Source organism: Chelonoidis abingdonii, chromosome 1, assembly GCF_003597395.2.
Source record: "Chelonoidis abingdonii isolate Lonesome George chromosome 1, CheloAbing_2.0, whole genome shotgun sequence".
Classification (NCBI taxonomy): Eukaryota; Metazoa; Chordata; order Testudines; family Testudinidae; genus Chelonoidis; species Chelonoidis abingdonii.
In genome coordinates, this window is record NC_133769.1 from 143,939,999 (window position 1) to 144,005,515 (window position 65,517).

At 49.3% G+C, this 65,517-nt stretch overlaps 1 protein-coding gene across 1 annotated transcript; it reads left to right on the plus strand.

Annotated features, from left to right (window-relative positions):
- Positions 1-21,369: 21,369 nt before the first annotated feature.
- A2ML1 (alpha-2-macroglobulin like 1) lies at positions 21,370-60,717 on the plus strand. Its single transcript, XM_075061944.1, has 37 exons — positions 21,370-21,420; positions 26,004-26,074; positions 27,545-27,728; positions 32,236-32,398; positions 33,943-33,995; positions 35,995-36,015; positions 37,116-37,275; positions 37,558-37,642; positions 38,205-38,328; positions 38,718-38,832; positions 39,396-39,505; positions 39,822-39,989; positions 41,264-41,494; positions 42,303-42,366; positions 42,577-42,722; positions 42,994-43,143; positions 43,352-43,537; positions 44,671-44,767; positions 44,969-45,113; positions 45,579-45,807; positions 46,230-46,356; positions 46,810-46,931; positions 48,201-48,252; positions 48,801-48,884; positions 49,440-49,616; positions 49,853-49,934; positions 50,125-50,281; positions 52,056-52,130; positions 52,359-52,521; positions 53,693-53,907; positions 54,370-54,585; positions 54,898-55,025; positions 55,169-55,259; positions 55,680-55,748; positions 58,148-58,250; positions 59,482-59,523; positions 60,183-60,717. Exons 1-36 carry the CDS (start codon positions 21,370-21,372, stop codon positions 59,520-59,522), a joined length of 4,455 nt encoding a protein of 1,484 aa, XP_074918045.1. The 3' UTR covers position 59,523; positions 60,183-60,717.
- Positions 60,718-65,517: the final 4,800 nt, after the last annotated feature.

Genomic DNA, 65,517 nt, shown 5'->3' on the forward strand with positions numbered 1-65,517 from the left:
CCAATAAAATCTGTTTTTCCTCATTCAGGCATTTTCTGAAGCTGTTGCTTCCTTATTCTTGTGAAGGAGACATTTTAAAAACTGTAATTTGAGGCCTAAATATGGAATTAAAGAAAAGGAGGGGGGATTTTGGTATCTCATATGAACACACATTTTTGTTTTGTTTTCTAGAAAGGCCTTTAAATCAATCAAAACTTGAAGTCCAAAACTAAGAAAACCCCTAAATCCATTAGAAAGTTTTCTAGTGATTAAAAACAAACAAAAAATCCCAGGAGGGTGAGCTAGCTAAACATTGTAGCACAGAGAAATGCTAAGTAAACCTGGCTGTAAACCAATGAAACGGATTTCACTGAATTTTCATTTTCCAGACTGAGAGAAATGCCATTAAAGATATTTGTTTAAAATTCTTTCACCATAATAATTGGAGTGACATTAATAACATATGCAAAGATGTTGGTTTGTGACATACTGAATCTGTTTTTTTGTGGGTTGGAGGGGAGAGAGAGGGTTAATGAAACTAGATGTGTAAAGTGCTTCATTTTTAATTATCCAAAATGAAATCTGTTCCAAAGTGACTGATATCAGTGTTCGTACAAACATAGGTGGCAAGAAGAAGTGTTATTTAACATGTATATTTTAGTCACAACCAGTCAGGGTGGAGTGATTTAAATCACTTGTTTGTTTATTTTGTTTTGAATCATTGGTGTAAATCAGGTTGAGAATAATTTGAAAATGTATGTCATTGCAAGTCTAAGTTAAAATGTAGAATGAACTAAATTATAAGGTTCTCTGATTTGAATGTTACAATATATGTATAGGTCCTGATCCTGCAGGCATGTAACTTCACTCACGTGAATAGTTCCATTGGGACTTCACATGTGAGTAAAGTTAGATATGTGCACCAGGAGCTAAACTTATATTTTTATTAAAGCCTTTTCTCTTAGCGGCTACCTACAGGGGCAGGTAGCACTGCCTATAGTTAAGGTGCCTAGTGCATTCCACTGTAAGGCCTTATATTCTGGATATGCGACATAAAATCAGTTTTCAAAATGTTTGTGGGGAGTTTAACATTTTTTTCTCTTGTTTCCCCCCCCCCCCTCAAGTAGCAATAATACTTAGCTATTATATCAGAGGTGGGCAAACTGCAGCCTGCTGGCCACATCCAGCTCACAGGACTCTCCTGCCCAGCCCTTGAGCTCCCAGCTGGGGAGGCTAGTCCCCGGCCCCTCCCCAGCAGCCGCAGCTCACCATTCCACCATAGGAACAGGGGATGGGGATAGGCATGGGAGTCCCGGCGGGGCCTGTCGGGGTGGGGCTGTGGATAAGGGGTGGGGCAGTCAGGGGACAAGGAGCGGGGGGGTTGGATGGGTCAGGGGTTCTGAGAGGGGCAGTCAGGGGACAAGAAGTGGGAGGGAATTGATAGGGGTCCAGGCTCCCCTACCCGGCCCTTCATACATTTTCGGAACCCAGATGTGGCCCTCAGGCCAAAATGTTTCCCACCCCTGTATTATATAGTGCTTTTCAGCCATGTATTTCAAATCCAACTGTACAACAATCAGAAGGAGAGGAAAATAATAACTGAAAATTGTAGGCAACTCTAAATTAGCTTTTTGACACCTAATAATGCTGTAGTTTTAAGGTCCAGTATCTTATTACTCCAGCACTAGAAGCAAGTACTTAGGGTATGTCTACACTAGAAAGTATAGCTATACTGGCAAATTCCCCTAATACAGACACCGCTTATACTGCTAAAAGAGTGCCTTTGCCCATATAGCTTAGATCAGTTCCCTGAATTAAATAAGCTATGTTGCAAAAAGACTGTTTTGCCTGTACAACTGTGTCTAGACTATGGCTTTTTGCTAATATAATATGTCACGAAGAATCTTATCCCTACGCAACATTATGTTACTGGCAAAAGTTTCCAATGTAGATCTCCTTAGTGTCCCACTGAAAAATTGGGGCTCGCCTCTTTCTATTGGAATAAAGTAGCTATTTGTAGCACTGTAGGCTTGTAAGATATTGCAGCTTAATCCAATTACTTCTTCAGGGCTTAGTGTACCCATCCTGGCTTGTACAGCTTTTGGAAGAAAACCTCCCATATGAGAGGAAGAGGAAGGATAGTCAGTGCCTGGCTGGAACACTGGATATTCAGGTTCAATTCCCTGCATTGCCACACACTTCCTGTGTGACCTTTGGTGAGTCATTTAATCTCTCTGTGCCACAGTTCTTCCCGTAGTCCTCCTTCCTCCCATGGGTGCAGTGAGGATAAATACATTAAAAGATTGATGTGCTCAGATATTACAATAAGGCAGGGAGAGACCATATAAATACGTTAGACAGAAGGGAATGTTCCGTGGTTTCCACAACTTAACAAATGTTACTTGTGGGCAGAAAAATTTTCCAGGCTTGATCGCTGCCCAAAGATGATTTTTTTGTTCCCTAGAAAACTGAAGCAAAGACACGTCTGTAATCTTTGAGCATAAAGTATTAAAAAATAAATTATTTTGACTCCCCCCTCCTCCTCCTCCAAATCGTCCTGCAGCTGAAATGAGTGGGAGTAGAAAGCAGAAATTTATATCTCTAATTGTGTAAAAAAAAAAAAGTCTGGGATACAGTGTTACTTGAGAAATAGGATGTGATCTTGTATTTAAAGATTGTATCAGAAAGCACCTGAACAAGGGGGCAGAGTTAAGGCAATGGGACAGTCAGGAGGGCAGTGCTAGATGAGCAGAGAGGTGAGTAGCTGGAGATACAGAGATGACTGGTTGAGGTGATGGGAACTGCGAAGAGGACTCTGTGAACAACAGGTAATCTATATGTGCATGTGGAGAGAAGGAAAGTATTAGATGAACAGGGAAAGAAGCAGAGCAAGACCTGCTCTGTGAGAGGGTTATGTCCAAAGAGCAATGGGATAAAAAGACAGTTTGGGGCAGGTAAGCCCAGGCTAGTCAGAAAGCATGTTGAAGCAAAGAAAAGGAACAGCAGGGATAAGGAAATCTGCATGAGCCTCACTCCATCCTTAACAGCATAATATAAATCCAATTATCCTGGTAAAGCAACAGGTGTCTCCTTGAAGCCACCTGCATTTCATTCCCTGCCCCCATGGTAGTCTGTAATGCCATCCAGTCACAGGAACCTCTCTATGTCCAGGGCTGCAGGCTCAGGCCTAGTTTTCCTGCTTCTGTGGCACTCAGCTAGTCCATGAAAGGACATGCTCACTAGTGCTGCCAAGAAACTCCTCCCAAGGCCATGCACGTAGCCTACTGGTGTGTGGGGAAAACAGGGAGGAGGAGCCAGTGGAGGAGGCAGCAAAGTAACTGCCTCTACAGTTCTATTGGCAAATGGTTTGTTCTTCTTTAAGTTTTGTCCCTGTGGGTGCACCACATCAGGTGCACATGCGCCTCTCGAGCTCTCGATCAGAGATATCTAGCTAAGTGTCCAGCCCTTGTGTGCACTCTATTCCTCCTTGTGGCAGACACCAAGGCTAAATAGGGGTGCGCAGGCAAACCACCCTTAGTTCCTTTTCTACTTCCTTAGCCCAACATGGAAGCCCATGTCCACCTAGACCAGGGATCAGCAACCTTTGGCACGTAGCCCATCAGGAAAATCAATTGGTTGGCCAGGACGGTTTGTTTACCTGCAGTGTCCACAGGTTTGGCCAATCGCAGCTCCCACTGGCTGTAGTTCGCCATTCCAGGCCAATGGGGACTGCAGGAAATGGCGGCCAGCATATCCCTCAGTCCATTCCACTTCCTACAGCCTCCATTGGCCTGGAACGGCAAACCATGGCCAATGGGAACTGTGATGGGCTGAACCTGTGGACGCTGCAGGTAAACAAACTGCCCCAGCCTGCAACCGGATTTCCCTGATGGGCTGCATGCCAAAGGTTGTTGATCCCTGGCCTAGAGCATACTCAACCCTTTCTTTTCCTTCAAAGTTAGTGTGTAGTTGAATGTTACCATTCAGTGTTTCTTAGTAAGTGAGAGAACTGTTTTCCCTCCCTTTTCCCCTGGGAAACTTGTCTTCTCCTGGCAGAGTATGCCTGGTTTGCCAGGTTTCAAATGTTGCCTCTCTTGCCAGGAGGCTATACTGGTAAGCAACAGACAGTACAAGTGTGTCCATTGCTTAGGGGACTTCCACATCTCCCAGAAGTGTTCTTTCTGTTTGGTCTATAAGTCCAGGGCTAGGAAGAACATGGAGAAAAAGCTCAAACTGTTGGCTATGGAATGTTCCCGGCAACCACCCTCTGAGCAGGTCAGGAGACACCATGTACATCTGTCTCTGGACAGATCCAGTGCCCAGTAAATGTCAGGGCATCCTTCCCCTGAGAAAGGGAAGTCTTTGGAACATGCTGGGAAGACTCCCCAAAAGAGGAGCATGGATTCTATCTCTAAGGAGCCAGCTCTGAAAAAGACCAGGTCCCTCTCAAAGTCTTCTGTCTCCAAGGGTACTGCTGAGGCCAAGCACTCTTCCTCTGGTACTGGCAAGCCTGTGAAGCCCCTGCGATAAATGAAAGGGGGATAGCTCCCTTTTATGGACACCCAACAAGCCAGTTAGCTGTACAATTTCTCTTGGTAGCTGTTTTCTGCTTGCTTTACCTCCCTGCATATGTACAAAAAAGAAAAAGAAAAAAATGGGAGTGGGCATCTCACCATAAGAGCCAAGGGGAAGGCTAGAACTTTTTAAAATTGGGAAAAACTTCACTTTGTCTGTCATTCTCTGGGCTGCAGGGACACGGAGCAGCAATGCTATAAGCAGGAATGCTGTGTAAGGTTTGAACCAGGTATGAAAAAGTATCTTCCATACCTAGAAGAAATCATTTGGACAGGGAATGTTTAGATAAATGTGATCAGGTTTATTTCTTTATTTTGGCTTGTAGATCTCCTCTGTGCTAACCCCTGATGCTTTTGTTTGCTTGTAACCTTTAAGCTGAACCCCCAAGAAAGCTATTTGGGGTGCTTAATTTTTGGAATTGCACTTTTAAAATCTAGCAAAAGCCTAAGTTCCAGAAGTATTTTCTCTCTTTTGTTTTTAATAAAATTTACCTTTTTTAAGAACAGGATTTCAATTTTTGTGTCCTAAGAGGTTTGTGCATGTTGTTTGATTAGCTGGTGGCAACAGCTAATTTCCTTTGTTTTCTTTCTCAGCTCTTCCTCAGGGAGGTGGGGGTGGATGGAAGGGCTTGAGGGTACCCCACAAGGAGGAATTCCCAAGTGCTCCTTCCTGGGTCCAAGGGGATTTTTTTGCATTTGGGTGATGGCAGCATTTACCAAGCCAATGTCAGAAAAAAGCTGTAACCTTGAGAGTTTAATACCAGCCTGGAGTGGCCTGTATTAATTTTTAGAATCCTATCAGGCCCCTACTTTCTGCACGTGAAGTGCCTGAGTGGGGAATCAGCCTTGACAGCCCTGGAGCTCTAAGGAAAGGAAGTGCTGCTCCAACAGGGCATCTGTACCCTTCACCAATAAGGAGGGTAAGCACAACGTACCATCAAGCTCAACCCTGCCATTGGCACCGAAGCACTCTGCTTAGCCATTGATGTCATTGTGCTCCTTAACCCAATCCAAGCAGTTCAGCTGGGGGTCCCAGTACCAGCAGTACCCTCAGTACTGAGCAAGCATCAGCACCTGATGTCTATAAAGCCTCCAGTACGCCCATCATCACTGGTACCGTCAGCTCCAGTTCCAGCAACCTCAGCTATGGAGATAGTACTGTGGTCCTTTCCGGTACCACAGGAGTTCTGATACTTGAGGGACCTCTTGGTGTCAGATGAACCAGAATCCCCATTGCTCTCTTGATATTGAGACCTTGGTCTCTGTGTGGCCATTCTGTGGCATGGGACTCTTCTCTGTCCTCACTGGCCACCCCCAAACCCATAGGCACCAACTTCTAATGGCACTGTGGGTGCTCAACCCCCTACTGCCCCCAGCCCTGCCATGACTCCTTCCATGCCTTGCCCCCATTCCAACCCCTTCCCCAAAGTCCCTGCACCAATTCCACCCCTTCCCTGCCCCTATTCGACTCCTTCTTCAAATCCCCACCCCAGCCCTGCCTCCTCCCCTGAGCATGCCATGTTCCCACTCCTACCCCTGCTTCAGCTTGCTGCAGCTGTTTGGTGGCAGCAAGCACTAGGAGGTAAGCAGAGAAGCTGGGAGGTGGCGAGTTCAGGGGAGTAGGAGTTGGTGGGGTGAGGCGGAGAACTTGGCTGCTGGTGTGTGCAGACCACCCACTAATTTTTCCCCATGGGTGCTCCAACCCTGGAACACCCATGGAGTTGGCGCTTATGCCCCCACTATGAGAGGATTTGGAGGAAAAGGAACTCCCAATCAGTCTCCTCAATTTCTGTGAGGGGTTCTTCTACATACGTCTTTAGGAATCCACCTTCATGCAGGGAGGACCTTGTGGATCAGTATGCTACCTCCACTTCCTTATGACATATTGGGACCCATAGGCTGTCTACTGACAGCAATTCAAGAGACCATCAGTACTGTCCCTTAGGGAGACCAGGGTTTCACACTCTCCCTCTACCCATCCATGGCAGGAGGAGATATTTCAAAAGCAGGAGGCAAGGACAGATGAGGAAGTCATCCCTGAGACTCTCATTTCATTGTTATTGCTGGTTGAGGCAGATATCCCTCCACCACCTTCCATGGCCGATGGCTTCAGACAGTTTCAGGACCTTATGAGAAGGGTAACTGACACTCTGTGGATTCCTCTGAAGGAGGTTAAAGATCTTCATAACAAGCTGCTAGACATTTTGCAGTCAGCAACACCCTTCAGAGTGGTGCTACCTAATAATGAGACACTCCTGGATCTGGCTAAGATAGTATGGCAGATGCCAGCCACTATTCCACCAACATGTAAAAGGGCAGATAAGAAGTACTATGTGACCCTTAAATATGCCGACTTCTTATTTTCTCATCCCCTATCTAACTCCATAGTGGTGGATGCTGTGAATGAACAGGCTAGGCAGCACTTTTGGAGAACTATGCCCTGTGACAAGGACCAAAAGCAACTGGATCTCTTTGAATGAAAGTCTTACTCATCTGCAGTCCTGCAGTTCTGGATCGCAAATTATCAGGCAGTCATGGCCAAATGCAACTTTACTAATTACAACAAGCTCACAGCCTTTATTGAACAGCTATCACATGACTCCAGGGAGCATTTCCAGTCCATAATTGTGGAGGGTAAGTTAAGTAGGTGACTTGTTGGATAAGGGACAAAAATCAATTCCCTTCCTCTAGTGAAGGAATGAGTTGTCAAAGTCACCACCCTGAACTTTTGAGCTTCACAAACTTGTTCAGCTGTCTTAGATCTAAGACCAGCTTCAACCTCCATCCTTCTTTGGTACTGGGCAGTATTTTGAGTAGAATGTCCTGCCCCTCGAAGGGGAAGGAACCGGTTTTATTGCTCCTAGCTGAAGGAGAGCCCACCTCTTGCATCAGTAGAAACTAATGAGACGTGGGGGAGGGGGTTGAAGGGAGGGAGTGACAGGAAATGGATGCTGTAGCCTGATGTTATGCCCTCCCAGACACATTGGTCTATAGTGATCCATTCCCACACCAGGTGGAAATGGACAAGAAGATCTCCAAAGGGAGGGAGGTAAGCTAACGGGTGCAGTTGTAAATCCAGAGGAACAGGAGGATTCAAACCCTCATCAAACCCATCAGAACTACTGTTTAGATGACGCCTGATTGAACATGAAGGGCAGTTGAGCAGACCTCTTCCACTGAAACCTGTCTCTCTTTCTGGGGTGTTCTGCTGGTCTATGGTATCCTGAGCTAAGCCAGGTGTAACCTCTGGGCAGTCTGTGATCTACTAAAATGTTTATTGCTCATAGATGTGTAAATATTCAAGGAGCATAAGGTAGCCTTGGAGTCCTTCAGCATATGCAGGGAGTCAGTCATGGTCTCCAGGAAAAGCTTTTGACCATCAAATGGGGAGTCCCTCTACTGTATTCTGAACCTCTCTCGGAAACCTCAAACGTTGGAGCCATGATACCCTGCACATAACTATCAATGTAAAGATGGATCTGGCAGTCATATCTGCCATGTCTAAGGTGGTAAATCACATGGTGGCAGAATCCTGCATTGGTGTTGGAGGGAGTTCCCTTTGCAGCTGCGTCCCCATCAGTGACCCTCATCTCCGATGCCTCATACTTGGGATGGGGAGCCCACCTGGGCAATCTCAGCATGCAGATGGTTGGCCAAGTCACAATCGCTCCCTACACATCAACATTGAGGAGCTCAGAGTGGGTTGTCTGGCCTGACAAGCCTTCCTACCTCACATAAGTAGGAGGGTGGTCCAAGTCCTAATGGACAATACAGCAGCTATGTTCTATATCAACAAGCAAGGTGGAGCACATTGTCTGCCCTTTGCCAAGAAGCCCTCAGGCTCTGGGACTTCTGTGTGCAACATGACTTCAATCTCATAGCTGTGCACCTCCCCAGGGCCAGAAACACTTTGGCAGATCACCTCAGCAGGAACTTTTCATCTAACCACGAATGGTCCCTCTATCCAGAAGTGGTGAGCATCATCTTCCAGAGGTGGGGGACTCCCTGTGTGGACCTGTTTGCAGCTAGGGAAAACAGGAAATACCAAGTTTTCTGCTCGATTCGGGGGATTGACAGAGACTCCCTGTTGGATGATTTTCTGCTCCCATGGTCAGAGGGTCTGTTGTACGTCTTCCCTCCAGTGCCATTAATTCACAAAGTCATCATGGAGACCAAGCAGGACAGGGCGAAGGGGATCCTCATAGCGCTGGTTTGGCTGCACCAGCACTTGTTCAGCACATTGCTGGACCTCTCGGTGGTTGCTGCGTTACAGCTACCGCTCCGGCCGGACCTGCTGTCCCAAAGCCACGGCAGTCATCTGCACCTGAACCTGGTGGCGCTACACCTGATGGGTTGGCTGCTGCATGGTTAAATGTGTAAGAGCAGAAGTGCTTGGCAGTGTCCAACAGGTCCTGTTGGGCAGCAGAAAGCCCTCCACCAGAGGGATCTACCTGGCCAAATGGAAGAGGTTCACCTGTTGAACCTCAGATAAAGGCACTGGGCCCAAGCAGGCCTCATTGCAGTTAATCCTGGACTACCTTCCGCATCTCAAGCTCAAAGGCCTGTCCCTTTCATCTGTTAAGGTTCCCTTGGCCGCTGTCTCAGCCTTCCATCTGCCCATTTGAGGGTAGGTTGGTTTTCTCCCAAGATATGACTACCAGGGCCCTCAAGGGCCTCTACTCACACATTAGGGACCCTGTCCCTCCATGGTACATGAATCTTGTGCTGTCATGGCTTGCGGGACCCCCCTTCGAGCCTCTGGCTTCCTGCTCTCTCTTCATCCTTTCTTGGAAGGTCACGTTTTTGGTTGCAATAACATCCGTCCCCAGGCTTTCTGAGATTAGGGCACTTACATCAGAAGTGCCCTGTATCTATATTGAAAGACCAAGCCATTCTGCAAGTTGACGCAATTGTTTGTGGCAGTGGCCGACAGGATGAAAGATCGTCCTGTGTCTGCTCAAAGAATTTCTTCTTGGATCACTGCCTGCATTCACTGCTGCTACAATCAGGCAAAGGTGCCTCCTCCAGTGATCGTAACCGCCCACCTCCCAGGATAGTGCTTGTGAGTCACCTAGAATAGAATCGACATGAGCAAGCACTTGAGGAAGAAAAAACAGTAACCTACCTTTTCGTAACTGTGGTTCTCCGAGATGTGTTGCTCATGTCCATTCTACTACCTGCCTACCTGCCCCTCTGTCAGAGTTGCTGACAAGAAGGAACTGAGAGGGCATAAGGTTGGCGGTACCTAATACACCAGCGCATGAGCACGGCACTCAAGGGGGCATCACAGCTGGCCCTATGGATACCACTAAGGCAAAAAATCTCTGACAATTGTGCACATGGGGGCACACACACCTAGAATGGAATCGACATGAGCAACACATCTTGAAGAACAACAGTTACAAAAAACTAGGTAACCGTTTTTTTGTTTGTTTTTTATGGCTATTTTTTTCAGGTCTTATATTTCTGCAACCCTCTAGATCAGATGTCTTCAAATTTTGCTCATTAACCCTACCCTGCACCCTCCTGAGGCTCAATAAATTTCAAGAAATCTGACTAAGCATGTTGATTTTAGAGGACTTAGAAAAAGCCCCCTTTAAACAGAAGTTGTGATGCAACCTTGGCACTTCTGATGAGCATATTCCACTGTGCAAGCTTTCTGCAAGCACTCAGGCTAATAAACTCACTTGCTCTGACATCTCTGGCAAGCAAGTGAGCCCTAGCCCTAGCCACGACAAAACCAAATTGGTGGTTTAAATTTGAGTGAATACCTGTGGACTTTTTTCTGCAGTATATGACCAACTCTACTGTCCAGGGATCAGATTCATCTCTAAAATGCAGCTATCTCTGGGGCATAGATCAAGAAAGTCACTCTACCCGAATGATGATAAGCAACACAGGGAAGGAAGTGAAGAACAGCTCCCCAATGAAACTGTAGGGGGAATCTTTGAACTCTTATGCTGTGCAGGAGGTGAAGAATTGGTTTCCAGGTGTTTGAAATGCACCCACTTCTATAGTACCTGAGTGCTTTTTGTCTCTACCATAACTTACTTGACTGTGCTCTGATTTATCTGCACAGGAACCAGCAACTAGATGGAGACATGGTCATGCTGCCTTAGCCAATATATTTCAGAATCCCCTGGTACACAAACTAGTTCTGTGCAACTGAGGTCTACAGGAGCAGATGGTACAATAGGACTGGTAACCATCATTGCCAATTTCCAAAGCAGCAGACGGTACAATAAGACTGGTAACCGTCTCTGCTATCTTGCAAAGGCAAGTGAATGCAGCTGTGTAGCACTGTAGTACCGCGTCTGTCAGCAGCATCCAGTAGACATACGGTGACAGTGAAAAAAGGCTACACAGGCTCCTTGGTTGCAGTGCTAATGCATCTGCCAGGGCAATCCAGGGAAAAGGGCGCGAAATGATTGTCTGCCATTGCTTTCATGGAGGAAGGATTGACTGACAACATTTACCCAGAATCACCCATGACACTGTTTTTGCCTCATCATGCATTGGGATCTCAACCCAGAATTCCAATGGGCGGGAGAGACTGCAGGAACTATGGGATAGCTACCCACAGTGCAACGTTCTAGAAGTCGACGCTAGCCTCAGTACATGGACACACACCGCAAAATTAAAGTGCTTAGCATGGCCGTGTGCACTCAACTTTATACAGTCTGTTTCCAAATACTGGTTTCTGTAAAATCGGAATAATCCTGTAGTGTAGACATACCTTTAGGCAAGATAGCAAATAGGAGAGACATAGGGCCATGGAAGTGTGTGGCTATACTAGCCAGGAAGGGAGTATCCTGACCCCACCCAGTAGGCAGATGTTGGGAAAGCCTTGGGTGGTTGGTTGGAATTTATTTACTTTGGTTTTGGAATTCTTGTTTTAAATTAAAGCCAGCCCTGAGAAAGGACTTTGGATTAGACAGTTGTTGGGAACTTTATTCTACCTTTCAGGTCAGTGTTTGCCTGCTAGTTTACAGATGCCCACAATGAAATTCTGACTGAAGCCTTCAGACAGTACTCAAGATGTCTTGCCCCAACTTCTCAATAACCTTCTCCAAAAGAAGAAGTTAGTGATAGGAAGATGAGATAATCGAAATTCGAATGTGATTTCTTGAGCAAATGGCTAATGACTTCTAGCTTGAGGGAAGCTGACTGCCAGAGATAACAATCTAAAGCAATACCACCAGTCTAGCTCTTTTCTGGCTTATCTCCACTGGGTACTCCACAGTGCCACTTCAGGGCAGTATGGAGGGGAAGGATTATTTTCATAGGAAGCATTTACCAACCTCCCTTCTGTCCCATCTGTGTTAGGCCATCCTTGGATTAACCCTCAGATTTCTTTGGGTACTCGAGGGAAAACAGTTTCCCTCTGGCATTTCCTGGGGAGATCTAGGAGGATCGGAACATCTCGGGCTGTGTGAGCTCTTCTCTGCTGGAGATAGTAAAACCGGTTAAACTAGGATGATGCTCCAGCTGCCATCTCTGAAAACCAAACCAACCTGTTAGTCAGTTGACTCCTCTAGTTTGACCAGCTCCCTCATCACAGAGGTTAGGTCTCCCTCCAGGTACTGATAACCTTATTATGCAATCCAGCCCCGGGAGAGGTAAGAGATGTAGCATTGCATCACCCAAGCAAGGAAATCGTTGGGTTGTGAAAACAAGCTACCTATAACTGTCACCTCAGCCCTCAAGGTTAATGGCACAGCTTTTATTTGTGTATCTTTAGTTTGGTTGTATCTTTGTCGAGCAAGTTTTTGCCTAATTGTGCACCCACTTATTGATGAAAAGGTATAACCAACTAATTCACTATAGTTGCAGTTCATTGTTAAGAATGTTCAAGAGACCAAATAACCAAGCTCAAGCAAATGTAATGTCTAAGGATAAAGCAGTACAGTACAGGAAAGAAGGAGTTAATACGGCAACAATCCTTTCCAGGAAATGAATTTTTGCAGAGTATTTAGTTCACCTTACACAGAAGGTGTGCTTTTCAAATGGTCCATTAAACTAGCCATCTTTTATCTAATGGCAGTTTACAAGTAACAGAGCAATTTTCATGTCACTTAAAGTTTAACTAGACAGCCTATGCCAGTTTTGTCTTTGGTGCCTCCCTGTACTTTTTCATCTTTTGTTTTGAATATTAAATTTGAAGTGTTAAAGGACATAAAGATACTCCTTAATACAAAGCATTTATACACCGTACGTTATTTCCTTACTACCTTGTACCTTTGTTTCATAACACTCATCCATCTAGCCTTTGACAGCTTCTGTATTTTCCTAAGGGCTTGTCTACACTTGCTTGTTCCCATGCCTAAACTAAACTGCAGACCTATACTTGTCCCTGGGCGTTGTGGGGTATATGCCTTAGCATAAATGAGCAAGAATAAGCATAGTGCAATTTAGTATGTTTAGCCAGCATGCGTGCACACACACACACATATTATATTAGTACCATCTGCATAATACCTATTCATATGGTTTGTGTGTGTGTGTAAATAACCTATATGCATTGACTAACAGGCTTGAACCTTGTGGGTTTAAAAATTTGTCTTTAATTGTTATTTTATTGTGCTCATGTTCTGCTTAGGAACAACTGTGAGAAAAGAAGCAGAGAGGGAAACTGTCTGGAAAGTCAAGACTGAAGTATGAAGCAGAGTGAGAGAGGGAGAAATTCTACTGGAAAAAGGAGGGTGAAAAATGGAGCAAGGCGAGATAAATTCTAATGGCAGAATAATGGCGAAGGCATCCACTTGCACCAGCGTAGCTTTTGTGAGGCCTGCGGGGTTCTATATCCCTAATGTAGAGCAGAGACTTCCATTTAGGAAGAAAATATTTTATAAGTGAACCTCCCTTGGGAGGAGGTGAGAAGTTAAAGCAAAAATAGTTCAAGAACTTAGTCTAGATTCTGTCTTTCAGAATGCAAAATAACAGGTTTGCAAATCTTGTGCTGCCAAGGGTTTTGGACCTATCAGGTTTTCCCTTATCACTGTTGTTTTGTCAGTTAGGCCTGCCATAAGCAGCCATGTTGCCATTGTGTCTCTTCTAGATTTGGCCCTCAAAGTGCTCCTCATGATCCTTCATTTCTCCATAACCACCTCAAGGCTGTGCATTGAAGAGGAGCTCTGTGTGGCTTGAAAACTTGTCTCTTTCACCAACGGAAGTTAGTCTAATAAAAGATATTACCTTGCCTACCTTGTCTCTCTAGAGGTAGAATTGACAAGCTCAGTAATTATAAAGCTGGTAAAAATGAATTAGGTCACCACTTCTCCTTCCTCCACTTCTTTCCCTCCTGGCCAGTGCAGGTTTGTTCCCTACACTCTGCTACAGGGCTTCATCTAGTCCTTGTTTTACATGTCCCAAACTATGGAGCTTCTCCTTTGTGGGGAGGATGCTACTGCCTAATACAGCTAAGCAATCTTCCTAGGAGCAAGGATATCCTGAGATCCATCCTGAAATTTCCCCCCTTTCTCAGTTTCACCTAGTTCTCCACCCTAAACATTTCCTCTCCCTCCCCGAAGTTAACAGCTTTCAGATACTTGATAATTTCCCTATCTCCTCTTGCGTAACATACATTTCTTGTGAAAGTAAGATACTGATAGCTCAGCTGAGAGGCAATAATATTGCTTTAAACATTCTCCCCACACAGCCCTACCTGTGCCCCTCAATCCTGCCCTGCAACCTCTCTGCTATTCCAGTTCTGGGCTCCCCATACAGCCCTGCCAATGCCCCTCAGTCCTGCCCTGCAGCCCCCTGTATCCCAGTCCTGGGCTTTCCACACAGCTCTGCTAGTGCCCCTTGATCCTGAACTGCACTTTCCAGACCTGAGAGCCTGATGTAGAACTGCCACAGCTTAACTATTATATTGTGGAATATTCTTTGCAAGGGATATGGTGGAAAAACTACTGCTTAAATTATAAAACTAGGACTGAATATAGCCCTGGCGAACAGGGAACAATCCTTCATAGGACTCCTGGGACAGAAAGGATGTGTGACTTCATAAGCAGCTCTAAGTTTCTAGGAATCTGAATGTCAAATCCATGCACCCAAATTGAAACAAAGGAAGTCACTTAAATCAGACCTTCCTGGTATTTTTGCAGACTGTGCTAAGAATTTCAGAAGATACTATTCTGGGAGGAAAAATCAAACAATGTACATAGAGAGGGATGATTTTCACCACTAGTGCAGCAGTTTGAGTCGGGGCCCAGGTTGAGGGGATGGATTACTCAGGATGTTCTGAGCGTGGGAAATTAAACCCTTCATTTTGGGGCAGTGGTTCAGAAGGGAGGCTGTTGCACTGAGGCAGGCCAAGTTTCTGATGAGCACTTTAGCTGTACGGGTCAAGAGAGTCAACCTTTGATTTCTGTCTCAAGAAAGGACAGAGAGGGAGACTGAAGGAAGAAGAACGGACAAGCCAAGACACTGAAGGAGGAGAGATCATTGCACGTACTGGGCTAGTGTGTCAAGACTTCATGAGAGGTGTTGGTGTCTTTCAGAACAGTTGTACTTTACAACAGTAATAACTGAACCCTTTCTAACATGAACTGGATCCACTTGTCTCCCTTGCATATTTTACCTCTCTGGAGTGCAGGAACCCGGCTATAATTGAGTGTTATTCAGCAGCAGGTGTGGCATATGAATTTTTAGCTTTACTTTGAGGACTGTGATTTCCTCTTGGATGGAATGTGCAGTGAGAATACTGGCAACCTGCCACATCTAAGTGTAGCACAAGGACCCCTCCCCTTCCTCTAAAACCTTTACTTTGGCCCATAATGATGAGAGGAGGAAAAGACGTTTTTGCTGACATAGGATGCCCAGGGCTTAGGGGTAGGGATTTAATTTTGGAAGTGAGCAAACTGTATCGAAAGAGAAGCTTCCCGGTGACCGGGCCAAAGAACATAAGGAACTGTGTGGTCGGATAGAAAAACATAATGAAAGTACGCAAACTAAGGGATGCAAACAGCTCAGATTATTGCAGCAAACTTTCATGCCGATGCACTGGATGCAGGTGATTTAACCTGAATACAGCAATAAAAATATCATTTGATTTTTATCTCTTCAACTTGAATAAGCAATGAAATCCACATATTCTATTATGTAGGTCAGTTGCAGAAACACATTACTCAGAACAATAGAAGGATTTCTCAGTTGCACATATGTCATCTCTGTGCAAATTCTTTTGCAATTTCTTTCATTTGAACTGAGCCATTCCATTTGGTACTTTCCCTTGGCTAGATTTGTCATCTGCCAGCTGCTCGAGAACTAGATACTGTGTACATAATCCTGTCCTCCTCCATTATATTACCCTTTCCTTGTTCATAAAGGTATGCAGGTTAATTTTAGAGCAGGCACGTAGCACTTTCTCACACTTACAGTACAGTACACACGTATTATGAAGAGATGCTAGTTGCTACTACAGAGGTAAAGCAGAGGCAAAATTTCCATTAGTCTTTCTCCGTACAATCTTATAACTGCACCCACACCAGAACTGTGATCCACTTGCCACAATTATGAGCTTAGGCTGGGATTGATCTTTTCCCCTTGAAAGTCTGAGGGAAATCAGTTAAGGTGTTTGGGAGATACTAGACTCCTAATGTTGGGATGATCTCACTGTATAGCTATTTTCCAACAGAGTTGATGTCCCATCTTATCTCAAAAATGGTTTGGTCTAGAAACTCCAAATGTGCTTTAATACAGTGCCTTAGGAGCGCTTATATCTTTGCCTAGTTTCTGCCAGCTGTGTACTTCCTAAGCAGAGGGTCGTAGCTGTCAGCTGGATGGGCCATACAGGAGCTACAGGCAGTCTGCTAAGTCTTGTCTATACTAGCAGACATACTCATAACTCTCTACCAGTGCAGCTCCACCAGTAATAGCGATGACATTACAGCTTCCATTCTACAGACAGAATGTGGATATATGGCATCTAGACAGAGCTCAACTGTATGTCTGCTCAGAACAGTGTTAGATGACGGGGCAAAAATGTCTGAGTCCTGCTTATGCTACAGGTGTTGGCAGCTGTTGTTCCTATTGGTTGAGCTGCACAGGAAGTGAATTCGGGCTATGAAGTTTGCTACTGTAAATACAACCCTGATATGATAATTCTCTGCAGGGCGCTATAGCAATCTGGTTTTTTAACTGTTCTTAATTTCTTCTTTCAGGTGATTCATATATTGTTGCTTTAGGTGTTGGTTAAATACCTTCAGTATTGTTTGGTTTGAGGCAAGGTTGTTTGCATCACTGGTTAGGAAGCTATAATCTGGGAGTGACGTTACATTGGGTGGCTCATGTTTTCATTTGTATTTAATTTTTAATCCCCTAATGCAGGAAGTATTTGCTGAATTGACAATGTTGTGTATTCTTTTCGATATGTTGGTTAGGAGTGGGAACTTAACTAGTTCTCTGCAGCCAGTGTTACTCTATGTCCTGTGACAAAGTTCCTCCTCTACCTTGGTGGGTTTGCTCACCTCAGAGATCTTCCCCTCTGGTGAAGGGGGTCAACTCTTCCTGTTTCTGATCAGAAGTTGGGAGGTTTGGGGGGACCCAGGCCCACCCTCTACTCTGGGTTCCAGCCCAGGGCCCTGTGGATTGCAGCTGTCTATAGTGCCTCCTGTAACAGCTGCATGACAGCTACAACTCCCTGGGCTACTTCCCCATGGCCTCCTCCAAACACCTTCCTCCTGGTGTTTGATAACACTTGTACTCCTTGGACCTCCAGCAGCACACCCTCTCACTCTGAGCTTCTTGTACCTCTTGCTCCCAGCTCCTCACATGCCCCCCACAAACTGAAGTGAGCTCCTTTTTAAACCCGGGTGCCCTGATTAGCCTGCCTTGATTGGTTGCAGGTGTTCTAATCAGCCTGTCTGCCTTAATTGGTTCTAGCAGGTTCCTGATTACTCTAGTGCAGCCCCTGCTCTGGTCACTCAGGGAACAGACACTTGCTTCTCCTGTGGCTATTAGTGGCTCTCCCTTCAACCACTCTGCTGTAGAGGAAGGAGGGAGAGGGCTGCTGCTGTTCCTGCTGGGCACTGGGCCCTTGCTGCTGCTGCTGTTGTTACTGCTGCTGTTCCTGCTCCAGCTGCTCCCCTGGCTGGGCTAGACACGCCCCCCCCTTTCTCTGCTGTCTGTTTGCTGGCTGGCTAGTAGTTCCCCCTCACCTCAGTTACTGCTGTTACTCCACCTATGGCCCCTTGGGGGGTGGGGCCTGCTGGCCTGCTTCCCAGAGAGGAGGGGAATGAGGGACCCCAGCTCCTGTTGCTGAGGACACCATCTGAGCGGGGTCCCTCCTGCCTGGACACCAGACCAACACCACCTGGAGCTGCTGGGGATGCTGTGGCTGTTGCTGGGGAACTGTTGGAGCCCTGAGGAGGAGAAGTAGAAGAGGACCACCTGCTGCTGGAAGACCACGTGAAGACCACTGTGGAGGGGGCTTTTCTGGACTGAGTCTTTTTTGAACTGTGCTCTTGTGGTGGGGGTTTGGACTGTGTTTGCTGGGGCACCAGGGGTGTGGGGTGGAGCCTGCCCCCGGTCCATCTGTGTCCCCCACCACCATTGTTTCCCCCTCCACCATCCCCCCTGGCTGTTTTCCTTCTGCTTCGGACTCCTGCCTTTGGGACTGAGCTGTTCGCCTGGCTCATCATGCCCGCTTCCATCGTTTGGGCCTGCAGGAGCAGCAGCCTATAATTGACTTTTTGGCACAAGTGCCCGTGAGCGCACCACCTTCCCCCTCCCCCTGGACTGACCCCATCCCCTTTGCCACATTTGTCTTTCCCACCTATTTCCCTCTGCGTCCCTGATAGTTCTGCCGCAGCCCTGCAGCTGTCCCCATGATCCCTTTACCCCATTCCCAGCTCGCCCTTCCCCCCCCACCTTGTGCTCCCCAAGCCCTGATTGGTCCCTCCCCTTGTGCGCCCACACCCCTTCCCATGTGCTTGTGCCCTTCCCCTATTTGAGTTTCCCCTTGTTCACTGCACCCCCCATGCCGTTGTCCCCTCGACTCTCTAGTGCAACTAGAGGAGCCGGAACTCCCCTCTGTGTTGGTGACCTGACGCCCTCCCACCCCTAGGTCCTTGGTTGCCCCCCACACCCCTTTAGCCTTCCCTTTCTGGCACCCTCCTCTCCTGCCTGCAGCCTAGCGGGGAGGGGTGGTCGCCTCCTCTCCTTCCCCTCCCCTCTCTGTTTGTCTCCCTCCCCGCTCTCGTTATGGCGGGGGATGCGGTGGGGGAGACCCCTTGCGATGCTCCCACTGTCTCTCCTCCACCTGCCCCTGTGTCCCCTGCCCAAGCCTCTACCTTGTCTGCCGCTGCCGATCCACCTACCACCACCCTTGCTGGGGTGGCGGTGAGTACCAGGGAGACCTCCACTGCTGCCACGTCCCTCACCCCTTCCGATTCGGGGGGAGCCCCCCCAGGCCGGTGGGAAGGATTGGGGTGGGAAGAAGGGTAAGGGCCCCACTAGAAAGGCTAGGCCTTCCATGGCTGAGACTGCCCCCGCTGCCGCGGCCCCGCTACCGGCCGCGGCATCCCTCCCCACTATTCCCTCCACCAGCTCCACGAGTGTCTCTCCCCCGGCCCCCAGGGTGTATGCCCAGGTGGTGGTGGCCCCCCCGCCTGCTGCTGCTCCTCCAACCGCTGAATTCTGCTTCCATCTACAGCAGCCGGGGCCACTTTCCCACCTTGACTGGGAAGCACAGTGTCTGTTGCCTCCTGGTGCCCCTCTCACCCCACGTGGAGACCTACGTGCGGGCGTTGGTGAGGATGGTGGGGCCCACGGCTATCGGGGCGGCCTCCAAAATGTACGGAAAGGTGGTCTTCTTCCTCGCATCGGAGGCCGCCGCACAGGAGGCGGTTGAGATGGGCCTGGCGATGGGGAGCGTGTTCGTCCCCCTGGAGCCGTTGGAAGACCTGGGGGTCCACTTAATCCTGACCTCCATCCCTCCCTTCCTGCCCAATGCCACCCTGTTGCCTGCCCTTTCTGCCCTGGGGCGCCCTATCTCCGTCATCAGCCCTCTCCCCTTGGGCTGCAAGGACCCCGCCCTCCGTCACATCCTCTCGTTCCGCTGGCAAGTGCAGCTTCAACTGCCGCCAGTGGCTGGGAGGTGCTCGAGAGGTCGTTTCTGGTCCCCTACCAGGGAGCCCACTACTGGGTGCCTTATTCAATGGGGGAGGCCTGGTGCTACCTCTGCCAGGTGATGGGCCACGTCCGGAGGGATTGCCCCTTGGCCCAGCATGGAGGAGCATCTGGGACCCCAGAGCCCTGGTATGGTGCTGGCCCTGTCATCACTAGCACCCCTGGCTGCCCGGCACCCGAAGCTGCCCCTCCTCCTCCTTCTCAGTCCCCCACTGTGGAGGAGGGTGCAGTGGGGATACTGCCGGACATGGGAGAGGGCTTGCCCCAGGGGGAAACCTCCCTTGCTTCTGCTGTCCCATCACTGCCTCCCCAAGTCCCTGAGCCATTGCCCTTGCCCCCCGATCCGACCCCTGTTAGCCAGCCCCCGGATGATGCCATGGAGGGCTGGTCCTTAGTGCAGGAGAAGCGGGGCAAGCGGAAGGCTCGAGCCTCCTTACGTCCTTCGGATTCGGAGGCCCCCAGGAAGAGCAGGAAGGGAGGCACCGATGACGAGCCTTCCGCCTTACCCTCTGATGACTCCCGTTCTGTGGTGCTGGCTGGGGACATCGTGGCAGCACCGGAAGGTAACACCACCCCTCCTCCGGGGTCCCTTCCCGTGGAAGCCCCCGAGGGAGCCTCTCTTGCCCCCTTCCCACTCAGAACCTCTGTGAGCGCCGACGTGGGTATCGCCTCAGGTGCTGGTGGGGAGGGCCCTGGGGTGGTGGAAGAGGATTTCCCTTCCATCTACGAGGAGATCGAGGCCCTGGGTCTGACCCCGGTCACGCAGGGGGATGCCGACCCTCTGTCAGCAGGCCTCGATCTGGGTGACCTCACCACGGCCCCTCTGTCTCCGAGTTCCCTTCCCCTGACCACTGCTTCTGCTCCCGCTTCTGAGGGTCCCCTGGAATCTTCCATCAGCCTGGCTGCGGGTGGCACTCTGTTGACGGCCGCCGAGCCCATTGGGGCGACAGCCAGTGCCCCGCTGTCGAGACCCAGTTCCCAGGGGGTGTCCCTCTTGGGTGTGGAGGACCCACCCTCCTTCCTAGGCAGGGACCCCATTGACGAACATCTATCTCCAGATGCCGAGGCTGCCCACGTGCCACTCTGGCTGCGCCCGGCATCATTAGGGGTCCCCTTCCCACTTCCCAGATCCCTGAGCCTGACCAGAAGGAGCCACCGTCCAGTGGCTCACCTTTGGCTCAGGATCCTGCCTCTACCCCCTTCCCAGATTCTCTCCCTGATCCTCGCCCTACTCTTGTTAGCCCTGTCCTTGTCCCCCGCCACCTCCTGTGATGCCAGTGCTGCCCCTCGGAATACCCCCCAGGGAGCGGCTTCACTAGTTTTTCCTTGTCCCGACCCACCAGGGGCTGCTGTTCTCCTTCCACCGCCCCTTGTTGAACTGGAGAGCGGGGCAGGTCGCGTGGCGTTGGCCCATCGGACGCCACGTCGGGGGTCTGCCCCCTGCTTGCCCACCTCGGTGAGCCATGGGGCTGTGACGGGGGGCCCACTGGGGGACAGTCGTCGATCAGTGACCCCGCCCCCCCATGCGCTGAGGAAGGAACTGCGGGAGTTTCTTGAGGACGTCCTTGGCTCCTGTAACAAAGTCCAGCTTGCGCTCTGGCGGTGGGGGGATTTCCATCACATCCTCCGGGCAGTAAGGGTCCTCATGGGGGAAGGTAAGAGGACTGGGAAGCAGGCCGCCATGGCCTACCAGCGGGTTCGCCTCTTCCATGATTCTTTACTCACCTACGGGGTAGGTCATGGATTGCTGTGCGGCCTGCCGGAGGCCGTGGGTGTGTCTGCTGGCGAGGATCCCCTCCAGCCCTCCTCATGGCGCCGATCATCTTTGCACTTTAAACACCCGGGGCTGTAGGATGGGTCTCTGCAGGAGCCAGGTGCTCTCCTTCCTCCGGCAGGGGGGGTACTCTGTGGTTTTCCTGCAGGAGACCCATACGGATCCTGCCGCTGAAGCTAGCTGGCAGCTGGAGTTGGGGGACGGGGCCTACTTTAACCACTTCTTGGTTTGCGCGGCTGGAGTGGCGACCCTGTTCTCCCCCGACCTACGGCCCGAGGTGCTGGGCTCACGAAGGCTGTGCCAGGCCGCCTGCTGCACCTCCAGGTTCACATGGAGGGGCTTGTGGTTAATCTTGTCAACGTTTATGCTCTGACATCGGACCCGGAGAGGTTGCGTTTTTATCAGCAGGCGCCGCCTTCCTCGGCTCCCTGGATCCTCGTGAGTGTCTGGTCCTGGGAGGGGACTTTAACACCACCCTTGTGGAACGGGACCGCTCGGGGACTGAGCAGTGTCCGGCCGCTTCGGACGTCCTCCAGGAGATCATCGAACACCACTCCCTGGTGGATGTCTGGTGTGACCACCACCCGGACGACGTCTCGACGTTCACCTTCGTCCGGGTGGAGGCCCATCGGTCGTGCATTTACCTGTCACGTTTCCACCTTTCAAGGGCCCACTCCTCCAGTGTTCGGCCGGCCCTCTTTTCGGATCACCACCTTGCCACCTTGATGGCCTCTCTCTGCGAGGAGAGGCCGGGGCCGGCCTATTGGCACTTTAATAATAGTTTGCTGGAGGATGCGGGCTTCGTGGCGTCCTTCCGGGAGTTCTGGCTGGCCTGGCGAGGGCAGCGGCGCGCCTTTTCCTCGGCGCGGCGGTGGTGGGATCTGGGGAAGGTGCGCGCCCGGCTCTTCTGCCGTGACTACACCCGGGGCGCCAGCCGGCGGAGGGATGCGGCCATAGAGCAGCTGGAGCGGGAGGTCTTGGAGCTGGAGAGGCGTCTGGCCGCCAGCCCCGAGGATCCATCCCTCTGCGGAGCGTGCCGGGAGAAGCGGGAGGAGCTTCGAGCCCTCGAGGACCATCGGGCCCGGGGAGCTTTTGTTCGATCCCGCATCCGCCTCCTTCGGGAGATGGACCGCGGCTCCCGCTTCTTCTACGCCCTGGAGAAAAGGAGGGGGGCCAAGAAACACGTCACCTGCCTCCTGGCGGAGGACGGCACCCCCCTCACGGACCCGGCGGAGATGTGCGGGAGGGCCAGGGCCTTCTACGCGGCCCTTTTCTCCCCGGATCCGACCGATCCTAACGCTTGCAGAGTACTCTGGGACGGGCTCCCGACGGTCGGCACGGGCGACCGGGACCGGCTGGAGCTGCCTCTCACTCTGGCCGAGTTCTCGGAAGCCCTCCGTCGCATGCCCACCAATAAATCTCCGGGCATGGACGGGCTGACCGTGGAGTTCTACCGCGTGTTCTGGGACGTTCTCGGCCCAGACCTGGTCACCGTCTGGGCCGAGTCTTTGCAGAGCGGGGTCCTCCCTCTCTCGTGCAGGCGAGCCGTGCTCGCCTTATTGCCGAAGAGGGGGGACCTCCGCGATTTACGGAATTGGCGTCCCATCTCGCTCCTCAGCACGGACTACAAAATCATTGCAAAGGCCATCTCGCTACGTCTAGGGTCCGTGCTGGCGGACGTGGTCCATCCAGACCAGACCTACACCGTCCCGGGCCGCACTATCTTTGATAACTTGTATCTGGTCCGGGACCTTCTGGAATTAGGGTGTAGGGATGGTCTGTCGTTCGCCCTCTTGTCCCTGGATCAGGAGAAGGCGTTCGACAGGATGGATCACGGGTATCTCCTGGGTACTCTGCGAGCGTTCGGCTTCGGACCCCGTTTTGTGGGTTTTCTCCAGGTGCTGTACGCTTCTGCGGAGTGTCTGTTCAGGCTCAACTGGACCCTGACCGAGCCGGTCAGCTTCGGGAGGGGAGTGCGGCAGGGGTGCCCCCTCTCGGGCCAGCTGTACGCCCTGGCGATCGAGCCCTTCCTCTGTCTCCTCCGCGAGAGGTTGACGGGGTTGGTGCTTCGGGAGCCGGAGCTGCGGCTGGTCCTGTCGGCGTACGCTGACGATGTGCTCCTCGTGGTCCAGGACCCGGGCGACTTGGCGCGGGTGGAGGCTTGCCAGGCTGTGTACTCGGCGGCCTCCTCCGCCCGGGTTAACTGGGTCAAGAGCTCTGGCCTGGTGGTCGGGGACGGGTGGCAGGCGAGCTCCCTCCCACCCGCGCTTCAGGCCATCCGGTGGAGCACGGGTCCACTGCTCTATCTCGGCGTTTACCTTTCTGCCGTGCATCCGTCTCTGCCAGAGAACTGGGACGGTTTGGCGGGCAGGGTGACGGAGCGGCTCCGGAAATAGACAAGACTACTCCGGTGCCTCTCCCTTTGGGGGAGGGCACTGGTGCTTAATCAACTGGTCCTGTCCATGCTCTGGTACCGGCTCAACACCCTGGTCCCAGCCCCAGATTTCCTGGCCAACCTCCGGACGGCGATTCTGGAGCTCTTTTGGTGAGGGATGCACTGGGTCTCTGCAGGGGTCCTCCACCTGCCCCTAGAGGAGGGGAGGCAGGGCCTGAAGTGCCTACATACTCAGGTCCATGTCTTCCGCCTCCAGGCCCTGCAAAGGCTCCTGTATAGTGCAGGTAGTCCGGCGTGGAGCATATTGGCCGCACTTCCTTCCTCCGCCGCTTCTGAGGGCTCCGATACGACCAGCAGCTCTTTTACCTCCATCTGAGAGATCTTCCATGAGACCTCTTCGGGCTTCTGGGCTTCTACCAAGACCTCCTCCGGACCTGGAAGCTCTTTTCAATAACCAGGTCCATGGCGGTCACCGTGGGGGCCGACCTCCTCGCGGAGCCCCTGCTACACAATCCCCAGCTTCGTGTGCAGGTGGCGGAGTTCCCCGCGGTGCGCCAAAGGCTGGTCTTAGCGGGAGTCACCAGGGTCGGAGACCTCCTGAACTACGACCGGGGAGACTGGCTGGATTCCCTGATGCTCACTCAGTGCATGGGGCTTTCCAGAGCTCGTACTCCCCGGCGCGTACTTCAGGAGGTGAAGGCCGCTTTACTGCCTGCTGCTTGGGCTTACCTCGACCAGGTCCTGCGAGAGGGCACGCCCCACCCACCCTCCACCCCAGGCCTTGTGGACATTTTTATTGGGCCCCTGCCCCGTGGACCCAATCAGCCCCCTCACCCTTTCACTGCGAGCCGGCTGCATGATCTGCAGCCTGTTCTGTTCCAGGCCATGCCACGGAAACATCTGTACACGCTCATGCTCCACACCCTTCACTACTTCACCCTCGCGTCCCGCCCCGATACCAAATGGTGGGACCTTTTGCCACTTCTCGAGGGTGAGAAGCCCCGGTGGGCCAGCTTGTACTTTACCCTGGTCCCGAGGCCCGCCGGGGATGTCAGTTGGCGGCTCCTTCACGGGCTGTGAGTACGGGCATGTACTTGGCACTGTTCACCCCTGTCCCTAACACCTGTCCTTTCTGTGGCGAGAAGGAGACCTTGGCGCACATTTATTTGGAGTGCGCCAGGTTGCAGCCCCTGTTCCGGTTCCTCTTGAATATCTTATTGTGTTTTTGGTTGCACGTTTCCCCTCGCCTTTTTATCTACACACTCCCCAACCGTGGCCCCACAAAGTCGCAGGATCTCCTTATCAACCTCCTCTTAGCCCTGGCCAAATTAGCCATCTAAAACACTAGGGAGAGGAGGTTGGCCGATGGGATTTCCTGCGACTGTGGGGCCTATTTCTGCTTCTCTGTCCGTTCACGCATCCGGGCAGAGTTCCTCTGGGCAGCGTCCACTGGCTCCCTTGACGCCTTCGAGGAGCAGTGGGTGTTGTCTGGGGTTCTCTGCCCAGTGTCCCCATCGGGTTCCCTTCATTTAGCCCTATGACCTCACTCCCAATCCTGTTTTTTTCATTAGTTGTCCGACGGAATTGCTTGGTGTCCTAGACCTGTGGATCCTCCCCTTAGGCTGGGGGAGGTCCTTTAGAAGTGGGCGGGCTTTGCCTGCCCACCCTTTAGATACCAATAGGACCAGATTCCTGTACCCCACTGGTCTGGGTCTGTCACAGTACATATGAGCTCTCTTTCACTCACGCACACATATTGTGCATACTGCACTTATACACATAATGTATATACTCCTTAGTTCTGGCAAATTCAGAGAGAAAAGGCCTGAGTTTAAGTCGTTTTTCCAGCTTTTCAGAACTCGTTTGTCTCCATTCCAGTCCAGAATAAGCTTCCTTCACAGGTTAAATCTGAACTCCCCACCCTCCCTTCTCCAACTCTTGATTGGTGGATTGTCTTCCATACCTGACTAGGCAAGAAGTCTTCTTTAGAGTCACACCCCTGACAGAATGAGGATATAAGACCGGTACCACATAAACTGAGAGCCAGAGAGAAAGTGGCTTAGACTCTGTTCTTCTCTCTCCTCTTCAACTTGAATCCTACCCAGAGGCTTCTAGGTAGCTCACTTTGGGGTGTTGCTTGTGGCAGGAGATGTGGCTTCTTCTCCTCAGCACCCTGGCCCTACTTCTCCAATCTGCTGTCCTGGATGACCCTGTCCCGTAAGTCACTGTGGGGTTAGGGATTGGCTCCAGCTCTTTGACTGTGGAGAAGAAGAGGATAAGGGGTTGGGAGGAAGAAGCAAATTGCTGTGGGGGAAAGTGGAGGGCACTTTGGTGGCTAGAGGCATTACAAATGCCTAGAGTAGGTTGAGGGGGTAGATTGTTGGGGAGGAGATGAGAAGTGGGAGTAAGGAGGTTGGGACAAATGTTTGAGGGTGATGGGTAGGGGTGGGTGTGATGAAGATGGTTGGCAGATAGGAAAGAGGGAATATCAATTGACACAGTCAGGGAAGCAGGCAATTGGTTAGATATGAGGGATCAGGAATGGTACTTGGTTGGAGGCGGGAATGGGTAGGTGGAGGAGGGACAGTTTGTTGAAGGAAGGAACAGGAGGTGCACATGGACAGTTGTGAATGCTGTGAGGGAGTCTGTAGGGAGCGGAGAAATAAAGGCAGGTTTTCCAAGACCCCCAGGTGGAGTAAGATGAGGGGAGGCAGGCAAGAGAAGAAGCTGGAGATTTTTTTTATGGTTCAGAATGTGGGGGACAGAGAAACCTGTTGGAAGTCTGGTGTCAGTGCTGGGTGGAGACTCACTGACTAAAGCAGTTAAGTTATAAGACCAGGTCTGGGGTCTCTTGTTCCTTGATTCCTGGCATTTCTCTCCTTTCCCTTGTTCTTTATATCTCCAAAGTGGTGAAATTTTCATGTTGACACCATCCCCTCTAACCTCCCCAGATATCATCCTCTGTGCCACCACTGGCTGTTGCTAGGGAGATAGTTAGGGTGTCACAAAGGGCAGGTAACTTCTTAGGCAAAGAATTGCAGCATGTCAGAGGGAGTCCCAGCTGGAGATGGTTTTCTTTGCGTTTGGTTTCCCATATCTCTCCCTCTGTCCAGTCCTTGTGTTTCTTCACTGAGAAGTACTATGATAATGGAAAATGGTTGCACAGAGAAAATTAACCAAGGTACATCAGCCCTATAAGACATGTTGTCATGCAGTGCAACATTACTACCAGTAGTCAAGGAGACTATTGTGATGTCACAGAGGGTGACAGAATCTGGCAAAGAGCTGCTTTGATTGGAAAGCAGAAACCAAAACTGACAAAGGCAGCCTCAACCCCCCTTGAGAGATAGTAGAGATTTTCCAAGCCTCTCCCAGTGAGGGGTGGGTGTGTCTCCCTGTGGAGGCTGCCAGACAGTGTTGCTGTGGTGTGCCTGACTATCTCCTGTAGATCCCCAGGAAGAGGTGACACTTGAGAAACTGAGAGAGTATGGTGAGGGAGAGAAACTCAGCCTGTCTCCCGTGCCAGGGAAGGAGGCTTCTGCATAAATCAACTCTAAGTTCACAAGCAGCCAGCTAGGTTGGTACAGTTTATCGGTCAATCAGAGAACTTGATTCCCTGGGAATGTTTTAAAAGCAACACACATGGTTAAATCCTTCCCTCTGATTCTTTCTCTCTCCTTGCTCAAGGAACTATGTGGTTGTGCTGCCAGCGCGGCTGAGCTATCCCTCCACAGAGAAGGTCTGCATGGACTTGAGTAACGTGAAGAGCTCCATGCTGTTCAGTATCACCCTGGAGACCAAGATCAAGACCTACAAGCTGCTGGATAGATTTGTCTGGGAGAAGAGACAGCTCAAATGCTTCAGCTTCCCAGTAAGTATCTGCGGGACTTTCAGATAGTGTGAGTTGGATGCGAGTGTGCTTGTGGAGCTTCCTTACTGCTTGGCTTGGCTAATGTACCTGTGTGAAGATGTTTACTGGTGTGACTGGTATAGAAGGACATGCCTTGGTATTCAAATACCTGTTGTGACATACCAGAGTACAATTCAGACTTCTGTGCAGCTGCGTTAGCCTGCCCTGCAATGCTGGGTGCTTTGCAGTACTTTGCAGCAGTAGCTCCCACCTGGGTCGCTCAGAAACAGCCTTCCATTATAAAAGCCACACCCTGAGTGTCTGTGTGTAACTGCAGCTTGCCAATCACACTTGGGTTACATTTTGGCTCTCACCAGCCTTGTAGATCCCCAGGAAGGGGTGACACTACAGGGTGACCCTAACACACTCTCAGTCTTAGATTTCTCCCCAGAAATCTATGTCCTGTACTGCCCAGCCCTCTCATAGACTATACAAGCTATATTAGGTCTGTTATTTCCTTTAAAAGGAACAATATGCACACAACTTGCCGCTCCAAATGGAGTTTCCAAAACACTTCAATTTAAATACTCTGGAGTAGATAAAACAATATAACAAGGTTATTAATTACATAGAGATTTTAAGTGAGTACAAGTAGTGAGGCATAAGTCAGAAACAGTTACAAGAAAGAGAAAATGCAACAGGTGCCTAACTTAACAAACTATGTTAAAATCTAAGCAAAGGTGTTTTTGTTGTCCCTCCCACCCCTCTGCTTTCAGCAGTCTTACTGACCAAACTTGTGAGGTCAGGACCACTCCCCCTAGTCCATCAGCTGTGTCTTTTATGCCTTCAGGTGTAGCGAAGCAATGGAAAGAGAGGAGGGTGGCTCGTGGTGTTTCTCCCTCCTTTTTGTAATTTCAGTCTTTCTTGAAAAACATTTCCAGCTGGTTACCAGGAGACAAAGTCTATGCAGGGGAAGGATGTTCCTTGCTACTTTTCCCCCCCCCACCACCTGTTAGAGCTTCCTTTGCATCCCTTGCTGCTTGACTCTATTTACTGCTTAAATGCAAGTTAAGCAGAGCACATATTCCTTTGTCTGAGACAGACCTGTTTGCCAATCTCAGTTTGGAACGTGTTAATACGTTATAAGATTCCACTTATGGCATTAACATATAATGTTGCCACACATATTTTGTCAGGACGACACTGATCAGTAACTTGAGTTTTCAAACAATACCTTATAAGGCATACTTTGTACAAAGATTATTACAACAGAGTGTAGGGTGTGAATATGGGGGTACATTCTGTCACACCTGTGTTCATTTCAACTGTGCTGATACCTCTGAGTCATCTCTCTTGGATCTTTCTCTAGTGTGCTGTGAGGGAATAGGAGCCAGAGAGAAAGAAGCAGGCAGGTAAATTCTGGTCACTTACTCCATTGCAGTGACAGGGGAAGCTGGGAGGAGAGGGAGGAAAAGTAGTGGGATGCTGGGTAAATGGGAAGGGTGTTGGCAACATTTTAGCCAGTGCTAGCTCCACAATCTGATGCCCAGTGCCTGGAGTAGGGGCAGATACCAACACACGTGATTGCCTGAGGGATGATGACTGTATGGAGCCATCTCTGTCCTTGTTGCAGAAGATAGCATTTGTCCCACAGCTATATGGGTTTGCCTTAAGAAAGCTATTGTTTCAGGCAACATCACTACCATGCCAACACTCAGTTCATGTTTGGAAGGTCTTCTTCACAACCATGAGGGCTAGAGGCTTAACTTTTTTTAAGGAAGGCTGAGATTCTGGAACACAACTCTGTGGCAACTTGAAAAGACCACCATAGGTATGCAGCTGTTCATTAGGCTGCATAATTGTATGCTAAGGGGTCCTGAAAACACCATGTCTTGTTAATTTAATTTACATAACAAGCATAGAATCGTAGAACTGGAAGAGACCTTGAGAGGTCATCTAGTCCAATCCCCTGCACTCATGGCAGGACCAAGTGTTATCTACACCATCCCTGACAGGTGTCTGTCTCACCTGCTCTTAAAAATCTCCAATAATGGAGATTCCACAATCTCCCTAGGGAATTTGTTCCAGTGCTTAACTACCCTGATGATGTCCAACCTAAACTGCCCTTGCTGCAATTTAAGCCTATTGCCTCTTGTCCTGTCCTCAGAGGTTAAAGAAAACAATGTTTCTCCCACCTCCTTGTTACAACCTTTTATGGACTCGAAAACTGTTTTGTACCCCTAAGGCTTCTCTTCTCCAGACTGAAAATATTGGATTTGTTCTATCTTTAATCGTTTTTGTTGCTCTTCTCTGGACTTTCTCTAATTTGTCCACATCTTTCCTGAAATGTGGTGCCCAGAACTAGACACAATACTCCAGCTGAGGCCTAATTAGAGTGGAAGAATTACTTTCTCGTGTCTTGCTCACAACAGTCCTGCTAATATCCCAGTAGTATGTTTAGTGTGTGTGTGGTGTGTTTTTTTTTTGTTTTTGTTTTTGTTTGCAACAGTGTTACTGTTGATTCCTATTAGCTTGTAATCCAGTGTGGCCTCCAGATCCCTTTCTGCAGTACTCCTTCCTAGGCAGTCATTTCCCATTTTGTATGTGTGCAACTGATTTGTTCCTCCTTAAATTAAGTACTTCAGACCATTTCTCCAGTGTGTCCAGAACACTTTGAATTTGAATCCTGTCCTCCAAAGCACTTGCAACCCCTCCCAGCTTGGTATTGTCTGCAAACTCTAAGTGTACTGTCTATGCCATTATCTAAATCATTGATGAAGATATTGCAGAGATCCAGACCCAGGACTGCTCCCAGTGGACCCTGCTTGATATACACCCACTTCATGTATAAGGAAGCTGAATGAAACCCTTTTATTTTCTTATGTGCATATGTTCTCCTTGTTGCCCAAAGACAGGCCCCAAAATTCAGTTCTAGAAGACTGCAAGTAGGCTCCTCGCTAGTTGTACAGAGCAGTGCACTGACCGGGTGCGCACACACATTCACTAACAGGTGTGGTTAATGAGCAAGTCCAGTGATATTACGGCCCCCAGGGAAAGGTTTTTGTGGCACTGTAGCAAGAAGCTCTTCCTGCCCCAAGCTTATGTTGTGCCAATGTCAACACACGTCACAGCCCTTGGACACTTCCCACTGGCAATTCGCATGTTCTGCAAAGTGTTTTATTATAAACAAACTCTGGGTGGTTGCAAATGATAGACAAGAAAGCTGGGCAGTGGGCTCATGGTCAGGTACCCCATTGAGTCAGCTCTATTTTAACTCTCCCCTGCCCACTATGAATACAAGGAGAGAGAGAAATGGTGCTGGTTTGCAGACTGTGCAGGACTGTGCTATGCCAATCACTGAAGCGCAAGCTGTTACTCTTGGTCTCTTATCCCCTAGGGTGACCAGACAGCAAGTGTGAAAAATCAGGACAGGGGGTGGGGGCTAATAGGAGCCTATATAAGAAAAAGACCCCAAAATCAGGATATCTGGTCACCCTATTTCCCGCCCCCCCCCCCCACTCATTAATGCAGAGTAACTGAAGTGTAATGGTCTCTGGGAGGAAGGCAGCACATGATGTTGGTGGAGATGGGTTGTCTGGGGCATTTAATGAAGTAGGTATTGTGTTGATTATTAGTGCCCAGATTCCCTTTGTGTCTTCCTCCTCTTCCCACCTCATGCCTGGCAGCTCCCAGCACGTGCCCTAGTCAGGACTGGCTCTAGTGTTTTTAGCGCCCTAGGTGCACAACCATTTCGCCGCCCCGTGCGCTGGTCCCACGGCTCCGGTGGAACTGCCATAGCCGTGCCTGCGGGAGGCCCACCAGAGCCACGGGAGCAGCGGACCGTCCGCAGGAATGCCTGCGGCAGCGCCACTGCAGCTGCGGGACCAGGGGACCCTCTGCAGGCACGACTGTGGCAGGTCCACCGGAGCTGCCTGCCGCCCCCCCCCCCCCCCCGGCAAAATGCCGCCCCCCAATAATCCTGGTGCCCTAGGCAATCGCCTAGGCCACCTAAATGGAAGCGCTAGCCCTGGCCCTAGTATTTGGTACTGCTCTAGGTGTGTGTTCATTTTGATGCTTGGTGAAGGAGCCACAGGCTGGTAACTATTGTCTTGTTCAGTCCGCTGAAAGATGACAAAGGCCAGATCTGTGCAGCTAATGGCACTGGTGAAGCCCTAACTCAGCACATCTTTGAGTTGATAAATACTCTTCACCCAGCAATAACCTGGGGGAGAGAGCTGGAGCCCACTTTCACCGGCTTCTTGACACTTTCACAGTATGTAACGAATCCATATGCAGCACCTAGTAGTCACAACTACCATATAAGTCACACTCTCATGTGTTCTTGGAGCTGAAGGAGCTCCAAGAACACAGACCTCTTCAGCTGAAGGGAGAAGTCACTCAGCTGGCCGCAGAAGTAGGTTCCTTATCTCCTCTGTGGGGATTACTCACTAGTGGGCAATGTGATCATTAATTTCCTCCTCCAAGGATTGTGCCTAACTCTCCTAATGTTGTTTCCTATGTATCCCAGGTCCCACCTCCTTCAGGGGGCACTGAGGAAGTCACTACCATTCAGCTGTCTGTACGTGGGGGCAAGAGCAAGATAACTGAGAAGAAACAAGTCCTGATTCAGAGGGCCAACAACAGCACTTTTGTGCAGACTGACAAGCCTCTCTATATGCCAGGACAGTTGGGTAAGAAGGGATCTGCCCTGAGGGATTTCCTTTCTCTGTGTTTGTGTGCATGCAGATGTGCCATTGGGTGTGCAGTTGTGAGCGTTTTTTCTTTGTGTTAGTGAAAATGAGCATAACTTGCAGATGAGAATGTTGCGTTTGTATGCACTTGTGTTTGCAAGTGCGTGGGCAGGGGAAGTGGCTTTTGGTGCATGTATGTTTGCAGATGTACACATACACTTCAGGTGCATATGACGAGGTATTTGTCTACAAGCTGGTATATAAGCAGTGTTTATCCTCCGGTGAGTACACGTCTGCAGATCTATTCACACCTAGAGGTTGGCGTGTGCAGAGATCTGCAAGTGTTATGAGTGCATGGTAGCTGAAGGGCTGTGTGTGTTTCTGCACCAGTGTGCACATGTGAGTTTGCAAGTGTACACGTGTCTGGAGATGTTTGTTACAGATGTTGGGGTGAGTATGCCAATGCCAATGTATCTGCTGGTGTGTGCTACTAGTCTAGAATTTTTCCTTTCCAGTGAGCTCCCTGAGAAGCTGCGCAGCTATCAGCAGAGCTATGGCCTGTTTAGGGAGGGATGTGTGTGTAGGTGGTGTGGTTTTTTTTTTTGTTTGTTTTTGTTTTTTGTTTTTTTTCCTCTCTCTCTCCCTTTTCACAAACCCTGACAAACAGATTATTTTTCTTAAAAGTTCTCACAGGCTCCTCCCACACAGCCAAAATAAACTCATCCCATTTCACACCGAAAACACCTGTTGCCTTTCAGCTTCATCTCTTCAGAACCTTGTAAAACAGATGAAGTGGAAATACCAGACCAGTGGTTCTCAACTATATATTTTTAAACCCAGGGACCCCTAAACTTAAATAGACAAACCTGCAGACCCCAAACCAGAGGTGCTTGGGGCGGGGGGGGGGCACACAGGGTTACACCCACCACCACCCTCACTGATTTCTGCCTTCCATTGGCTGTGCTCCCTGCTCTGCTGAGGTAGCAGGGCAGTGGAATGGTGTCTCCTTGTCTAGCTGCTGCCTGCTCATGGAGTCAGTGGCTGTGAGGCAACCCCCCCCCCCCCCCCCCCCCGATGGCAGGGGGAGATCTCTCTTCTGCAGTGATGCTTCAATTTTGGGTTGCACCTCCCCTCCCTCCTACAACTCAGACAGGCTGAGTGGCCTGCTGAGTTGAGTTGGGGAGGGTGGAGGTGGCACTACCTCCTTGAGCTCCATCGTGTGAGGTTGAAGCTTGATCCTTGGTGGACCCCCTGAAACCTCGTCTCAGACCCTGTTTGAGAACCAGTGCACTAGACCCACCTCCACACCACGCTTCCCCAAAATACTTCCTAAGTTCTTTTTCTCCTTGCTACATATTTTCCCCCCAATCCCTGTCTTCAAAGCCCATCAAACCCTCAAATACTTAATGCCTCAAACTATGAGGCTTCAGGGAACATGCAGAAATGATGCCTTGAACCTGTGTATGCAACTGGGATTGGGGAGACTGGCTTGGATCCTCACATGAAGATTAGTCTAAAGGCATTTTATTTTTTCCCATTTGCAGTGAGGTTTCGAATTGTCACTTTGAACAGCAATTTCATCCCACTGAATGACAAGGTGAGCAATGTGGCAGGGGAAGAGGAGAGAGGGAGATAGAAGGTAGTGTGTGGGGAGAGCCTTTCTTTGCTTCTGCCCTGGGGCAGAGGGCTTTATACCTCAGGAGTACCAATCTGGGATCTCTCAGCAGCTCCAAGAGTTAGAATTTTCAGAAGGGATCTGGGATTTCCCCTTAGTTAAACTCCCTTCCTGTTGTAACCCATCCCTGGCCCCCAGATCCAAACCAGAATCAGGTGGCTTCTGAGTGCTGCCAGCACTGAGCTGCCCACTGCAGCCCGGGCACCTCATTCCCCTGAGGTATGGGAGCTGCTCCAGGAAATTGAATTGTGAGAAATATGATGGTGTCCTGTAATATCCTGGATAAATCTTGTGGAATTAAGTTAAACCTTCCTGAATTTAAGTTTAATATCTGCGGGCAGGAGTCTATTGTATTAAACGACTGGTTTATGTATCCTTGTGAGCCATGGATTGTATGTATTTCCATGGGGAGGGTAAATACAGCCCCTCCAGGAGCTGGTAACAGTGGGCAGTACTTAAGCAAATTCATTCAGGCTGTCACCCCTTCAGAGAAGCGCCATCACCTGCAGAGGCTCACATGTACTAGTTCAAGATGGATTATGCAGAGACCAGCAGACAATGAAAGGATTGGGGATAGTTGAAACTCAGATTACTTGTCTCCCGGCCTTCTTTCTGCTCCAGCACACGGACAGGATCCCCTGTCTAAGGGGGCCCCAATCCTTAGGGAAGGAATGGAAGGACTTTGGCCTACCATGGCCCCCATAAGGCTGGGTTATTCTGCTGAGCAAAGGGTGTTAGGAACTTGAAGCTACAGGAAAACCCCAGAGTGGGTGAGCTTTGATTAGTTTATTAAAATGCAGGGAGGTTCTTCTGTCTTCTCTGTAATGCTTTCAGTATAAAATGTGCTTGCTTAGAAGAAGCTATGTAGTAGATACGCTCTAAAGAGAAGGTAAAAGAGGCCTGGTTAGACAGTCTGACTTTGCTGAGGATATCACTGTAGGTAGCCTGGAAACAACCTGGAAACAACCTGGTCAGGAGCAAGAGAAAGAAGTGTCTTCACCCAAGAGAGGTGACATTTGGGGAGCCAGAAGCCTAGAGTGGGTGCCCTTGCTGGACCATAGAGGGGGAACAGGAGAAGTTGCTCTGCCCTGTGACGCAACCACCTTCCCTGAAGCTGCCTAGGAAATTGTTTAAGAGTTATTAGCGTAAAACTAAAACAGGGAAAAGCAGCCAGCCAAACTGAGGAAGGCACACGAGGCTCCTCTTTTTTGCCAAATGGAACTCTTCCTCCTGCAACCTCCCCTGGGGTCTGTGGGAAGTGTCCTGGCAACTTTGGAAGTTTTGAAAAGGGAGTGGGGATCATTATTTGCATACTTTCAAGCCTTGTAAGGAACAAGAGAGGTTGATCTGAGCTCACATTGCTGGGAGGCACAGGCACTGACTTTCTAATGTGCCAGCACTCCACACTGCTCCAGGCTTCTTTCCCCCCTCCCCCCTGTGCCTCCTGCATGCCACTGAACAGCTGATCACTGGTGCATGGGAGGTGCTTTTGGGGAGGAGGAGGGAGGCGCTGATGGGCAGGGCCACTGGGAGGCGCTGGGTGGGAAGGAGCTGATCAGGAGGAGGGGGGCTGCCAAGCACCCATTGTGGTTTTTTGTTTGAGGTTTGGTTTTTTTTTTTCCCATTGGTGCTCCCGCCCCGGAGCACCCACATAATTGGTGCCTATGCTTGGAGGTTCCTGTTGTTACTGTAACAAAACATGTGCCACATGCTGCACGCTGTGGCCACTCAGAACTTCATGGCAACAGCAGGGCTCGAACTCGGATGTGTGAATGCCCAAGCCCTGAGCACAATCTCATGGACTTAAGAGTAGGGATGGATTTGGCTTCACCTCTCAGGGTGGAGGAGGTCCCAGCCGGTGCAGCAGGTTCTGTTCCCTGCAACAATACAAAGATCACTAATGTCTGGTTTTCTCTTTCAGTACCCACTGGTGGAGCTGAAGGTCAGTGGTCCCCATATGCATACTGAGATGCCTCTGTTCTCCATTCCTTTCCCTTCACACACACATGAGAGATCAAGACTGTGACTCACTCAGGTCTCCTGCATGGCAGTGCTGACCACCCCCGCCTGGAGCGTAGCTGGCCCTCTTCCTGCAGCTCTCGGCTGTGAGAAGCGTGCATTGGAACTATTGTCTCCTGCATAGCAATATACAGTAGTAACCTGCAGGGGGTGCCAGACTGGACCCCCTCACTATTCCCATCTTCCCACCAGCACTGACAGACTAGAAACAGGGTCTCCCGCACAGCAGCAGAGATTGCTAATCTCTAGGGAAATGGAGCCTCACTCTCTCACCCTGCAGAGCAATAATCTGCTGGGGTCATCTAGCCCTGCCTCCACAGCTTCCTCAGTTCCTACCAGCCTGTGGAGAACCTGAGACCAGGACAGGGAATCAACCTCAGGTCATGCACAGTAAACAACAGTGTGAACTTTAGGGCACCCAGAGCCCAGTGACAGCAGCAATTCTAACCCCTGCCAGCTCCAAGAGAGTGAGGCCAGGTCAGGGAATGGGAGCCAGGTCTCCCACCAACCAGTAAAGGGCACTACCCCTAGGGCACAGAGTTCAGCCTCTGCAGTGCTCACAGCCTCTGCTGGCCCCTGAAGAGCAAGAGACCAGGCCTGGAACCCTGGTCTCCTGCATGATGGTACTCTGCACGACCAACCAGGGCCAGCTCCAGGCACCAGCGAAGGAAGCAGGTACTTGGAGCAGCCAATGGAAAGGGACAACATGTCCAGGAATTCAGCGGCAGGTCCCTCAGTCCCTCTTGGAGCCAAGGACCCACCACCAAATTGCCACCAAAGAATTAAGCAGCACAACTGAGCTGCTGCCGAAGTGCCGTCAATCTGGGCTTTATATTTTTGTTGTTGCTTAGTCTCTTGGGGCAGCAAAAAAACTGGAGCTGGCCCTGCCATCAACCTTCAGGGGGTGCTGGGCCCAGCATCTGTAGTACTCCCAGTCCCTGTCTATGCAAGGGCTCAGCTGCATGGGGAGTAAAACAGGGAAGACGGGCTGCATTTTAATCCTGTTTCTGTCCATGGCATCAGGATCCTGAGAATAACCGGATTGGCCAGTGGCTTAATGTGAAACCAGCACGAGGCATCGTGCAGTTGTCCTTCCAGTTGGCAGCCGAACCGCCCCTGGGAACGTACACCATCAACGTGGACAATGGGAAGGCCTACAGCATCTTCAGTGTGGAGGAGTATGGTATGGAGGGGAGAGCAGCATGCAGTTTAGGAGGTAGCAGGAGCACTCTGCTCTCTGACAGTCCCAGGGGAATCCCAGCCTGAGGAAGCCCACTCCTTATCCAGCCCTGACACAGACACTGCAAGCGAATGCTTGCCTTAGAGAAGACACCCCCACCCCTTCTCTCCAGGGAAATGCTGTCTCTGAGAGTGTCCCACGCACACACTCTCCTCCCTGAGCTGGGTGACAGCCAACCAACCTGTTCCTTTCTTAACTTCTTGCATCCTATTTCTCCCTCGCCAGTGCTACCCAAATTCAAAGTGGTTGTGACTGAGCCCACTCAGATCTTCACATCGGATACATCTTTTCCACTGAAAGTTTGTGGCAAGTATGTTTCACAGGGCTTTTGTGGTGGGAGGGCACAATGTATCAGCTCATCTAGTTTAGTGAATGGAAGGGATTAGCTTTGTGTTTCTGAGGGAGTCTGAGTTGTAATAAGGATTTTCAGGGAAAAGGTGAATTCATTTACAGTGTCTCTCAACTCTTCTTCCATGTGGAAGTCTGTCCATTCTGCAGCTTCCCCAAAACACCATTTAGTTGGTTATTTAAATCATGGAGTGTCCTCCCCAGTTAAAGAGCAGTAGGAAGGGGCAGGGGTGTGTGTTAAATTGGCGTATATCAGCAGAGCTGTGTGGGGAACCCAGGACTGGAATAGCAGGGGGGGCTGCAGGGCAGGACTGAGGGGCATTGGCAGAGCTGTGTGGGGAGCCCAGAACTGGAATAGCAGAGAGGTTGCAGAGCAGGATTTAGGGGCATTAGCAGAGCTGTATGGGGAGCCCAGCACTGGGATGGCAGGCACATATACCATGGTGCAAAGGAAGAAGGCAGAAGTGGACTAAGGACACAAGCAGCAGATGAGTTTTTCCTCTCCCGTTTCCCTTCTCTGCCAGGTACACATATGGAAAGCCTGTCCAGGGTAAAGTCCAAGTCTCTTTGTGTCAGACAGCATATATCTGGTACATAGACAGGACGGAGTCAGAGCCCATGGACATCTGCCAAAATGTCACAGGACAGGTGAGGAGGGAACTGGGAAATGGTCTAACGGAGATGTAGGAGCATCTATGGAAAGAGGAACAGCAGGGCAAAAGAATGAGCTAGAGAGGGAGAAATTCTAACCAGGAGCAGTGGGCACTTCTGTGCAGCTGGGTCCTTCCAGTACCCCTCGCACCACACTGGAGCATTTGGCTTAGTACTGCTGACTCGGGGACAGTAGTGCCTCCTGCTGACTCAAGACACTCCTCCACTCCCTGCAGCATTTGCATGTCTCCCCTCCACACTCTGACAGAGCCTGCCACTGCTTCTCTTCTGAGCTCTGGCAAGATCACAGGGTGGCTGTTCTTTTCCTATTGTTTCTTGAGTATGTTGTCAGCAAGTGTCATCAATTCTCATTGCCTCTTTTCCAGACTGTTAAGACCGGTTGTTTCTCAGTCTCTGTGGACTTGGCATTCTTCAGCCTTGTCAGTCCTGGGTACAGCCGCAGTATAAACGTAGTAGCCACTTTGGTGGAAGCTGGAACAGGTAAACCCTAGCATTTGCAAAGCTGTGTGTGTGTGCACACGCGTGAGAGTGAGGGAGCCTATTGCTTCTCTCTTCCTTATAATAAAGTTTTTGGGGAGGGAGTGAGGGTGGAAGAAGGAAATGTTGACCCAGAGTGATCTCTGAAATGGACTGATGACCCCAACACTTAGTGTTTTTGTGGTATGTGTGGGCACATGCTTGGCCTGCCCCACTGTCCACTCTAGCTTGGGCCATTTCCCACTAAGTATACACTGTAGGGATGGTGGACTAGTCCACTGGCCACTGATGGACCCTGAAATTGTCTTTTGTAATACATGAGTTGGTCACTGGCAGACAGGAGACTGTTCTACCAATCAGAGTGGAGTCTTTAGCCATGGGGATCATTCACAAGTTATTAACATGGGGACTGCAAAGAGATCGCGAGGTGGGGGAGGGTCATGGCCTTCCACCCTTGCTTTATGGCTAGATGGGAGGAGTGGTCCCAAAACTTTTCTGTTGTGGCAAATTATGGCAAACCATTGTGTGTTCATTGGCTCACTGTGCATCTTGTCTTTCTCCCATAGGCGTGGAGGCAAATGCTACCCATGTTGCATTTATGTCTGAGCAAGCTGGGTCAATGAGCTTTGAGGATTCAGACAATTATTACCACCCGGGGTACCCCTACAGCGGGAAGGTAAAATCTACATTGGATGGAGCTTCTGAGTGGTTGTCCAGGGCAGCCAAAGTACAGTGCTTTATACAGTGCCTCTAGCAGGTGACAAAAACACAGGAGCCTGTAGCATCATCTCATAGAAATTCCCATTTTTAATTTTCCCTAGAGGTTACATCTGTCTATTCTTCAGCCCTGCCCTTCTCTTTAGAAAGGGCCAGCCTGCTCTGAGCTTTCTCAGCCCCACTGAGTGTCTCTCATAGAGATTCCCCATTCCTGTCAGTCTCTCCTCAAGAGTAGGTTTTGCTGGTTGAATGTGTGCATTATTCTCTCCCTGCAGATCAAAGCCCTGGACCGAGAAGGCTCCATACTGAAGAAGCAGCCTGTTTTCTTGGTTATTAATGCTGAGAACACCCAGTCCTACCACAATCTCACCACCGATAGCACCGGAGTGGCTACTTTCACTTTGGACACAGCTGCATGGAGTAGAAGTGAGGTCTCTCTGGAGGTGAGTCAAATTAGGTACAGTGCATTCCAGTGCTGCATCCAGGAGCTGACAAAGACATCGGGCCCTGGCAAGGCTCCACACAATTCTCCTTTGGGTAGGCCCTAGAAAGTCTCTTCTCTGTATCACCCAGGCCCTTGATCTGAGGGTAATTCTCATCACTAAGGCTGTTGCCATATAATAGTTTCTCTGAGGTAGATGTGAGTCCCTTAACTCTGTACATTGTACCATCCTAAAATCTGCTGTTTCAAGTGGAGGAGACTTTATTCCCTTCCCCTCCTGTGGCCATGTTTTCCCACAGGTAGTTACATTTCAATAGTGGGTGAGTAAACGCCAAGGGTAAAAAAAAAAAAAAGCCCAGTTTTTCAAAGATTCCCATCTGGTCATCTAACATCCAGCCCAAGGATCTGTTCTAATCATAATCAAAGATACTGCTGAATTTTAATCAAATAAGAGCTACCTCTGTGCACAGAAAACTGGCCTTGTTAGCCTTCTACCCCCATCTACAGATAAATGCCAGCAGTGTGGCTAAATGGCTCCCATTGAAGCCAGTTGTCTGTTGATAGACATCATCATGTTTTTAGACATCCAATAAGCTAGTTGCTCCCTGTTAAATTTTCTTATTGGCATATCTGACAAATCTGTTAAGTGCCTAAGTGGATTCATGGAGAACAGGGGACTTTCCAAACCAGATCAGTGCTGTGATCCACCATCTATTCCAGTATCCTGTTTGTGATCATGGCTAAAACCAGATACTTTAGTGGAAACAAGAAATCCAGTAATGGACAGCTATGCACTAACTGTCCATAGGGGAGGTTTCTTCCTAAGTTCAGGCAGTTAATGATTGGCTTCAGGCTATAAGCCACTTTGTATCTATAAATTACATACACCTGTTATAGGTAACAATTATATATTGATAATACATGCCATTTTAGGTGCTTACGGTCCATTTTCATGTCTAACACAACCATGTCTTTGGAATCCAGTCCACTTGCTCTAAAGCACTGTGGGATTGTAACAGATCCATGAATGCGCAAGAACAGAATGGAGGCCCTTCTCACCACAGAGGCCCTTCTGCTCTAAAGCACTGGCCTCTGCTGCTTAAGCTGGAAGAAAATCTGTTAGCTGTACCAGTATTACGGCTTCTGAATCACACTTGGGCTGTAGTGATTCCATCCAGCAGAGGGTAGTGTGTATATACACACACATGCTGTCCAGAACATTTACAGTGCTCTAGAGAAATGCAGTCATAATTATTACCTTTACTTCTCTCCCAGGGAAGGTTCAGGCTTTCAGATCTGGTGGATGAGCCTACAAGGATCCGTCAGTACTACCTGAATGCTTTCCTCCGCCTGAAGCCATACTACAGCACCACTAAGAGCTACCTCAAAATCCAGCGGCTGCGGGGAGTGCTGCCCTGTGGCCAGAAGCAGGTGGTTCAGGTGGATTACAGCATTGACCGAATGGACCTGGGAGACAAAGCTAGAGAAATTCTCTTCTCCTTCTATGTGAGTGCCCAGGCAGGCCAGGGACTCGGGGACAGAGATTGTGGGAGGTGCCAAGTGGGGGTTTTGGGAACAGGGGTAAGAGATGCCATGATGCTGAGAGCACAATGGCTGTAGCTCTCATCAGCTGTGACTTAACCCTTGAAGCACTGAAGAGGAGCATACTACTACTTTGACTTCTCTTGCTCTGCCCTATCACAGCTCCTGTTTTGCCTGATCCCCCACCAAATCTTGCCCTGACCCTCTCAAACATCTGCTCCTGATGGACCCACCTTCCTTCCTTCTAGAAGCCCTTCCAATCTCCCCAGATAAAAAGTTTGCTACCCAATATGCTGCTTGCTGCGCTGGATTCCCTTTCCTGTATCTGGACATGCCCTCCCATATGAACCCCCTTTCCCAATCCCCAAGGATACTTACTTACTTACTTACTTCCCCATGATCTGCCTTTCCCTCTTGTTCATTCCTGAACCAGCATGCCCAGTGCAGCTCACCTCCCCACTGCTAGAAACCATCCCCAGTCTCCCTCTCCCTACAAAATGTACAGTCCCCACAGAACAGGCCTCTTCTCTCTGGTCCCTGGACATGGAAGTCCCTTCCCTGCTGCCAAAACCCTCCCACAACCTGCCTCCCTTCATCTCTCTGAAACCCTCTCCTTTCCCAGGGGCTAGTATCCCCCATGTGACTTCCACCGTTTCATGGTTGGTGGTAATCTTTGATCGTGGTGTTTGGGATTTGGAGGGACATGGGAGGAGATGGGAGAAGGTACTTGACCAGAACATCTTCTAAGATTTCTCACCTTCTCCTTCCCTAGGTGGTGGGGAAGCAGAAGCTCATCGAGGATGGTCAGAAACGTGTCGATATCAAGAAGAATGGTGGTAAGTCCACAGCCTCCTCTCCCAAAATGGGGGAGCAAAACCCCTCCAATGCTGGGCTCTAGTGACAATTCAGAGCCCAGAGGGAGGCACTGAGGGCAGCAGCATGGAATGGACTGAAAGGGGGAGGGGTGGCTAAGGAGGGGCTGAGATGGGCAGGAGGAGCCTGTATTAAAGCTGCTGACAATCTCCCCTCTTCCTCTCTCCTCTCAGGGCTAATGGGCTCTTTCTCCATCCCTCTCACCTTCACCTTCCACTTTGCTCCTGACCCTTCCTTGGTGGTTTATGCCATGTTCCCTGATGGGGGAGTCATTGCTGACAAAGTCCAGTTCACAGTCTCCATGTGCTTCCAGAACCAGGTGAGGCTCTGGCCTGAGGAGGCTGGGGTTGGCACAGGTGCAGGAAGAGGGGAGGTGGGTAGCACAGAGATTAAACCACTTCAGTGCATGACCTGTGCCCCAATAGAAAATGCAGCTTAGGCACTGGGGGAGCCATGACTAAAATCTTATCTTTCTCCTTGAACAGAAGAATCATTTTTCTCTAATTCATCCCTTTTTCTTGTCCTTCCTTTTTCTTGCCTCTTTGCTCCCATGTTTCTGGCTCTGCCCCTCTTGGGATCCATCTGTCCAGGTCAACCTGGAGTTCTCGCAGCAGCAGGACCTGCCAGGGGCAACTGTGAATCTCCAGCTGGGGGCGGCTCCCAACTCGCTGTGTGCCATCCGAGTTGTGGACCAGAGCGTCCTGCTCCTGAGGCCAGAAAGGGAGCTCTCCAACAGCAGTGTGAGTGGCTCATTGCAATGAGCTGAGGGATAGGGCAGAATAATGGAGAAATGGTGGAAGCTGGTGCTCTGGGGTGAATGGGGGCACCTGTGTGAGGGAAGAGGTTGGAGGTAGGAGCTAGAGTGAGGGATGAATGGCAGGTGTCTCTGTCTCTGTCCTTGCTATCAGCCCTCTGTTTGTTTCCTTGGGCCCATGTGTGGTTCTGCAGGTGTATGGGATGCTCGATTTCTCAAATGGAGGTTACCCTTATCAAGTTGATGAGTATGATGACTGCTATATATCAAGGCCATTTCCAATGCCTGTCATTGACCCTGTGCCAGTGGACCGCAGCAGACGTTCCATCATACTGAGACCTTGGTTTAACCAAGGGGTTGACTTCTTTAGCTTCCTAAAGGTGGGTACCTTTATACTCTTCACCAGCCTTTCCTTAGTGTGAGGAGAAGATGCATAGCCTCCGTTCTGAGAGACAGGGCTCATAGAACTACATATATATGTGAGATACAACAATGTACTTGGAAGTGCAGGTCTGCTCTGAATGTTGTCTGTATTAAAACTTGACCCTCTCATTCAATCTCTGTGACTTCAAAACAGTTTTACTCTACGTAGAAATAAAAGCAGGGTCAGGCTGGTTCTTTTCTTCTCATGCATCATCAGCAGTAATAAAGCGTTGCAGGCCATCTTGTGTCCTAGGTGTATGGGGCAAATAATCCCTGGTGTATTGCTGGCAGGGGAGGGATAGCTCAGTGGTTTGAGCATTGGGCTGTTAAACCTAGGGTTGTGAGCTCATTCCTTGAGGGGACCACTTAGGGATCTGGGGCAAAATCAGTACTTGGTCCTGCTAGTGAAGGCAGGGGGTTGGACTCAATAACTTTTCAAGGTCCCTTCCAGTTCTAGGAGATAGGATATCTCCATTAATTTATGTGGAAGTTAGTGTAGTGTAACCTTAGGGTTATGTTTGAATCTAAAAGTCTGAGTAAAAGCAGGTGGGATCGATATGCAGAGAGTTTTGAGACATCTAGTTTCAAAAAGAGATGATGTATAATATTTTTTAGCAGAAGAAATGCTGTTGCTGATTTATGGAAGTTTTCACTCCCTGAACTCAGAGAGAGAGATTTTCAAGAGTTCGGTTTCAACAGTTCTTGTTTAATCAACAGATTTATACCTGGGTGGAATAGGATTGTTGCCTCACAAGTTCCACCATACAACAATGGCTGTGCTAGAGTAAGGCACTACTGTGTCTTGATCAGCCAAACCGCTTAATAGAAATTTTACTGCTGTTGACCCAGGCAAAGACAAGCAAGATGACCAAGGAGCTCATGAAATCAGTGTGCCTGCCAAGGTGTCCTAGCTTATTCTAGACCAGTGCAGAGAGAGACAAGGGAGGAGGGCGAGATGGGGATCAGAGAAAGCAGAGGGGACCATGTGATGCAGTTGAATAGTTATACTGACACACAGGCAGAGAGACACTGAGCAAACTTTAAACTTCCTTTTTCATATTTTGTTGCTTTCATCTCTGATTTAACACAGGAGATGGGACTGAAAATTTTATCAAATGGCAAAATAAAGAGACCCCAGGATTGTCATCCCTATCCCATCTGGTACTACAATGAAAATATTCTAATGAGTAAGGAGTTCCTTACCTGTTATTTGATCGTCCTGGTCTATTATATTTCCTTTCTCCTCTCTTAATCCATGTAATTACTGTCTGGGAATAAAGGGTTAATCTTCATCCGAGTTCCTCTCCTGCCCCCTACTGGACTCTTGTCCCAGTGCCAGCCCTTTCTGTGAGTAAGCAGCCACATATCAGGTATTGTCTGACTTGCAGAGGCAGCTATGCCATCTGCTATTATGGAAGATTCAGGACGTGTCCCTGCAGTGGAATCTCAGCCTCTATCAGTGGTGAAATCGAGTGAGTCCCAAGTCCGTGAGTTTTTCCCTGAGACCTGGATCTGGGAGCTGTATCCCATTGAGTAAGTGATGTTTAATCCCGGGGAGCGGGGGTGGGGAAGAAATGCAAGGCTTTGTGCAGGCAGTGTTTGGCAGTGCTTCTCTGAACTAAACCTCAAGGCCTTTGAGACTGGGCTCGTTTAGAGAACAAATCTGCTGGGTTTTAGGAAGGGCTGTGGGATCTAGGGGTTAGAAGAAGGGATATGTGGGTTCTTTTCCTAGTTCTGGTACTGACTCACTGAGTGATCCTGGGTGAGTCACTCTCTTCCGCCCCACCCCACCCCCCGACATCAGTTTCTGCATTTGTAAGGTGGGATAACAACCTACCCTGCCTCCCAGGGGGTATTGAGAAGATTAATGCCTAGAAAGCACTATAAGATCCTGGGATGGGAGATACTGGAGATAATCATAGCATCATTATTTGTCAGAATTTTTCCTGTCCATTGGGGATCTCCCTTATCCCATATCGTGATCTGATTTCTCTGCAGAAGTTCAGGTAAGAAGCAGGTCCCAGTCACTCTCCCTGACACCATCACGGAATGGAAAGCCAGCATGTTCTGTACCTCGGAGAGCGGCGGCTTCGGGATCTCCCCTACGGTGGGACTGACAGCCTTCAAACCTTTCTTTGTGGACCTGACTTTACCCTACTCTGTGATCCGTGGGGAATCATTTACACTGACTGCCACTGTCTTCAACTACCTGAAACAGTGCATAAGGGTGAGGAAGCACTCACACTCCAGTTAGCCTCATCCGGGTCAGGCTTTACCTGTGTTCCTGTAAATCCTTTCCCCTGTCCACAATAGATCCGGAATCAGTATCAAGAGAGCCACGTGGATTTTTTTACCCTTACACGTTCCCCAAGAAACGGGAGCTAATCCCATGAGATCCAGAGCAAGTTTTACCTCCATTACCAGGAAGCCAGGATGGTGCTTAGGTGCATTGATGGGATTGGATTGCTATGTATGTGGGAAGCTTGCTCTGCTGATCCAGTACTTTTCACCTGTTGCTAAAATTCTCTACACAAAACTGAGTAAGCTCAAGTGTGTCACCCGTTTTCTCCCTTGCTCCTGTGCTACTTCTCTGCCTAATCTTTCACTCGTGTCCCTGACTGCTCACCCCTTCCCTGGTCTGTTGTGCAGATCCAGATTACGCTGGCCAAGTCAGAGAACTACCAGGTGAAATCCTGTAAGGGCTGTGAATACACAAGCTGTCTGTGTGCTGATGAAGCCAGGACCTATTACTGGAACGTGACAGCCACCAAACTGGGTAAGGAAAACAGAGAAGAAGGGGAGAGAACACCAGAGTTGCTGTACCAGCTCAGACCATTGCTCCAAATAATCAGATTCCCTCCTTGCTGTTGTACCTAGACCGGGCATCTAACTATTTCAGTATCCTCCTGCCATACTGGATGAGACCACTGTCCCACCTCTAGAACTTCATTGCTATCCCTGATATTTCAGAATATGATGGTCCCATACCCCTATTCTCATAGTGCACAGGGCTGTTTGTGCAAAGCTGTGCCTGGAGTGGGGAAATACAGATCACTTCGAATCCTTGGGTGTGACAGCATGTTCCTCTTACATCATTGTTTTGGCTTGCACAGAACTACATATGTCATCAGTTTTCTGTGCACTAAACGGTTTTGCCTGGATGGGCAGGTTTGACATGGAAGCTCTGAAGAGCTTGTTGTGTGTTTTTCTTTCTTTCTTTCATTGCCAGGTGAGGTGAACGTCACCATCACCACAGCGGCACTGCCCAGCAGAGAGCTCTGTGGCGGAAGGAAAGTGACAGTGCCAAATAAGGGCCGCAGTGACACCTTGATCAAGCCTCTCCTTGTCCGGGTGAGCCTACCGATCCAGCGAACAGTGCGGGAAACAACAATGTGATGTGATGTCATCTCATCACCAGCGCTCTTGCCAGCGGTTCCATCATTCTGCTGTCCTGAATTTCATAGACTCCTAGAATTTAGACCTTGTCTACACTAGAACTTTGACTATGTCGCTCAGGGTGTGAATAATCCACACCACCGAGTGACATAGATTCTACTGACCTAAATGCCGGCATAGACAGCGCTATATCGGTGGGAGAGCTGCTCTCTCCAGTACCGTTACAGCCTCTCATGGAAGGTGGAGTAATTAAGCTGATGGGAGAGCTCCCCGCTGTAGTACGTCTAGTACAGATACAGCCTCAGAGTTGGAGAAAGCTCTACTAGGTCACCATTTCCATTCCCCTGGGCCTGGTGCAGGATGGCTTCCTACCGTCTGTTCTCCAGGGTTTTTCCCAGTCTAGTTCATCCCTGAGCAAGGGATGTTCCACCTCATTCCTTGGGGAGACCCTTCCCCATCTCACTAGATCTCTCTCTGTTAGGAAATGTTTCCTCAGCATCCAGCCAGAAATGTGCATCTTGTGCTCAATGTTATTCTATATTCTTCGTTGTCCTCTCATCCCCAGTTCCTCCTCTTCTGTGTTGGAGTTTATCTCTTTCACAACCATTGACAAGTGGCTATCCATCCTCAGCTTCTGTTTGGCTGCGTTATATAGATCCAGTTAGATTAAGAGGGAAGATTAAATTATCTAGAGCCCCTTAATTGTTGGTTGCCCTCTTCTGAATTCCCTCAGTTGATTGGCCTCTTTCTGGTTCTGAGGTATCTAAGACAAGGACTGAACCCATTGTTCAAAGTCTGAGCTATATACTAAGAGACAGTTCCCTCCTTGCTCCAAAATGTGACCACTGTGGTTCCAAAGGGAGGAGGGATAGTTCAGCATAGTTTGAGCATTGGCCTGCTAAACCCAGGGTTGTGAGTTCAATCCTTGAGGGGGTCACTTAGGGATCTGGGGCAAAAATCAGTACTTGGTCTTGCTAGTGAAGGTAGGGGGCTTCAGGTCCCTTCCAGTTCTAGGAGATTAAAGTGCCCAGAGTTGATTTAAGGAGTCCAGGAGTGGCCTCTGCCCCTCTCTTTTCACTCTTGTATCACTTCTTGCTCTGTGATTTGATGCCCCTGAGCATGCAGCCCAAAGTCATGAGGTTTCATGAATCTGAAGACTGGATGTGGTTTGTTTGGGGTTTTTTATGATGTCTTTAATCAGTTTCTCTGTGTTTCTACTGCCAGCCAGAGGGCATCCTGATGGAGAAGTCTCACAGTTCCCTGCTCTGCCCAGAAGGTATGGGTTGCAATGGACCATGGGAAGTGATCATGGTGGCCACATTCTCCCCCCAAACCCAAGAGAGTGTCATTTATGCATAGATGTATAGGGAGGCAGAGCACTGGCTGGACAGCACTTACCAGGAGGTTATGTCTTTGTCTTGCTGAGCCCTGTGATTCCAGCAGGGAATAGAAAGGTGGGATTTTTCCCATTTGGAATATATACATGAGGGCCTGTACTTCCTGAATGTGTGTCTACCCCCTGCATTCGGTGCCTCCTGCAGTGGATTCTGGGTGCAAAGACCCTGAGAGGAGGTGGAAAAAAACAGAACTGTCCTTGTCCTCATTCTTCTTAGAATGAACACTTGAAAGTCAGTAAGTGACTCATCAGGACTTGCTCTCCTCCCTCTCTCCCGGCTGCTGCTGAAGTTATTGGTCCATATGTCAGGAGCTCTCTGAGTATGAGACCACACAGCTAGAAACACAATAAGCCACTCTCAACAGTAATGGATCTCCAAGACACTGTCTCCTGTGTTGACTCACTCCTTTCTCTGTTATAATTGTCAGGGAATTCCGCCTCAGACTCGGTCTCTCTGCAGCTCCCTGAGGACGTGGTGCTGGATTCAGCCAGGGCCCAAGTGTCTGTGCTGGGTGAGGAATCAGTCTGGCGAGTGACTTAGCATAGAGCAGGGTGGGGAGCATGTATGAGGGTGTGAGCAGACTGGACGTGTTCATGGTGGCTGCAGGGGTTGAGGCATGTATATGTGGGGGAGAAGGGGGCTAGAGTTCTGATGAAGGGCAAATGCTGCAGCAGGAGTGATGGAGGAATGAGGGCTTGTATACAAGTAGGTATGCACAACTTGTGGGTTTGGATGGGTGAGGGGAGAATGTATGGATGGGAGTGTTCATAAGTGGCTGCTGGTGGGATGGGTGTAAGCAGTGGGAAGAGACGTACAGGGTGAGTGGGTGCAGACAGATGCAGAAGGAAGCATGGAGTAGGAGGATGCAGATAGGGTGGCACAGGAGAGTTGTGAACAGTTGGGTGGCTGCAAGTCTGGGATTGGGGAGGTGTCAGGCAGGCAGTGTTATGGGTTGAGTAATTGTATGATGTGTGGAGCAGCCTGATATGGTGGGGGGAACTATATTTAACAAGACATAGATGGACAGTTCATGAGGATCACCTTTTGTCCATGTCTGTTTATCCAGGTGACATCATGGGGACGGCACTGCAGAACCTGGACCGGCTGGTGCAGATGCCCAGTGGCTGTGGGGAACAGAACATGGTGCTGTTTGCCCCCATCATCTACGTGCTGCAGTATCTGGAGAAGACGGGGCAGCTGAGTGAGGATTTGAAGACAAGAGCTGTGGGTTTCCTACAGACAGGTCTGTTAGTTTTCTTTCTCCTCTCCCTAATCCATGGTATCAATCTGACTCCGTGCTCAGTAGATGTGCCCAAATGGTGGGCAGATGGATTGGGGCAGGGGAGTTACTGTGAACTCTTTGGCTCTCCTGTGGTTCTGAGTTAGCCAGTTCCATGGCTAGTCAGTTTCTGTGGCAAGGGCAGGCCTGGGTGATTTTTGACTTGGACATGTATCCAGTCGTCTTTCTCTCCTGCTCAGGGTACCAGAGGCAACTTCAATATAAACATAGAGATGGTTCCTACAGCGCCTTTGGAGAGAGTGATGGAGAAGGCAACACATGGTGAATACCTGGCCTTTCTGAATAGTACAGTAATGAATTGCCTCCCCCAATGCTGGTACTATCTTTGCCAACACCCAGCACCCTCTCTGTAGCCCTCATTCTGTCAGTATCCCACTATGCATGCACATGCACCCTGGCACTGACTCTCTCTGTCTCTCTTTCACTGACTTTTTCTCCTCCTCTCCCTCAGGCTGACAGCATTTGTGACCAAATGCTTCATACAAGCCAAGCGGCACATCTTTATAGATGACAAGAACATCGAGGATGCTCTGAAGTGGATAGCAGAGAACCAGCAGGCCAATGGCTGCTATGCCAATATGGGGAAACTCTTCCACACAGCAATGAAGGTAACAGCCAGCAAGGCCTGGCCCTCCTTCAGTAATCCCTCCTAGCGAGGCTGTCACTAACGCTGAGGGAGTGGCCCAGTGACACTACCAGGACCCTGATGGCACACCAATGGTCCTACCCTTGAGTCTAATATAGGGCCTACTGGCATGACTCCTCTCTCTTGTTCTCATCTCTTCACAGTTAGGTTACAGTGATATGGCTGTTGTGTTCAGATCATCCCCTTAGTGCAAAGGGTGTGATCCTAAATAACCAGCGGCCCCTCCCCATATCTGTTCCCACCTTCTCCAAGTCCACTTCCCCAACACCACCTCCCCCACTGCCGAGGAGAATGGGCTATTCCATCTAGGGCTCTCCAATAAACTCCCCTACCCCAGCACATTAATGCTCTCTCCCATGTTTGAGGCTCACTCTCACAGATGGAGGAGAATGTCTTGTCCCACCTTACCCTCTGGTAATCTCACGTTAGCTGTGTGACATACCAAGGGGGCTTTCCAGACTAATGAGTAACTGTCTGACCCCGACCCTGTAACCTGGGGTGCCCTTTACAATGCCTTGCTGCCAAGGGGGCTGGAACAATTTGTACAGTGGGGGTACTGAGTGCCATTGACCCAAACTGTAATCCCTGTAAGTGATGGAAACCACTTCATGCCAGGGGGTGCTTCCGCACCCCTAGTTCCAGCACCTATGCTTGCTGCTGTAGCCTCCAGCCTGGACTGCTCACCAACTGCCTCCAGTGTGTGTGTGTGTGTGTGTGTGTGTGTGTGACCTTGGCTTTTACCACTCTAGGTTCTATTTCAGGGTGACCCCAGCTCACCCCCAAGTCCTAGATTGTTCCCCCCCAGAAGTGTGTCCTGTACTGCCCAGCCCTCTTCTGGACAATACAAGGTTTATATAAAGTCAGTTTATTTCTTGCCACCCCAAATAGTGTTTCCCAAACACTTCAATTTAAACACACTGGATTTGACAAAACAATAAATCAAGTTTGTTTATTACATAGAGACAGATTTTGAGTGAATTGCAAGTAACAGGCATAAGTCCAAAATGGCTATAAGAATAAAGATGAAACACAACTGGTGCCTAACGTAATTTGTTATGTTAAATTCAAAACAAAGTTTTCTCACCAGTCTCTCTGACCAAACTTCTGAGGTCAGGATCCCTTCTCCCAGAAACCAACAAATGCTTGTTTTGCTGCTTCAGGTGCCATGAATGCAATGGGCAGGAAGGGGGTGTGTGTCTTGGGGTATTTGATATTATAAAAAGGAGGGGCAATCTGCTTTTTGAAAAACATTTCCAGCGGGGTACCAGGAGATAAAAAGTTTATGGGGGGAAGCTATTCCATGCTGCTTTTTTGTCACCTGCTTAAGCTTCCTCTCCCCTTCCTGCTTGATGACTCTGTTTATTGCTTAAATGCAAATTAAGCAGATCACACATTCCTTTGTTTAGGACAGACCTGTTTCCTCTTCCCTGCCCTCCCCACCCAAAAAAACCCCCTTCAGCTTCGGTAGGGCTGTGGTTTGGCACATGGGTTAATAATGTCATACAGGAAAATCTTAACATAACATACAATGTTGCCATATGTATTTTACCAGGACAATAATGAGCAGGAATTTATGAGTTTTCAAATGGTATCTCACAAGACGTACATTGTACAAAGATTATTACAATAGTGTGTAGGGTGTGGTCATGGGTACCTTCTATCACAAGGTGTCATGTAGCAGCTACCATTTGGGAGGTTCATTCCCCATCAACCTCTTTTGTCTCACTGATCTGCAGGGTGGGATAAATGATGACATCTCTCTGGCTGCTTACATCACTGCTGCACTGCTGGAGGCAGGAAAGCCACTCACTGTGAGTATAGTGCTGCCTATGCATGCCCTCACTTGCTCCTCTCCTCTTGTCTTATTTCTAATACTTCCATGGGCCCAGCTGTTCCTCTATCATGCACAGTGGATAGTTATGGCCACAACATACCCAATCTTTATGACTATGTCAGGATTTGGTCACTGTGGAGTTGTCTCCATTTTTCTCTGCTCCATCTCCTATGTTACGTGAACTCCATGTTTCTTCCTGTTCCAGGACCCAATGGTTAAGAACAGTTTGCAGTGCCTCAGAAATGCTTCCTCCAATGCCACTGATATCTACACCCAAGCACTGCTGGCGTATGTCTACTCGCTGGCTGGAGACACTGTGACAAGGCAATTACTGCTCACCAAGCTGGACCAGCAGGCCATCAAGTCAGGTACCATGGGGCAAGAAGCTGTCTGACTCTAAGCACTAGGACTCCCATGACTATAACACACATTCCACCAACACTTAAGGTCACGGTGCTTTCCACAGAACCAAGAAAATTATTGGTAGAAAAGCCCTATTAGCTTAGGCAAGATTGGTCCTTGCAGCACATGTTCTAACATTTTTGTGCAGTCAATGGGGCTTCCGCCCCTTCCCTTGAGAGACCGATGTACCTTTTTCCTTTCTACATTACAATAGTTTTTTTTTTTCTTATTTTCATTCCATCCTCCTCAGTCATATCCCCTTGCACCACTCTAAGTAATTCCTCTCCTCCTTAGTGCACTGCAACTGTTATCAAGTCCCTGCATCTCCTTTGTCATTTCTTAGCAAAGTGATACAGACTTAAGCCTACATTTTCAAAAGTGGCCTCTAAGTTTCAGGAGTCTCAAGTCAGGCATCAAAATGCTGAGACTTCCAAAATCAGTGGCTGCTCTTGAAAATGTAGGTCTTGGCTCTTTCCTCATAAATCCCTCCATCCAGCCTCCTGATGATCTCTGTTGCTTGTTTGTCAATATATTTATCCTATAATGTGGTTCCCAAAGCAGTAATAGTCTAGATTCAGTCCCCCGTGGAGGGAGACTATCACTTTTCTGCTCCAGGATGTGAATATGCTACTCAAACCTGTACTGGCTTTTTTTTGTTTTTGTTAAGCCTGTCAGTTTGCAAACTTGTATCTAATTTGCTGTCCATTGTCCCTGCCAGACTGGTTCTGTGCCCAGAGAGTATCTGTGTTTGGGATGATTTCCCCTCATTGATTTTGTCCCAGTTTAGTCTCATGTTAAATTCTGCTCGTTCCCATCCATCAACTGGCTTTACTGATGTTGCATCATGATATCACCTGTTTGCATCACACTGGCTGCTGGAAAGCATGGACGATCCCTCTCTTCTGACCTTGACAGTGATGTGATCTGGTATCTCTATCATGAATACTACTTAATCACTCAGTACACTGACACAATAGCATTCCTGTGAGGAGGATTTCCCCACCCAGATTTAGGGTAAGGACTTTCCTCAATGTCCCACATGAGGAGGGATATAACAATTAAATTCAACCTGGATTGTAGTCCTGGACCCAAGCAAGTCCTGTTCTGAGCCTCAAGTTCTTGTTTCTCATCCCTCAGGAGGGCAGATACACTGGAGCAGAAAACCAGCCCAGCCTCCCACTGAGTACAGCTGGTCCCAGCCCAAGTCGATGGACGTTGAGTTGACAGCCTATGCGTTATTGGCTCTGCTCACTACAGAAAAAGTGTCCAAGGAAGAGATTGCTTCTGCCACTGGCATTGTGGCATGGCTGGCCAGGCAGCAGAATGCCTATGGGGGCTTTGCCTCTACCCAGGTAACAAACCAGATGTTCTCAGGGCCAGACACCATGTCTAGTCAGGGAGATCAACAGGCTGAGATGTCCGCTGGGGGCTGAATCCCTGTGCTAGATTCTTACTGTGCTCAGAGGCTGTCTATGAGAATCCAGCTTCTGGTGCCCTGAGGATAAGGAGACAAGATGTCCCGACTTTTTTTGTTTTTATAGGGACAGTCCTGAATTTTGGGCCTCTTTCTTATATAGGCTCCTGTTACCCTTCCACCCTACCCCTGTCTGGATTTTTCACACTTGCGGTCTGGTCACCCCTACCTGAGAAACAGATCCCACTGCTCTATGGGGCTGGGAGCTTGAATCCCGCTGTTGTCCCAGGGAACGGATTCCATTGTTCTTGAGCTCTGATGGAGGGGGTGGGGAATCTCTCTGCTAATGCCCTGAGGAGTGGCTCTGCACTCAGTGACGTGTCTGCCTTTTCTTTCCCAGGACACTGTAGTTGCCCTCCAAGCTCTTGCTAGATATGGAGCAGTGACATTCATCAAATCTGGAAATGTCTCTGTGACAGTGAAATCGGGAAAGAACTTCCAGCAGTCCTTCCATGTGGAGGCCACCAACCGACTGGTGCTGCAGCAGCAGCCTCTCCCTGACATTCCTGGAAACTACACTTTACAAGCAGCTGGCACAGGCTGTGTGTATGTGCAGGTGAGTGGTAGCTATCTTGAGGGAGAGGCCAGAAGGATGCCATGGGAGGGGGCACTGCCTGGTTCAGGGTTATGAGGGAATGGGATATGCAGCCTTTCACTTCCAATGCACTGATTCTAATGGAGCCTCAGGGCAGAGGGCTGGAGGGATTGCGGGGAATGAATCCTTTCACCTCCAGGGCACAGGTATGGGGAGTGTGGGCCAGCACTGGCTAGCTCAGGATCCTCTTGAGGGCAGTGCCAAGGATACAGTCTCTTGCAGGCTTGTGTGACACTATATTTGTTGGGTACATTTCTGTGTGTCTCCCATCAGACGGTTCTGAGGTATAATGTGCCTCCCTCAAAGAATGCAGAGACCTTCACCCTGAGCGTGAGAGCAGGAGAGGATGAGTGTGAGAAGCAAACACTCCCTCGCTTCCTGTCCCTCAACATCAGTGTCAGGTGAGAGTGAAGAGCTAGAGAAGAAGGGAATAGAGGGGGCAGGTGACATGGAGGAGGGGAGAAGGAAAAGAGGCAGCAAGATGGTGAAAGGGGAAGAGTTAAGGTGGATGTAACCTACATGACCTCCTGCCTTCCCCCTCCAGTTATGTGGGGAGCCGTGGCACCTCCAACATGGTCATTATCAAGGTGAAGATCCTGTCTGGATTCTACCCCGTCCGGGGCACCAACTACTTTGTAAGTCGCTTCCCATAACCATTGGCCCTTTGTTCCTGGTGACTAGATACATATGTTACATGGAAGACAGCTCAACCAACAGCCAGGCAGCGTAGACAATGGTCTCAGCGTGGGCACTTACCACTGGCTCTGTTACTAGGGTGAAAGTCAGTTCCCAGAGGTACTTTCTACTGCTCCCTGACCCCATAAACCTTTAAACACTCACCCCCCTCAACCCTATGGCTTGTATCCCATTCACTCCTGTGTGGGTGAGACTCCCTGGGAATGAGCTGGGCTATTGGAGGAGATTCTGGTCAAGACATAGGGTACACTTTTCACACATCCTCAATCCCTAGAACGTGTCTTCCATGGGTGAGACTCTTGGGAGAATGAGCTGGGTGTTTGGGGTGAGACTCTAACGCTGCAGTTCCCTGTCTCCAGCTCCAGCAGCAGCCATTTGTGAAGAGAGTGGAGACTGAGGCTGATGAGCTCACTGTCTACCTGGACCAGGTCAGTGCAGGAACAAGGTAGTAGCTTTGTAGCTTCTACACAAACTAATTAACACCTACATTGTAGGTCTCCTACCAGCAGGTGAGAGAATTGGGTCCCAGTGGACCTGAGTTAGTTTTAAGGGTCCCAGACAATTTATATGGGAGTTTTAAACTGGAGGATGTGACCTGATCTCAGACAAGAGTCCCATCCTCCTGTGCATCCGAGACACTGCCAACCCTTTGCTCTCTCAGCTTACCCAGCTGGTTACCCAGCTCATTATATTCCCAGGACTGGCAGACGAGGAGCAGGAGGAGTGACTGTACTATCTGCATCAAGCTTCAGACTCAAGCAAGGTTCCCCCCTAAATCAGAAGTTCGTATGCATTCCCTTAGCATGCTAATCTGGGACAACTCCAGTATGGTCTGCAGACCCCTGACAGCTACCTACTGTATGAGAGAGGCTGAGTGTCATGCCAGCTGCTGGAGTCTCCTAAACTCTCTGGGATTTCATTCCTTCCCCTCAATTTTGGTTCAGAACCTCATTCTCCAAGCATTCCCCAATTCCACGTATTCAGTTGGTCACATACTGGATCCAATCTTCTGCTCAGAAGCGGATCTTGGAGACTTACTTGGAGACTTAACCATCACAGGATTATCCTGACTTCTCTTTACCTCCATAATGTCAGGAACTCTCTCACTTAGATCCATAGGGATGATCTTATTACTATCATTCAACCCAGCGTGCTCTGTATATTTCCAACCGTCCGTCATCCTGTCCCCCCTCACACACCTCAAGGGTCAGTGATCTGACAGAACACTATGGCTACATACCATTTATGACAGCTGGCCCACTGGCATCCAAATGTTCCTTGCCACTACCACGCTGCCCACATTGGCCATCACAGTTCTTAGATGAATTGACACCAAGGCTGGTGGCTGGAGTGCCAGTGTGGGGAGTGGGGGGAACCTGCTGCAAATCATACTGATTGCAGTCTAATGAAAACACTTGTAATGATGCCAGTGGTGACTGTAGTAAACAAAATCATCTCTGGGACCATCACCGTCATCAGATCCTGGCTGAGATAAGTGTGCTGATTTAGACCTGCTTCATAAACACAGGCTGCGTCTTCTTCACCACTGCTTCAAACCATGCACCTCAGGGGGATTGTGCCTCTAGTTCTGAAGAACCCTTTTCCTGCCTTGCTGAGAAGATGGAGTGAGGCCCTGACAGCCTGCGGTGCCAAGCATTATACATGCTGGAGCTGCAAGTATAGTGTCCTTCTCACTGTGTCAGAACTGAGTTAGTGTCTCTGTCTAGGAGACTAGAAGGCACCTGAGAGAGAACTGTGCCATCACCTGTGACTTGCTCCTTTTGTCTCTCATCTGGTCAAAGCTGCTGGGGAAATGCTTGGCCCACTGCAGAGCCTCCTTCAGAGATGGCACTTTACCTATCACTCAGGCTGGATTAGTGCTTGCTTCTATCTTCAAAATGTCACTCACTGTGTGTGAATCTAGACAAATGTTTCTCAAGGAAGCCAGAGCTGGTGCGTAACAGAGCAAGCCGTCTTTGAGCAGGATGAACTGAAAAGAGTCTATTATGCTGGGGTCTGTTTGCTACAGGATCCATTTCAAGGTTCTAATGCTGACTTGACATGGTCTTGTCCCCTTAAGGATCTTGTTACATCAAGATCCTTCCATTCTTCCGGGAATGACCATGGCAGCTATGCTCCTCCTTGACCATGACCAATCAAGAGCCAGAAAGAGCCTTTTCAAGAATAACCTCCAGGCTTTGGAACACCCTCCCACCGGGATCAGAAAAGCTCTGCTTTCAGATCATGCTAAAGGCTCACTTTTCCTGGAAAACATCCTTGAAAGAACCAGAGCTAATAAGAGCAATGGGCTCCAACATAGTAGCAATGATTAGATACAAGAGCAGGGCAGAGAATGTGCTTGTCACTTCGGGACAGATCCCACTCTTTCTACAGTCCATACTCAGGGCTCCGTTAAATACCATGGTATCTAACAAACATTCATAGATAGATAAACATTCTTGAAATTCTGAGTTAAAATCTTACCACTGCCTCAATAGCCAGTTCTGTCTATAGCTAAAAAAACAAAACATCCCTGATATTCAGCACACGTGTCTCTGCTCATGTCTTGCTGGTAATGTAACAGCAGGGGGCCCTCCAGGTGCATCAATGGGAAGTTCATCTGCAAAAGCTGTGTGTGGACCCCAGGAATTGAACAGTGGGGGCAGGGCTGCAGGACTGAGGGGCATTAGCAGAGCTGTGTGGGGAGCCCAGCACTGGAATAGCTGGGGGACTGCAGGGCAGGACAGGGGCTTTGGCAGAGTTGGGCTGTGGGAGAGCTTCCGTAGTGCATGCCCAAACCAGACCTTGTCATCTTTCTCTCTGCCAGCTGAATAAGGAAACTCAGACATACTCCTTCACCATGAGCCAAGACATTCCAGTGAAGGATCTGAAGCCGGCAGTGGTCAAAGTCTATGATTACTACCAGCCAGGTGGGTTAGGATATGATTTGTGTCAAATTACTGGCAGTTTTGCCAATGAAACATTGCTTCCAGATTTTGGCCATTTCATTTCAGGTGATTTCACACCCTTTTGATTTTCAGATTTTTTGTGTGAGAAATTCAATAAAACACAGCTATTTCCCCCCTCCCAATGAAGGGCGAGGGACAAAAAACAGAAAATGGAAATACCCTTTTGCTTGAAAGGAGCTCTTTTTCCATTGTGAAAAACCCATTTCAGGGCAAAAGTATTCAAAAATCACAATGTATTTCTCAGCAGAATAGGTCCAATTTTGAATGGGTGACAAAATGCAAAAAGTCTCTCATATGAAGTAGTTTCACCTCTACTGGGAATATTTAATTCACCTGTAAGGATTATTACTTATTTGTTCCATGTGCACTGAAATGCCTCCTTTAAAATAAAATCATCTTGCCAGCAAAATGCTGCTTCCTCCTCCTGCAACATGTGGAATTCCCCTCCAATTTACAAATAAAAGTAAATGCAGAAAACTTGAAGAGTAAAATTCAGTCCTTGACCAGGGCAGGTTTTCGGCCACAAAAATGTCATCACTTTAAAGTCCAGTATATCACAGCTGAGCAGCACTAAAAATGGGAGCATTACACACTATTGGAAAGGGAGATTCACAGCTTCTCAATGGAACCCAGTACATCCTTGGCTCTAGGAGGTCCTGAGACCTCCTAGAGAAAAGCTCTTTTAGGTCATGTTTGGTTTTTAGTATTTTCTTTTTTCTCTTCCCCCACCCCTGCACAATGTGACTTAAGTAACTAAGAGACTTTGATTTACAGGCAGAAGAATACAAAAACTAGAGCCAGTCATACTTTCAAAAATTCTCTGACCATTTCTAAAGTAGATTTTTCTGACGTCTGGCACATAGACGATACCTCAGGGTGACATTCAGGATAAAGATTGTAATCAACAGTCTTTTGAGACAACCTGCATGATACATCCATCCCAAATTCATGCCAATAAAATTTCCCCACAACACTAACATTTATTTTAAACTATTGTCTCCTTCCGCTGTTCCTTCCTTTGCTCAACCAATGGTACAGTCTGAAGATGTTGGAAAGTTCAGCCAACCAGAGCATGGTTGTACTCTCTGAGACCTGGGGGAGGGTTGTAGTTCATCTGGGGGTTGGACTTCTACTCATTTTCCCCAGCTTGTGTCTGGTGCTGAAAGTAATTGTCTGTTTTCCTCTGTTACAGATGAGCAGGCCACAGTGGAATACACAGATCCATGCCAGTAAGGTGAGCATGGCTTTCATGGAGTAGTCTGCACCATTATTGTGCAACTAATACAAGCATAGGCATGAGGTGAAGAAATGAGATACTTCCCTCTGAGTCAGTGCTGATCCCAATTCCAGGGGGCTCTGTGCTGCAGGCAGGGGTATGGATGTCTCAGTAGGGAGGTCCTCTCCCACCTGAGTCACAACTGACCCCAGTGTGTGAGAGGGGGTGCAGTGCTGCAGGGGATGCTGTGGGTAGCTCAGGAGGGGTGCTCTCCTCTCTGAGATAGAGCCTAGCCCAATGCCCCAATGGGATGCTAAGGGCACTGTGCTACAGGAAGTGGTGTGGGGGATGTAGTAGAAGGTGCTCTCCTCTCGAGTCAGTACCTACCCTGGTGCCCCAGCATGATGCCAAGGGCTGCTGTGCTGGTAGAAGTGCTGTCTGTGAGACTAAATGAAACACTGACTGGCTGTGGCCAATAAACGATCCCATGATACGACTTACAAGAACAGGCAACTTCTTTCATCTCCTAAACTGTTTCGCTGTGTTACTAAACAGCTGCCACATTCCACCCCAGAAGTGGCTGCATTCAGCCCCTGAGTGTAAAGTGCGTTAAGACCCTTCAGAATGAAAGGCACTAGGGAAATGTGTATAAACTTACTTCTTCCCCTCTTTTTCAGGGGACGAGACAGAGACACCTTGTCCCTGGTGTAACGCACAGTAATTCCTGGTTCTTCCACTGCACTTAACTTCTGAGCCAAGGGGGAAGAGAGTCTCTATCTACACTGCTCACATGCAGCTCCAGAATGCATCAGTTAAACCTCTCATCTATCCAGTAAAGGGGTGGGGAAGGAAGAGGTTATAATATAGGGTGAACAGAAGAAACCTACATTCCTTTCTGTATAGAAAGTAAAAAAGAAGGGCTGAGACCCACACAGAAGGCAATCTCAAGGGAATACACAGGGGGCCTGGGCAGTTCAGAGCCAGGTGACCCTCCCCCCCCTTTAACATTCTCTTAGAGAGAGGGGTGGGAAGCTACAAAGAAGAATCTGGGGGTGCATCCAAAGGGAGAATGCAGGGCAGTTTAATGTTTGGGTACTGGGTTGATGGAGCTAATGGGAGGGCTAGGAAATACCTACTGAGAAATACACTGTGAATGCAGGGTTGGTTTGCTAGGAGGGGTCAATCTCTCAGCATGGGGCTATGTTCATATAATTGATTTACATATTGAGAGTTAATAATAATAATAAATTGCAGTTTTGGGTGTCTTTTGGCATCTCTGTTGCCTACCCTAATCCTGTTCCTGTGAGGGCAGCTAGTGACGGGATATGCCTGTGCTTGCTTGTTTACCCCACTGCCTGCAGTCTCCCCAGAATTGGCAACAACCTTGTTGCCTCCTTAAATCAAGGCATTGGGACTCAATGAAGTATATGGCTGTGAGCACTGTGGAACATGTCTGCAGTGTGGGTATGCACAGGACTGACCAGATCCTGGTCCAGCCTGCACTGCCCTCCGCATAAAGCTTACAATGGGCTAGGGAAACTTCTTCTAAGATTGTTCCACAGTCCTGTTTGAGGATGTGGAGTGGGATCTCCTGCAGGACATGGCTGGGCTGGTTCGTTTGTAGCTGTGGAATCCCTGGGGGGATGATAGTGCTTCTCTGGAGTCTGCTGAGAACATGGTGTGATTTTTCTGGTGTTCTCAGTTGGGCCAGTGATACCAAGAGGGCAGACTCTTCCTCACTGCTGTTGCTCTCTTCTGTATAGCACCCATCCCCAGGGGGAGCAAATGAGGCACCAGTCCCAAGGTTGAAGTGATGAGGGGCCCTGCTGGCTTCAGAAGGCAGAGTAGGTTGGTTGCCATGCAGGCCTAGAACTGGACAACTGAGTTACCTCCAGCTGGGAGTTGGACACTTCCTGAAGGCTGGACATTACTGTTGCTGAGGCAGGGTTGGGAGACTCGACAAGGGGCTAAGTCCTACCTCTGGAGTGAGAGAGGCCCTTTAGCCAAAGGGCAGGGGCACAAATACCCATCAAGCAACCATATGGTGCTGGGAATTGTCCCCAGGACAGAAGCCAAGGCCTGTAATGGCAGACACTAGGCTGCTGTCTCTGGGCTACTGGGACCTAGGAGGTGATAGGAAAAGGTACTTCTCCCCATTCCTGTGCCTGTTTTGTTTTTTCTCCCTGTTTCTCTCCCCAAAGACTCCTATCTAGGTCTGCCTCTTTCTTCTCCTTGTCCTTAATCTTCTCCTAAGTCTTTTCACTAGAGGAAGGAGTAGGAGGACTACCTGCTGCTCCATGATTCCTGTAGACAAGTGGAAAAGAGCTGGACATAAGGGTGCCAATTGGGGCTAATATACCACAGGAGCGTGACAGACTTGCCTTCTCCTTCCTGACAAGCGGACCCACAACTCGGCTTGTCAAGGCTCCATGGTGGGGAGTAGGGTTGAATGGCAAATATCAAACCATTAGGGAAATGACCAGAACCACCCATGTTACTCAGTAAAACCCTCATAGCTTCACCGATTATAGGTAGCTCTACATTTTACTGTGTAAATACCCAGGAGTTACACAGAGTGCTGGGTACATTACCCTCCACAACAGGTAGATGGGTTACCAATAAATATCCCTGAGTGAGAAGTTAATTCAATCTCATAACTGCTGCCAGCGTGTCAGGAGGTGGTAGAGCCCCAGGTGGCACAACATGCCTATGCCAGGGAACTAGGTGTGTTGATTTCAATTTGCCCCCCCTAGGTTGAGCAGATGGGGTATAATGGAGCTGCAGGCTGGTGTGCACAATCCCACTGGGTTCAAATGCTATCTGGACTAGGAAGTGCCTCAGCTGGGCAGCACACCCTCAGTGTATTGAGCATAGAGGAGCCAAAATGAAAAAAGAAACTCTTTAATGGATAAAAAACAAATGGTTAAACAGTGAACTCAGAGAAATGGGTTTGTTTAAAAACAACGCATGCTAGCGCCCTTGTCAAGCATGTCGCTCTTAAGCTCACGCTCTGGCCCAGAGGCTGCCCTGACTGACAATTACTCCCTCTTCAACTGCTGAGGAAACTTGATTCCCCTCTCCTGAGCATGTTCACTCTAGTGTGGCCAGGTGTCTGCTAAGTCCACCCCCCCTACAGCTCAGCACAGGGAGGGAGGTTACGTGGGGAGGGTCTGAGGAAGGGAGGGTGAGAGAGATGGGTTGATTACTCTAGTTCCTTTGACACTTCTAACTCCCATGTGCTGCCTTCCCTGGGAGAGAATTCCCTTAGTCTCTCTCCTCATCCATCTCCTCATGTTTATTGGGGGCATATCATGCAGAATTAGCCAATGACAGCTGTCCTGGATTCCATCCATCAATCGGCTTGTGACAGTCCTATAAATGGCCAAGCTGGCTTTTCTTGAACAACTTGTAGCCCTTTGCTGCTCAGTGACCCAGGCCTGGTCCCCACCAGTGGTGACTTGTGTCCCTTTGTTCTGGCTGCTGATGAATTGCCCCTTATGTCCCCTCCTGTAAGAGCTTGCCCATGGGATAAAGATGGCAGCTATGTCATGGAATGTAGTGCAGGGACTTGATGGCTCAGGGGTCTTGGGGAATGGGGTAGGGAGCTTTTCACGTATAGGACCCAGGGTCCAGTGAAAATCCTCATAGAAGCAACTAAATGTTTCCCTTTTCTTACCACAATTCTCTTGCTTTTGTGAATTTGCAGGTCTTAGTCAAATTCCTAGTGGTTCAAGTAGGCCCCTTCATTGGCAGTCCTTAGGAAAGAAACCAGTGGTGGAATGGGCTCCAAGAACTGGGCTCCTCTCTCATCTCTAGGCGATGTCTATACCAGATGAAAAAGCATTGCAATAAGCGGTTGCTAGGAATGTCTTGACTTTGTAAAGGCTGTACATCGCCTTGTGTCCACACACATCAGCCATCCCAGGCATTTTACAAGTGCTGCTTCTACCAATTGGTTTTAGTGCCTGGGATCAGGTCTTCAGCTCAGATCGGGTTGAACTGGCACCCTCTACAATGGTCTCTCCCCAGTGCTGATGGGAAGCCACAATGGTTGCATCTGACCCAGTTCAGCTGGCTCTCCTAAGACCTGTGTCTATCAAAATCACAGCCTCTGGATCAACAGTGGAATGGGAATAATGCACCAGGACTCACAAAGGAGCAGGGACAGGCTTGGGAGCAGAGCCAGGCTCTGTCTGTTCCCCACATCTGCTTTCCCTGATAAATGGTGCCACCTGTATAGAAGCCACTCCTAGCTGTCACATATTTGATTGATCTGCATACATGGCTTTCCCAGAACCACAGATCTCACATACTGCGCGGCCTAGTGCACTTGATCAATTCACCGATGCATCCACAGACAGCTGAGCCCCCACTATCCTTATGCCACATGCTCTGCAGGTGGGCAGAAGCTTTACTTCCCCCACGGATTTCTGGACCTGGTTCTGGTTCCTCTTCATTAATACTAGGGTTGGTCCCAAGGCACAACATACAGATTTGGATGTAGGTCTTCAGTATCCCCAAGTTCAAGGGTGTCCAGATCCCATGTTTTTGAGTTAGCCTGTTCTACCGGCTTCACAGGCTGGATCTAGATCTGAACTTCTGTAGTCTTCAGCTGTTTAATATCCAGCTCTGAATCTTGTGGCTCACTAGCTGGGAGGTTTGGTTCAGAGATGCCTGCAGCTGCTGAGGTGTAGGTCAGAATCTCTCAGGTCAGCAAATTCAAGGTCTTGAAATCTCAAACAGGAAGGAGGATTTTTCCCCACAAGATATGCTCCAGCTGCAGGGGGGAGGCCCTTGCAGAATAAGCTCTTTTCCTCTGATGTTTTTGGATTTCCAGTTCTGGGCAGTGCAGAGGCAGCTGTGGAAATGGGAATGTAATGTGATGGACAGGGGTTGGAATCACACCAATATGAAAAAAGTGAGATTGGTAGCAAACGTTTGGGTTTAAAGGTTAGGTATTCACAATCAAGCTTGGGACAAAGGTTCCAGGGAGTGGGTGGCTGGTTTTCAAGTTTGCTTTGAGTGTTTGGGTGAAGGTTTCCAAACTTCAGCTGAGTTAGGCAGAAGATTTGGGGCTTTCTGTGTGGGATTTGGGCAGCATGCTCAGTTCCAGTTGATGGTTCACAGTGTTGCCTGATTTTATGGGAGATTAACCCATATTATCTGAACAATATTATTGTAGGCTCACCAATTAATCTGACCAGAAGCTAATAAGGTTCTTGTCCGAGAATCAGGCTACACAGAATTTACAGGGACCCTTGGAATGTTTGTAACACTTCTGCCAGGTGGAGTCGGCAGTAACCAGGGCCAAGTGCAATATCTAGGGGTTCCTTTCCATTGACACAATACAGAACTAGCTTGAGCCCCCACCCAGTAACCTGGGAAAATTACACACCACCCCCTGGGCGCCTCTGAAAGGCAATACTCGCCCACTCACAAGCACAGTCTGAGCCTAGAAAATAAACTTTTAATGAATAGAGGGGAGTCACCCGCCATAAATTAGGGAAAATACCACAAGCAGGATTCGTAATCATAAAACCGTGAGCAGGACACCCACCCCAGCGTGCATGGGGCAGTGCCTTCCGCCTCACATTTGAGTTCTATAACCAAAGGTTCCTTTTCTATGCCCTTCTCCTCTCCCTTACTACACCCCATTCACAGTGATTGTCCTTGATCAGTGAGGACCCAGGATTCAGAGGCACACCTGTGTGTGTTCTGCTCCCACCTGGGGCAGAAGGCAGCTGCTGTTCCTCACCGCCCTGCCAGCCACTGCTTCTCGCTACCTAGCCACTCTGCCAGCCGCTGCTTCTTACTGCTGGCTCTCCCGCCAGCCATGGTTCCTTGCTGCCTCACCAGCTGCTCATTCACCAGCTGACTGCCAGTCACCTTCTGCTGCCATCTGCCTCTCTGCTATGACCTCTGTACATCAGTCTCTCAGTAATTTTCAGGCTGGGCAGAAACACAATCCCGTCACAACTGATTTCAGCTCTGAGTGAGCATTTAAAATAATAA

Coding starts and splice junctions, on each gene's coding strand:
- A2ML1 (XM_075061944.1), top strand. CDS start 21,370: ATGGCCTACCAGCGGGTTCGCCTCTTCCATGATTCTTTACTCACCTAC. Junction 21,421..26,003: donor ATTCTTTACTCACCTACGGG/GTAGGTCATGGA, acceptor TGCTTGTGGCAG/GAGATGTGGCTTCTTCTCCT. Junction 36,016..37,115: donor ACCCACTGGTGGAGCTGAAG/GTCAGTGGTCCC, acceptor CCATGGCATCAG/GATCCTGAGAATAACCGGAT.